Source organism: Amphiura filiformis, chromosome 10, assembly GCF_039555335.1.
Source record: "Amphiura filiformis chromosome 10, Afil_fr2py, whole genome shotgun sequence".
In the NCBI taxonomy this organism is placed as follows: Eukaryota; Metazoa; Echinodermata; class Ophiuroidea; order Amphilepidida; family Amphiuridae; genus Amphiura; species Amphiura filiformis.
Window position 1 is genome coordinate 42,317,776 of NC_092637.1, and position 72,089 is coordinate 42,389,864.

The 72,089-nt window shown below is 36.0% G+C and overlaps 2 protein-coding genes across 2 annotated transcripts; one reads left to right on the top strand and one right to left on the bottom strand.

The window, feature by feature from the left end:
* The first annotated feature begins 13,518 nt into the window (after positions 1–13,518).
* Positions 13,519–19,956, top strand: LOC140162289 (uncharacterized). The gene is made up of 3 exons (XM_072185526.1): positions 13,519–14,364; positions 17,470–17,657; positions 19,678–19,956. Exons 1-3 carry the CDS (start codon positions 13,833–13,835, stop codon positions 19,840–19,842), a joined length of 885 nt encoding a protein of 294 aa, XP_072041627.1. The 5' UTR covers positions 13,519–13,832; the 3' UTR covers positions 19,843–19,956.
* Positions 19,957–23,710: 3,754 nt separating this feature from the next.
* On the bottom strand, positions 23,711–53,900 carry LOC140162884 (V-type proton ATPase subunit B). The gene is made up of 14 exons (XM_072186187.1): positions 53,749–53,900; positions 45,191–45,246; positions 44,592–44,690; positions 43,439–43,532; positions 42,765–42,842; positions 41,385–41,524; positions 37,026–37,130; positions 36,126–36,223; positions 34,554–34,677; positions 33,006–33,156; positions 32,541–32,623; positions 31,868–31,972; positions 30,749–30,878; positions 23,711–30,370 (listed from the first exon to the last, which is right to left on the bottom strand). The coding sequence occupies exons 1-14, from the start codon at positions 53,858–53,860 to the stop codon at positions 30,231–30,233; spliced, it is 1,515 nt and encodes a 504-aa protein (XP_072042288.1). The 5' UTR covers positions 53,861–53,900; the 3' UTR covers positions 23,711–30,230.
* Positions 53,901–72,089: the final 18,189 nt, after the last annotated feature.

Below are 72,089 nucleotides of genomic sequence, written 5' to 3' on the forward strand. Positions count from 1 at the left end.
TGTCAACTCTCTAATTTAAAACTCTAAATTTCTGTCCGTTTGCCTTTTCTGTCTACAGTTTGTTACAATTATTATGATAAGCAAACATTGCTGGGTAGATAACAGGATTTAGTTATTTTCTTAATCCAATCATGGAGGTAGTATAGCTACAACATTGGCGAAAAATGTTGCCACACCTGAGCGTTAATTGGTTAACATCCTTCCCTGCTCCCCTATTGCAATGTTGATTTGGACAAAATCGTCATCATTTCTACATTACAGTCTCCCAACATTGGAAAATGGGGGGTAGGGGGTGGGGAAGGGGCAAGTGTAATCTGAATGTGCATTTGCAACTATTATACAAAATAGTACGGAACTATCCCATATTTAGCTTCGATTGCGTGCTTTTAACACCAGAACGTGCTGGTGTGGCCCTGTGTGGCAACGAATTTCCGCCAGAGTTGTAGTAGGCTTACTACCTCCATGATCCAATCATGGCAATAACGTCAATTTTGGTCTTCAGTGTTTTAAAATACAACAATGTAGAACATGTATAATTAATATGCCGTGTTGTTTGCATACAGTTTTCCGCCCAATTGTGCCACCATATTGCAACTTTGGCAATAACCGCTATATAGATTCTATGGTAATTAGCAAACAAAAGCCATCAGTAGAGTCCTCGTTAATTGATCTTACACACTAAAAACTACGGGGTTATATTTTCCGTGGTCATTTTGAATTGACCACGTTTTGGGTTGTTTTGACCCTTCAAGGGGGTTGTACTGTTTTAATTTGACCACATTCACGAGGTCATTTTAGCCACGACGAACGTGGTCAAAAACTTAGTGGTCATTTTGCCGATACCGTCGCGCATTGATATCAGTTTCAATCTTCCGCTTTGAAAATCTCAATTCATAAATGAGTTTAAACTCGAGCTGCAATTAATGTTTGTTGATTAATAAATAAAACTAATTTTTTGACCGAAGTTACCCAATTTGTCAACTTTATAATGACTTGCATTTCGGAACTATTTGCACACACGGTGTGCATCGGCTCCCACGTGGTAACATCAGCGCCATATTTGTTCTGATTGTGCAGCTCAGTGGATTGTCGTGTGTGCTTGTCTGCATGATGGAATATGAAAAGTTAGTTGAAAAGTGAGACTGCAAGGATGCATAGACCCTTGTCTATGCACGCAGATTCATTCCAATTTCATGCTGTCGTGGCTGGTGTCTTGGCTGCAGTTGTTATAAGCTTATATCATGTAGGCTAGGCCTAAGCTTATAATACGTGAACTGTCATAGGCGATGACTGACTGTGTGTGAGTGTGATACACAGATGCATTTTGCAGTTTGCTGTTTATGTAATGCTTTCTCTGTGCAGAAACACACTTATGTCCTGGTGGGACCAGCATGACCATAGGCCTACTAAAAAATCCAAACAACCCCTAAATGTGGTTATTGAGTAACCCTATAAAACGACCCTTTCAAATGGGTCATTTCATTTGACCCCGAAATGAGGTCATTAAGTAACCCAATAAGGCAACCCTTTTGAAGGGGTCATTTCATTTGACCCCGAAATGTGGTAATATTTTGACCCCAATGGGGTTACTATTTGACCCAAATACGTAGTCATTGCAATGACCCCGACCAATGGGGTCAAAATGACCCCGTTAGTGGTATGGTGTTTAGTTGATAACTATGCTGGGGTCAAAAATGACCCCGTTTGGGTCATTTTTTGACCCCGTAGTTTTAAGTGTGTATCACTATGGACCACAATAGTCTCATCCCAATGGCATAGTCCAATAACCTCAATTACATAATCATAGTGCAAAATTTGACCTCAAGTTGCAGAGTATGAGTTTGTGTACCCAAATTTTCAAAGGATGAAAGTAGGCCTACAAATGTATTAGGGCTTAAGAACTGTTCCCATGATAGATGAGCATGTTGTGGATCCTAGTGTATGGTCAAATGTCACCGTCTATCGGGTAGGCACACGGTAAACTGGTTGAACCCATACAAAGGTCAGGATTTATTTGGTGTTTTTATAAATCCTAATTTTGTATTTTAAACAAAGAATATACGCTCACCATTTTATCCTGTGCATATCAGAAAACAATAATAAAATAAAATCCAAGCAAATTGTGGTTTTATTTCTGAGCTGGGCATAATTTTAGCAAAACAATTGCGAAGTCAATCTAGCAAGAGTGAAATTAGAAGCTTTTCACAAAGAATCACAAAGTCATGCCTATATTTTGGCGCCTCCGTAGAGGGCGCCAAAAAGCCCTTCCTCTGCGTACCGTCTAGTCTGTATTTACTTGTTTCCCCGTTTTTCGTTCCAGTCAAGTTGTTCATAAACCAAACTTGATAACCCCCCCCCCCCATGCATGCACCATTACCCACTTTTTTTAATAAATTGTTGTTGTTAACTTTGTAAAACTTGATCAAAATATCGGATAGATAGGAATGATAGTGACGTTTACATAGGCCTAGTATTCACTTTTTTCACGCAGTGAAATGATGCCACTTGCACCCACATCTCATATGCACAGTTTATCCCTTAATACCGGTACATATCCTGTGTCTTGAATAGCTATATAGCCCACCAACCCTGTGGTTAAGAGGCTAGGAAATAATTCGAAATATCTCATACCCTAGTTTGTCATGCCTTTATCTAATCTTGCCCCACATGACAACTTGCTATTTAGCCCTTAAACCTGACAAAGAGTCTGTTAAGTGTAGGAATTTTGGAGCCTTTTTTATAAACATGTTTGCAATTGGCTTATCACACGCTGACAATACACATAACTGTTTGGTTAATCAAAACTAGCAGGTCATGGCCAGGCCTAATCACAAAGTAAACATATCATCTGTATTAGAAAACTATGCAGCAGGCGATTTACTTCAGAAAAAGTTCAATATAACTACATTGCACAAAACTAAGTCCATTATCTATACTAGTTAATTGAATGTTTATTGACTCTTGTAATAACCCATGTGTATAAACCTGTATAATATTGGTGTTCATAAATATCCCTGACCCTGACAAAAGCTAGCAAGAGCAAATGGATGTGTAATTTGTTTACTTTAGTGATAAGGCATCTTGAATACTATTTTCTTCGTAGTTATAGCCAAATTTGTTTTTGTAGGTGGCTTAATAAAAAATCCTTTAAAAAGGAATGGGCGCCCAATGTGAGCTTGGTCGTGATCTGGTGAATTTCATGGTGTTTAGATTTGGTATTATTATTTCTTGCAAACCCGGTGACACCTCATTATAGAAATCAGACCTGTCGAAAGGTTGTAAGAGGGGGTAGCCTTTTCCAGGCACGAATTGGGCCATATATAAAGAAAGTTTTGCTACTTTGCAACGCAATAAAAACCTAAATGCAAAATGAGATCCTGTATAGGTGGCTCCCGAGGTGGGTTTAAAAATGCAAAATGAGGTTTTTAAAAAATATTGTTTTCCAGAGTCAAGACGCAGGTATCATTATTAAGCCTCATATCACTTATTTATTGTCGAATAAGTGCAGAGTAGGTTAGATATAAATATTAAATGTTAGACCAAAGTAGCTCAAAGTACATGTACTATACACCTGATCCGTGAACTTGTCTTTTTTAAAGACAAATTCTTGTTGCCAATATTTTGCTCAACTTGATCCTTGAATAAATTCAGGGTAATTTTGCATACTTGCCTCGATCGAAACTTGGTCGAAAGTATTTCTATTATGTTCAAATGCATTGTATAGTCTAGCCGCCCTCTAATTTATATATTTGCATAATTAACATTTATGCACATAGCTTATTTATTATGCAATTAGACAATATGATACATTAACAAACATATCATATTAGAAACACTTTGACCAAGTTTCATGGCTTCACGGCCATGACGGCATTAACTACATTAAAGCCATAATGTACGATCTTTTAATATGAAATTGGTTAATTTTTTTCAAACCTGATTTTTTTGCATTTTTGTAATGTTTACACATGTCCCAACTTGCACCTAATGGAATCGGACAAATTTGTTATCTTTGTAGGTCAACAGAGCAAAGTTTGACATATTATCATAATTTAAAAATTATGATAATATGTCCTCCTATAGAACTGCGTGTTAAATGGCCAAAATAACCAGTGGGGTTTCATTCACTTTACCTGGTTATTTCAACCTAAAATGAACAGCAACCCTTCTCGTCAGTTATTACTAATATTATTTCAACATTTTGAATAAAGAATAACAACATCAAAATTTGACGAAAATCCTACATTAAGGCTTTAAGGGATCTAAAATGAGCGTTTATGGCGTTTCGACAGTATTTTTTGGGGGACATGAGAGCATCTCAGACGTATCGAATTGCATTCTGAATACGAAGCATGTCTTTCTGATATCAAATATTTTTCATTTTTGAAAATCACGGTATATAATACAAATTTTATGACAAAATATAAAAAATTGATATTTTCAAATTTTTGATATATAACAGTCCTTGAAGTAAATTTCATAAATCTAATGATATATTCTTAAAGTGTATGTAGCTGCGAGGAAAAGCCGACGATCAATTGAAAATTTTGACCTTTCATATTGAAGATATGGATTTTTCCCCAAAAGACCTATTTTTTTTGGTGTTTTTGGAAAAAACTTCATATCTTCAATACGAAAGGTTAAAATTTTAAATTGATCGTCGGCTTTTCATCCCACCTACATACACTTTAAGTATAAATCATCAGATTTATAAAGTTTACTTCGAGTACTGTAAAATATAAAAATATCAATTTTTAATGATTTGCCATAAAATGTGTATTACGTTGCGAATTTCAAAAATCAAAATTATTTGATATCAGAAGGACATTCTTCGTATTCAGAATGCAATTCGATAGGTCTGATGTGCTCTCATGTCCCACAATAAATACTGTCCAAACGTTCATACCCCAGCCCTTAAAGCCATATTATAACATTTCTGTAAAAATAGATTAGTATTTATTTTCGATAAAATGTTAGCTTTTAATATCAGATATGTCCCTATTTAATTTTGAGCCGGACAAATGAGGCAAAGCAAAGAAAATAGGAATTTACTACTAGCGCCAATGCATGTTACTCCAGCGGTTGTAATACGGTACGACCCTCTGATGGGGGTGTGTCCCGCACGCCGTGTACGTACTCTGTTATCGCATACACGTGTTCGACAAATATTTCCATCGTAATAATAAAACGACGGTTCCAGCGTTTTATTCAAAATCGCGGATTTTGACAAATCTAGCATGATTTTATGTTATTTGCTATCTACTGAAGATAGCATGATTTTGTAAAAGTTGCTATTTACCGAGGATAACATTAGGCCTATTTTGTGTTATTTGCTATCTACCGAAGATAACATGATTTTGTAAAAGTTGCTATCTATAACATTAAAATTGCTATCTACTGAAGATAACATATTTTGTATTAGTTGCTATCTACGATTAGTTTGTGTTAGTTGCTATCTACTGAAGATAACATAATTTTGCGTCATGTACTATCTTCTGAAGATAACATTAATTTGTAAGAATTGCTATCTACTGAAGTTAACATATAATTGTTTCTACCCACTGTACAGTTGTATATATAGGCAAAGAAATGCATTAGTTGAGATAGAAAAGTAACTCATTTGCTATCTACTTTATAATCATCTAAAATGGTCATTAAAGTATTTACACCCTGTGGTAAATTGTGACCATTTTGCATTTTTCTCAAAAATAATAACACACTGGTAACAAAAGTTATGTATATTATTGGGGCAAGGAATCCAATTACTACACTGAAATTTAATTGACTCAAGACAAGCGGTTCAGTATATGTGATCGGATACGAGGTACATCCTAGCGGTACCTCATTTCTTATCCTAAATAACGAACCGCTTGTCTTGTGTCACTGAAATTCCAGTGTAGGAACTGGATTCATTGCCCCTATATTATACATAACTTTTTTTACCAGTGTGTTATAAGTTTTTGAGAAAAAGCAAAAATAGTCACAAATTTACCACAGGGGTGTAGTACCCCCTTAAAATTCTGTCCGTGTAAACTCAAATGACCAACGCACTTCAAACCTGTTATAACACTACACTTGAATTGACCATTAATCCACCAGTATCTATAAGTGTTTAATAAGGTCAAATAAATAATGGTTTCAATACTTTATCAATAGGCATGAGTGTTTATGTAATAGAGTGGTCGTAGCATGGTGTGGGTTTAGTTCATCTTTGTAACGATCGTGATATGAGTATGTAATTATCACTGACTTTTTGTTACAAGAGGACATCAGACTTGTATACGAGTCATGACTCGAGACTAGACTTTTTAAAAAATGGAATGACTCGACTCGAATCTTGAAATGTTCCCCATTGTACAGTGACTCGAATCATTTGACTCGACTCGAGCTATTGCTAGAAATGACTCGAGTCGACCATGAAATGACTTGACTTGTTACAACTCTGGAGGACATTTAATATGTTCTCACACAAGTAGGCCTACCCAGCAAACACAAAACGTTTTCGACATCATTCGCAAAAGGTTAGAAAAGGTTGCCAGAAAACGTTTATATCGGGTTATATAAAGGGTATATAAAGGATATAAAACGTTTTCATAACATTTAAAAACATTTTTTGATAACTTATTCTAACATAATGTTATTTTTAACACTTAAAAGTGTTGACAAAATATTTGGCAAAAAAATGTTTAAAAAAAATATTTTACAATAACATTTTAAAAACATTTTACAAATATTTTTGCAGCGTGTTTTCATACAAAACGTTTTAAAACGTTTTCATGACCTTTATAGAACCCGACATTTAATGTTATTAAAAAACGTTTGTACCAAAACCAAAAACCCAAAATAGGCCTATAACCTGTATAAAACGTTTTTAAAACGTTTTGTGTTTGCTGTATAAGAACACATTATAAAAAATTACTGTTAATCGATTCTTAAAAAAAACCAAGTACACATCTACACAAAGTTCAGTGTTTAAAAGTTTACCCATCCTTTAAATTTAAACATGCAATTTAAATGTTAAACAAGCTGTGTAATTTTAGCAAAAGTTTTCTTTTAAAATAGATATTATGATTATGTTGTAAAAGAGGTTTAAAGATTAAGGATTAGCGCACACAAATGAAATGTGCACGGTCACTTTACCTCGTTCCAACCAATCAGGACAGTCATTTTGCTGTTCATGATATTATTATTTAAAAAAATTATACATTATCATTAAGGGATCTGGAATGAGCTTAAAGTGTATGTAGCTGGGAGGAAAAGCCGACGATCAATTGAAAATTTTGACCTTTCATATAGAAGATATGGATTTTTTTCCCAAAAAGACCTAATTTTGTTGGTGTTTGGGGGAAAAAATCCATATCTTCAATACGAAAGGTCAAATTTTTCAATTGATCGTCGGCTTTTCATCCCACCTACATGTATATACACTTTAAGTATAAATCATCAGATTTATAAAGTTTACTTCGAGTACTGTTAAATATCAAAATATCAATTTTAATCATTTGCCATAAAATGTGTATTACATTGCGAATTTCAAAAAATCAAAATTATTTGATATCAGAAGGACATTCTTCGTATTCATAATGCAATTCGATATGTCTGATATGCTCTAATGTCCCACAATAAATACTGTCCAAACGTTCATACCTCATACCTCAAGGGAAAAAATCCATATCTTCAATACGAAAGGTCAAATTTTTCAATTGATCGTCGGCTTTTCATCCCACCTACATGTATACACTTTAAGTATAAATCATCAGATTTATAAAGTTTACTTCGAGTACTGTTAAATATCAAAAATATTAATTTTTAATCATTTGCCATAAAATGTGTATTACATTGCGAATTTCAAAAATCAAAATTATTTGATATCAGAATGACATTCTTCGTATTCATAATGCAATTCGATATGTCTGATATGCTCTAATGTCCCACAATAAATACTGTCCAAACGTTCATACCTCATCCCTTAATCATCATCATGCATCATCCCGCCCACTCATACTAGTAGTAGGTCTTATTAGGCTCTTGCATGCATTTACGCATATCCTGAAAATTATTTATTCAATTTAGCAACGAATTGCATTTATCTTTTGCAACTATAATATACTCATACGAATTAGATCAACGAGGTTTTCAAACATTAACTATGCAATAAAACATAATAAAACTCCATTATCACTGTGTTTGCTTATTCTGCGCCAGGTTTGAGAATTCTTCCACTTACAATCTCTTTTACCCAAACATCGATTATTATGTCTTTATCTTTAATGATAATTGCTCCATCTCCGCAAATTGCCTCTAATACTTATTTAACCTCCGACGCGATTTCAAACTCCACTATAACCACGCGGGTGACTGCAGACGACAAGTTTCAAATTTTCTTTAAAAATACAAAAATTTCAGAATTGTATATTTTCATGACCATATTTGGAATCAGCATGAAAAATGCATTAAAATGAGTACAAACAAGCCATGTATTGGTGCAGTTGTTCTTGAGATAGCTCTTGATATTTTGAGAAAATATCTCAAAACTTGAGACTTTTCATGTTGAAGTCTATGACCAGCAGCAGGCAAAGCATTACATACACCAGGGAAACATATAAGAATGCAGTTATTGACATAAGACTTTGTCGAGGTTTTCTTGACTGCTGTCTACTGTTTGCACAGTACTGTTTTTCAAGTCATTTTGCTCTTTCCCCAGCGACCACTTGTTGAATTATAACAACAGAGGGCGCACATATTTATTAATCATAACTCATTTAATTTGTTGCCCAAGTCTTTATGATGGTTAAATTAAGAGGTTAACCCGGGTTAATCGGTACTGAAACGGAAATTGGTCTGTATTTGATATAGTTTGTGCAGAGAAAATCGCCTGGTGGTTTGTCGCGTGTAGTGGTGCGTATTTTGTATTGAACTGAGCCCGGGCTCACGGTGAATGTCAGCACGCGAGGAGAACACGAATAGAGAGCTATTGGCACTGAATTGTCCAAGCGGACCAGATTAGCAAAAAATGATGGTTGAAACCTTAATTTTACAGTTCTAGCATGTTTTACTTAAATATATACATGGATCTCATAATGAATTTCTTCATTGACATTGAGATATATAACTTAATCCTATCGTTGACATAATTTGTTTTTTCATTACTAATAATTATGTTCTTCCTTTACGAACTTGACTGAATTAGGATTTTTGCCATTATAATTATCTAACTTTCTAGATGCAAAAGAATGAAAAAGTACTGTTTTATGGAGTGCCTACGTGAGTGATCACTCCATCGAGTTAACATTTTTTGAAAGTGAATTATCAGCCTTATTCACTCTTTTTCAGATAGAGTGACTTTCAATATACATTCACACGATATACATTTTTATTCTATGAAGTGAAATTCACTATGCGAGTTTTTGTTTTTATCTTTTTAGTTTAGAAAGAGACAGTTAGTAGTTTGAATACAGTTTGTCCACTCTGAAGTACAAAGCGTCCGCGTGACTACTTTGTATTTCAGAGAAGACTGACTGTAGTTTGTTGCAGCGAAGATAACATGATTTTGTATATCTATTGAAGATAAAATGATTTTGTAATAGTTGCTATCTACTGAAGATAACATTATTTTAGTAATAGTTGCTATCTACTGAAGATAACATCATTTTAGTAATAATTGCTATCTACTGAAGATAACATTATTTTAGTTGCTATCTAAGATAACATTATTTTAGTAATAGTTGCTATCTACTGAAGATTATTAGTTGTTAGGTGAAGCGGAGGTATGGTACGGGAAATTATCGTGCGCTCAGTGTCATACTGGGTGAAGCCGAAGGCTGAACCCAGTATGACACTGAGCGCACGATAATTTCCCGTATCATACCTCCGCTTCACCTAATAACTAATAATTTTAGTAATAATTGCTATCTACTGAAGATAACATTATTTTGTAATAGTTGCTATCTACTAAAGATAACATTATTTTAGTAATAGTTGCTATCTACTGAGGATAACATTAGTTTAATAATAGTTGCTATCTACTGAAGATAACATGATTTTGTGTTACTTGCTATCTACTTACGATAACATTATTTTGTAATAATTGCTATCTACTGAAGATAACATTATTTTGTTAGTACTAAAATTAGTACCTTGAAAATTGTATTTTAGTTTCACTGCTTATGGTTTCATTTCTTTGTTTCCTGGTGTAATGTCTGCAGTGTCAGTCCTTTTAAATAAGATATACTGTTTTATGATTTGATTTAAGAAAGGTTTGCTAACTTAGTCAACTTTTTTTCCCGCTGTGATCAAGACCATCATAGACCCTTTTTACCTGAGATCTTTGACACATCATCTACGAGGACACATTTCTCTAATCCCTATATATTTTTACATTCATAGAATAACCTCTCAATCTTATGGGTACACAAACTCACTCTCCGTAACTTGAGGTCAAAAGTTTGACTTGTGGTCCTTATATGGAAGCTAATAAATTGCGCCATTGGAAATGAGACCGTTATGCCTCTTTGTGAATAAAATGGCAGATGGCCAGACCTTTCTTTCAGGGCCAGACTGAATTCGGATTACTCCCAATCGGATCAGAACCATGACACGCGCACACCTGCGCCATCATAAATTGTGATAATCCGGTAATTGCATATTTTGTTGTATGTGATTTAATCGTTGCAAATGTGCGCGAAATTACTATCTTTGTTGCAAAAATACCCTGCTGAGGAAATCCTAAAATAGGTCTCATTTAGTATGAATTGATTTTAAGCTAATTTGGTCACTTAAGGGGGTACTACACCCCTGTGGTAAATTCGTGACTATTTTTGCATTTTTTTTTAAAAATAATAACACACTGGTAACAAAAGTTATGTATATTATTGGGGCAAGGAATCCAATTACTACACTGAAATTTCAGTGACTCAAGACAAGCGGTTCAGTATATATGATAGGAAACGAGGTACATTCTAGCGGTACCTCTTTTCTTATCATAAATAATGAACCGCTTATCTTGGGTCACTGAAATTCCAGTGTAGTAATTGGATTCCTTGCCCCAATAAAATACATAACTTTTGTTACCACTGTGTTAATAGTTTTTGATAAAAATGCAAAAATAGTCACAAATTTATCGAGGGGTGTAGTACCCCCTTAATGATATCGTACATGTAATGTAAATGAGAAGATGAAATAAATTTAGAAAAGAGTGATGTAGCATGATAAAGATATGAAGAGAGTAAAAGAGGTGGCGAGAATTCAAATTGGATTGAAGAACATGAAGAAGGGGGAAAGGGGATGGAGAGAGGGAGCCTAGAGGCAGAGAGATGGAGAGAGAAGAAAAGTATATAAGAATATACAAGCATTAATTAATTAAGTTAATTGATTAAGCATTAGTACAAGCATTAAATCAGTTATAAATGTCTCGAAAACGAGAAAATTTGGTGATAACCGGTGGAAAATTTGTTTACCATATAAATTGAATTTGAAATAAACTTTTAGAGGAATGCACAAACAAAAAATAAAAACAAAGTAAAGTAAGGGAGAAAGAAAAAAGAAAGAAAGAAAGAAAGAAAGAAAGAAAGAAAGAAAGAAAGAAAGAAAGAAAGAAAGAAAGAAAGAAAGAAAGAAAGAAAGAAAGAAAGAAAGAAAGAAAGAGAGAGAGAAAGAAAGAAAGAACGAAAGAAAGAAAGAAAGAATCAACGAACGAGAGAGAGAGAAAGAGAGAAAGAAAGAAAGAAAGAAAGAAAGAAAAAGAAAGAAAAAAGTGAGAAAGAAAGAGGAATAGTATGGAGAGAAATAAAGAGAAAGAAGGAAAAAGGGAGAGGTAGAGAGAGAGAAAGAAATAAGGAGAGAAAGGTAAAAGAAGAAAGAATGATAAAGAAAGAAAACGGATGAAGAGAAAAAGAAAGTTGCTATCTACTGAAGATAACAAAGAGAAAAGAAAGTTGCTATCTACTGAAGATAACATAATTGCTATCTACTGAAGATAACATAATTGCTATCTACTGAAGATAGCATAATTTTGGTGTTATGTGCTATCAACTTAAAGAGAAAGAGCAAAAATACTTGTATCATTTTATTTCATATTTCCTGATGTTTGTCTTTACTACTACATCGTTATGTATTATAACTTACTTCAATTTTGGTGGCGATAAAGACTTATGCATATTCAACACCTTATAAAAGACAGCGAGAAGTCATCAGAAAACAAGTGCCTCTTCTCAGATCCTTAAGGATGTGCCATAACGTCTTGTAATCACATTTAACTCTTTATGGCGTTGTCAGATTGGAACCTATGAAAAAGTAAACGGCTTCAATTTTCAATGCAATTGTAAACTCATAAAATCATAATTAATTGAGTTATAGCTCAAATATCCGTTTTATTAAAGTTCTAATTGACAAAACGCAGGTTGTATGTTCGAATCCATATTATCAACAATTATGATCAATGGTCATGTTGGTACGGTGTTATTTTACTAAAATTCGGTTAGACGGAGATTATAATTTGTGTCGCGGTTGAAAAGTTTTCCCAAGTTTGATGTTCCATTTAAATAATTTGAAACTAACAAAGAAATTCAGTTCAAGTGCATCCGAAAGTACGCAGTACTGTTGTTCTTGCTCTGTTTCCCGCAACATACTATTAATCTCATATCAGTTTTAACCTAAATTTAAAAATTACTTGTCCCAATTAAAGCTTTTAACTTTTAAAACACATTATCTCAATGGAAGATGGAAGCTACCTTGAACTTAATCATTGTAAAATTGCATGCATAAATAGCGCATATAAAATATTAAACCATATTCGCGAAATAGGTTTTTACAGTGATGGAATGCACTGCATACAAAAGCTCTTAACTCTCTTCACGCGGGTGTCGACTGACGACAAGTTTAAAAAAAATTTAAATATTCATAAATTTCAGAAATGTAAATTTTCATGACCATATTTGGAATCAGCATGAAAAATGCATTAAAATGAGTACAAACAAGCCTAGTATTGATTCAGTAGTTCTTAAGATAGCTCTTAATATTTTGAGAAAATATTTCAAAATTTGAATTTTTTCCGTTGAAGCGCATGGCTAGCACGCAGAGCATTAAAGAGGCTATTTGTTAATTGAGTGGTTAACTCTGATAATAATTCACGATTAAACCCTGTCTTCATAAAGATGTCTAAATGCGTGTTATGAAAACACAATCATGGGTCTAGAAACACAATCCAAATGCGCAACGGGGGTGTCCAAATGTGAAGTTAAGTGGGTTGAAGTGCGTGTACAATAACAAGAAACGGGTCCTAATTGATGGGTAGGCCCGCCATCGCGAAAACACCCGTCGCCGATAAGTACGCAGAGTTTATTGGTAGACTACCTGCCGAGGCGCTGTTAGAATTGAGGAAAGGGTGTGAAACAGGGTGAATAGAGATTATTACTTGTGGAGTAAAGAGAGAGAAAAAATTTGCCGGGAAAATCGGGTTATCTGTTTAAGGCGCGTGCTTGGTGGAGTTTGCGCTTTTGAAGTTTGATCTTGTGAGCATATATAAGTTGGGTGTGCGTGTATAGGGCTTCATTTGGGGGCTAAGCATCATCAGTGATGGGATGGATTATGACAAGTATTTTGGTAAAAAGTGGCTACATATTTATCTGACTAAATGAAATGCCTGTTCTGAAAGTTGTATGTGGAAGAGTTTTATTTTCTGGACTGGACTGAGAAATAGCATGATATCCTTATGATTTGTTATGCCATCATTAGACAGTTTCTTTAAAAGGAAACTTTTATTGTACCAGTTGACTAGCGCTGAGCTTCCGATAGGCTAATTTTTACATCTTCTGCATCAATTTTAACAACTCATCATGTGCACTTCCGCATACTGGCCTACTAGTGTTCCACGGGAACTATCATTTCCTAATTTCTACGGACCAATTAGGCATCATCAACCACCGTCATCATCAGTTGCCGCAGCGGCGATGTCATCACCAAGAGCCCCGATACCAACGGCGAGTTTCCCGCTCAACGCTGCGGCAGCGGCAGCCGCTACATCCATGCAGGCGATGGGGTTAACCGATACGTCTCATCCCTATCAACAGCAGCATCCTCATCATCTCCATCAACAAACACATCCGACTTTTGAGGCTTTTCTTCATAAACCTAGCATAAATGATGTCTCATCAATGGATAAACAGAGATTTGGGTATAATTATAAGTTTCCATGGCAACATGTGGAGGAACGTTTTGGTGCTATGACTAAGTTACATCATCAGAAAGACTTTGAGGGGGAGGAGGATGAGGATAAACATGAAGATGAGGAAGGGAAGAATTCGGAAGACAGGAATTTGGAAGCGAATAGTAAATTGATGTCACATTGTAGGATTCTGAAAATCAAAGGTAAGAAAATAATGATCAACAGTTTGTTTGCTCTTTGTTTACAATGTATTGTAATCCAGTGATGATGTTGAATTTGATGATGATGCTGTGAGGAGGAGGAGGACTAAGGTAGGTGGTTGCGAAATTAATGATGATGATGATGATGATAAAGATGATTGATGATATTAAAAGATGATGATAATGATGAATTATGTTATTAGCTGTAGCTGTATTTGCAGTTGATGATGATAATGATGATGATGATGATGTTGATGAAAATGATGATAACGATGGCGATGATGATGATGATGATAATGTTGATATTGGTGATGATGATAATGATGATGATGATGATGATGATGATGATGATGATGATGATGATGATGATGATGAGGAGGAGGAGGAGGAGGAGGAGGAGGAGGAGGGTGATGATGATGATGATGATGATGATGATGGTGATGATGATAATGATGATGATGATGATGATGATGATGATGATGATGATGATGATGATGATGATGATGATGATGATGATGATGATGATGATGATGATGATGATGATGATGATGATGATGATGATGATGATGATGATGATGATGATGATGATGATGATGATGGTGGTGGTGGTGGTGGTGGTAAAAACACAAGAAAGTTTCAGATGATGATGATAATGACGAATTGACGATGATGACGATGATGACAGTGTATATCAGGGGACACTCACATTTTAGATAAACCGTTTATGATAATCATTATCAGGACGAGTCTCACCCAGTTAGGATCTAATCACGACCCCTTAGTATATCTTTTCACCCATTGACCACACTGAATATCACAAAATGACCACTTCAGTTCAAATTTATATAGCTCTTTGAAGAACTGGCCATGATTACTTGTTTGCTTTTAACGATATCGTGCAGGGAACCGAACCACTTCTTACATTTCACGTGCATTCGTAAATTAACAACTATAATTTCGCTGATTTCAGTATCAAATAATATAAGCTTCGCTAAAATTGAGAAGTGAATTTGCTGACAAATTAAACAGCAATTTGTTGGAATTGTGGACTACTCTTTTAATTATTTGATTGAATAATCTTTGCTGTCTACTGTAGATAGCACGTACAATCAAAATAGATTTAGATTTCATAGTTTTTCCCCACTCTATTTTTAAAACAAAGGAAAGTTGACGATGTTGATGATGACGATGATGATGATGATGATGACAATGATAATGATGATGATGATGATGATGATGATGATGATGATGATGATGATGATGATGATGATGATGATGATGATGATGATGATGATGATGATAATGATCCAAAAGCAAAACATTCTTAAAAGATTTATTCAAAACGCTTTAATTACATTTAAATGTCGGGCTATAAAGATCATGAATACGTTTTTAAAAACGTTATTGTAAAATAATTTTGGCAAACATTTTACGGAAAATATTTTGTCAATAGTTAAAAACATTCTTTTAGAATGTTTGGAGTCACGTTTCAAAAAAGTTTTATGAATGATATTTAAACCTTTGCTGTGACATGTTGTGTTTGCTGGGTATGACACTCACATTTAAAACAACCCCGTTATTATCATGACTATGAGGACGACTCCCACCCTAATTGTCATTAAGATCCTTATCCAGTTTTTTCATTCTCTTTGCCAACATCCCTGATATCACTCCCCTGTTGGCTTAAATTTCCTCGAAAAACTGATCACGATTCCCGAAGGTTACACTTTCCTTTTATCTGACGAAAGTACTTATTTCACGTGTTTTCGTAACTTTTCAAGCTAATTTCATACAATTTCAATATCAAATAACCGAAACAATACAAGGTTCATTAGAATGGGGAATGTGAAAGCGAATTTGCTGATATGTTAAACAGCAATATAATATTACTCCTAGTAATTTGATTGGATAATCTTTGCTGTCTACGGTAGATAGCAAATATAATTGCGTATTTTACAAAGTCATTTTAGTTTATAGCCTATTTAGCTAAATATTCCTGCATATGAAAACAGATACAGATTTAAAGCCATAATAATATATGATATTGGCCACATTTAAGTTTGTATTTGTCATGTTTATTGCCCAAAGTATGACATAACTGTATTAGTACCAAATGTCGAGAAGATTTTCTGACCATTTTCAGTCGAACTAATGAAGTAAAATGAAAGAAAACCATGCATATCTCGCTAAACTGTAGAGCTTTATATCTTGGTGTAGATTATTCATCCAGTAGTTCAAAACATTACGGTATTTTGTAAATTAAATCTAATACTGGAACTGAAATTTATGGGTGATTTGAATTTTTAATGTCGCAAATCGCAATTATGACATTAATTCAAAATTGCTGTGTTGCCCTTCGCACAAACGCAGCAAAAACCTGTTTTTGAAAGAAAGGAAGTTACATACATGCAGCATTTCAGGTTTCAGTCCATTTGGAACAGAAATTTAAGGATGGAAAAGAGGTATCCAAAAGATACATTACATAGAGAGCGAGAGAAAAAAGGAAGAGAGAGCGAGAGAAAAAAAGGAAAGAACGATAAATTCACTTTTTTCTATATTTTCTAATATGAAAGCAAGCTAAGGATAGATAGATGTTTCTGTTAACATGTTTGCATTCTAGAAGGTTATAGCCAAAAATTATGAGAACGTGTTTACTCTATGGGAGAATAAACTGGCTCTACCAGTCTAAACAGTCGTTCAGATTCTTAGTATCAACAACACTAATGTTTTGATTTTAATTTCAGAATAAAATTATTTAGTTTTCTGAACAAACACCCACATTTAATATGCATAACAAGAGAAGATAAGACAAGAAATCGCGTCTGTGATGTGTTGCATAATTTGTAAGCTGCGGCTTAGCCAAGACTTTTGGGAGGGGGCGAGAAGATAATGGCAACTTTCAACAAAGGAAACAAAATTGTATGAAATGGTCAAATATGGGCTAAAAGTACAAAAAAGCATCAAATCTTCAATATCTGGGCATCCTGCATCCGGGGGGAGGGTCGGGGAACGCTTCTCACGGGCGGATGCCCTCCTTATACGCCACTGTTTGTACGATAAAGGAAATACTTTAATCTATGCTATATTTCTATCTTGTTTTTTGCACAGATGCAAACGGCCGAGTCCGGGAAAAGGTTTTACCCAAAGCACTTGATCTAGACCGACCCAAAAGGGCACGTACCAACTTCTCTCAACATCAACTCTCACGTCTTGAAAGCGAATTCCAGCGAAACCATTACATGGTGGGCCAAGACAGAGCCAGGCTGGCTAGTAGTCTACAGCTATCGGAAGCACAGGTAATCAATTAATTGACCAATCAACTGATCGATCGATCGATGAATCAATTTATTTATCAATCAATTACCCCATCAATCAAACAATCAATCGACAAATCTAACATAAAATTGGTTTGAGTCATTTTTTGCGAGGATATGCGGCAGTTGGAAAACCCTCATGTGACAAATGTAAATTAACTCTATGAATCAAAATGAATGAATGAATGAAAGAGTGAATGAAAGAATGAATGAATGAATAAATGAATAAATGAATGAATGAATGAATGGATGAATGAATGAACGAATGAATGAATCATTCATTCAATCATTAACGTAAGAAGAAAGTGAAGAAATGAAATAAATATATCACGACCTAATGAATTAATATATACATTATAAATCAATCAATTAAGTATGCAAGCAAGCAAACAAGGAATAATAAATCTGCCTTGTACATGATTATTATTTTGGTTATTTTTGTTTGGATATTTGGCGGCAGAAAAGCATACTTTACTGTCATCATTGCTGTTAATTACATTATGCATGTATGGGGACAATAATTAGGCAATACGGTCAGTGGCGGCGCCACGGGGGGGGGATGAGGGAGCAAATGCCCCAGTCAGAAATCTTGCCACACCTCTTGCCCCCCAATAAAAACCCAAAATTACGAAAATTTCCCACGCCCCCCTGAAATTCACTTTGCCCCCTCAATACCCCCCCCCCGAAAAAATTCCTGGCGCCGCCACTGAATACGGTATTGAATTTATGAACGAATGAGTGTAAAAAAGAATCTGATAAGAAATAAAGAACATGAACGAAATGCTAAATCGTGCAATCACACATAACATCTTTCTTTGTAACAATTGAGATAAATTAGTATACCATGGATCAATCAATCAATCAATCGATCAACCAAGCAATCATAAAATCTGCTTTGTTAGTGATGGTTTGATTATTTTTTGTCAATAAAATCGATCAATACAGAAACTAATCAAGCAATCATTTAAATATGCCGTGCAAGTGATGTTGGTTATTTTTGTGAGGATACGCGGCGACAGGAAAGCTTACCTTGTTGTCATTCTTGCTGAAAATTAAAATTATGCATGAAGCTGTATAGTGTCAATTACTGTGTGAATGATATGCATTAAAAAAGATTTAGTGAATACATATGTGAATGAATGAGTGAATGAATGAGCGAATAAATAAACAAGCGAATGAATAAATGAACGAACGAACTATTAAACGAACGAACGAAATAACAAACGAATGCATGGATGAACGAACGAACGAAATGACAAACAAATGCCTGGAAAATGAATGACTTGTTGAATGAATGAATGAATGTATGCAGGAATGAATGCAATGCATAAATGAATGCATGAATGAATGAATAAATGAATTGTTGAATGAATGAATGAATGAATGAAAGCAATGCAATACAATGAAATGAAATGAAATGCAATGCAATGCAATGAATGAAAATGCGCGAGAAATATTGTATAAGTCACAAATCATAATAACATACGTGTACAAAAAACTGTACATTAATATTTACTGTTTGACCAAATAACATTTTCACTATTATGTGACGTGTCATGTCAAAGGGAGACACTTTTGGGCAGGTTATCAATTTTGAGGTTTTTACATAGAGATATTTTGCTCCACAACGCCGTTTTCTCTAATGAAATCGGACATTCTTAAGCGAACATATTGAGTTCGTAAGTTATGGTATTATACTTGGAAATTGAGATATGTCGGCCTTTAAAAATATTATTGACAATGTTGAGAGTAGGAATTACCTTGAAAAATGTCTCAAAAATTACAAGATATCAGTTATATTCCAGTCTGAAACTATTAGACAATATTTTAAACATTAATAGGCCTAAACATCACAAATTCGCTACAAACCCAATTTGTGAAAAAAATCACCCGGGCAGATTTTTGGCTATTTCTCCATTTACGATCCTGCCCAAAAGTGTCTCCTTTTGACATGACACGTCACATATGTTCTTAATTTTTATTCTTAAATTTCATTTTGCAGGTTAAAATTTGGTTTCAAAATCGCCGTACCAAACTGAAGCGTGAACGAAGCAAGGAGGTTGAATTCCAGACGCACAATTCGGAGAGTCTTGCTGCGTGTAACATACTCAAGATTTTACAGGGACAGCGGCAGGAGCAGCCGCTTCCGTTTTTCGCAAGTCTCTAAAAAACTTGCCAGCTCTCGCTGGCTTGAAATTCTCACCGATCATCATACAACGACAAAATAATCTAAACGACTTTGATAACATTAATTTCTGTCAATTTCGGTTATTGCGACATACTGATACTAGTTTGAATACTGATGTTTGTCGCATTTCTCATAATTGATTACCCCCCCCTCCCCGCCCTCGTCATCGTCATCTTGACTTTATGTCGGCACTTCATGTGATGTTAATTTGGAAAACACGATAAGAATTATGCCAATTCAAATACCTGACTGTTTTCTTCAAAACCGCAGGGCAACTTTCTAGGGTGCATGTATATGTCTAACGGACCGTTCACAAACACTTGGTAGGGGGGGGCTGATGCAAAAGGGGGGCCTTGAAAAATGTTGATCCTCCTAAGGGGGCCCTGAAAAATGACCACAAATTTTCCTGTAAAAATTAAGCTTTTCTCTGGGGTTGATTCATAATTTTCATGTCAAAAAGGGGAGCCCTGAAATTTTCGAGGTCTGTAAAGGGGGGCCCCGAAAAATTTTCGCGATGAAATTTTTTTCGCATCAGGCCCCCCCCCTTACAGGTGTTTGTGAACGGTCCCTAAAATAAACAGATTTTACGTGATTTATGCAAATTTAGGCGGCGTTCCCACTCCTAGAAGAGCTATGTATGTAATGGCATTTTGTTGTTGCCCATGATGTTTTATCACGAGATATGCTGCTATATAGAGCTTGTTGTCCTTTCCAAGAAAATATAATGATAAAATTAAAATAACAAAATAACAAAAACAGATATTATATATAACATGTATAAAAACACAGTTCAATCAAGAGAAGAGTAAAAAAAAAAGACTGAAGCTGGGAACTATCAAATTATTCTTAAGAAATGTTTAACGCTATTTTAACCTTTTTGAAAGGCTACTAGTATAAATGAGAAATTAAAGCTGTTTTTCCAATACCCGGAAGCCCAATGGTGCTGTATTTTCCAATAACCGGATGACCAAGGAGCATATTTCTAGGATGTTAATTTTGTCTTTCCAAAGCCTGGATAGCCTGGATGTCCAGTGTGTAATATAATTTTTTTTCTAAAGATGTATATTTGTTCAAAAACAAGAGTATTAATGTGTTGTTGTTTTTTCTAAATATGATAAAGACGAGTGGTATAACTGTGTGACTAATGGTTCACTTTATATTCGTAAAGAGTGCAGTAAACTTGGTAAGAATATAGACGAATCCAACGAGCCAAGTCATGATCAGGATTTGGTCGGCCATTATTGGGTCCCCGCAACACCAAACTGGTGTTGTGACTGCCCAATTGGGTGGATTAAAGCCGCTTAAAAATCGATGTTAGATTCTTGTGTGTTGTAAACTGTCATCATTCTTTTGTCTACGTGTAACACGGGTGATATAAACATTTTATGTGAGATTGAGCCGACGTTGAGGTGTAGGAATGCGTGAAATTGGATTCGTCTATACTCCCAGGCCGGCAGTGGCGCAGGCAGGACTTTTTCAAGGGGGGGGGGGGTAAACTTTCAAGTTGCGCAAAATTTGACAGAAATTGTCAAAAATGGGCTAAAACGAATAGAAATGCCTACAAATCTGTAAATATCAGGGCGGGTAGCATCCCATAGGGGTCAAGGGAAGGGGCAAGATTTTTTACACGGAGGTAGCTTCTCCCTTTCCCCCACCCTTGGAACTCACTGGCTACGCCACTGTTCCTAAGATTGTAATGTAAACCTTTCGGTTACTATTGCACGATGAATGTGGATTATGCCTAGACTCTAGGCTATAGAGAAACCAATTTTACTGACTAACGCTTAAAATGTTTTTGATTGCCATAACACCTACAATATAAAGCATATTATACCGGCGACCCTTATATAGGCCTATATTTTTTTAATTTCTGAAACGAAACAAAATCTTTCACCACCAACTGTAATTTTTAACATAAAAGAAAAAGATACTTAATATTTTTTGCAATTCTTCTAATTCTAACGTCTTCATGTGTAATTTTAGCAATTTTCTTCAAAAGCCGAAATTGTGTAATTTTTGATTTCGAGAACTAGAATCGCCCATTTTTCGTCCGATATGGCAAACAAAACAGATCACGCCCGAGTTTGCAATTCTTTAATGCTGACGTTTTCATGCGCAATTTGAGCAATTTTCAGTCTTCAAAAACCGAAATTATGGAACTTTTGATTTCAAGAACAAGACAGCGAAGAGGCAAACCGCCTCTCATATTCGGCCATTCCAGGTGAAATCCATACACTTCAGAGATGCCACTCAAAAAAAAAAAAAAAACTGTGAGAAAAACACGTGAATGCAGGCCAAAAAGCCCCCAAACGGGCTGAAAATAAATAAAAACGTAGGAATTTGGACTCACACAAAAACCCTGAATTCAGGCTAAAACCTGAGAAGTGGCATCTATGCACCCCTGTGAAAGACATGCCCTTAATATTCCACACAGGGAGTGTGAATTTCGAATGGGGTGTTACCTGAATGGGTGATTCCATTTGAAACCTACACCCCCTGTGTGAGGATTAAGGCCATGTCTTCCATATGCATGTATATGGATTTCAACTTGAATAGCCAATATGGCAAACAACAAATGATCAAGCCTAAGGAACACTTCAACTAAATTGATATAATAACTCACTTTTTTTTTATTGTTTAACATATTTAAAGGGGTATTTTGTGATTTTTGCATCCTATTTTAGGGTATGGTTCAATAGCCTCGGTTCGAGGCTTCTGGGCTCTGGGATGGTGATTTTTTTTTCGATTTTTTCCTCTTTTTGTTTTGCTTCTCGATTTATTTTTTTATTCATGTGTCTTCATATCCTGTCCACCCACCTCGGATCTGTACATGATAATTTCAGATTATTACCTCCCTTCCTTGTCATGGTTCTGAGAAAATAACCAGAGAAAGTTGCTGATTCCAACCAGTTTTTATGTCTTACTCGCAACACTGTAAAGTTCTATCAGTGTATTGTAGGCTCCTTCTAATTCTTTCTTGCTGCCCTAGTCACCATCCCAGAGCCAGAAGCCTCGAATGGTTCAATAGATAGCAAAAAGCTTATTTCCCAACTTTCAGTTGATTAGGACAATGTATTACAGCGCCCCATATGCCACTGTTATGTAATTTCCAGTTGTCAACAATCGGAAAATACAAATTGGCCGATATCTTTGTCAAACCACACAATCTGCAACAAAATTTAAAGCACACAATCATTTTTTAGTCCTACAGGTTTCTGATTGTATAAAAATGAATAGAGGAAAGTGCCGCCATAATTTTCAATGTATATCTTCTTTGTATTGAGCTATGCAAGTTGAAATCCACACCCCCTATGGAAGACATAACCTTAATCCCTACTCAATGCGTGTTTCAAATGGAGTCACCCATCAGGTGAAACCCCAATTGATATTAACACTCCCTGTGTGGAAGATGAAGGTCAGGCAGCGGCGTAGCTGGGATTTTTTTCCAGGGGGGGAGCCTGTATGGGACGGGGGCCCAAATCCACCAAATTTCCCTGCACTTGGGGGGTGGGGGCCCCAAATAGACAATTTTTGCCAGGCTTATTGATAATAATCGTATGGCATTGCATATCGTATGAATTCCCCATCTGTCTGCCCCTCCTCTCCCTCTCTCCTCTCTTTTTCCTCTCTCTCCCTCCTTTTTCCTCTTTTTTCTTTGCACTAGGGGGGCGGGGGCCCAAATAGGCAATTTTTTGCGGGGGGGCAATTTCCACCCTGCCTCCGCTACGCCACTGAGGTCAGGTCTTCCATTTGGGATGTATGGATTTCAACAGCTCATATAACAATGTACAGTTGTCCAACGTTTCTGTAGTCTACAAAAAGAAAATAATTTGTTGTAACACAAAAATTGTATTATATAGTTGTTAATATATCTTTATTTCATATTTACTTCATCTTCACAATAAAAGACAATAATTTTATTTGACACAATTACACTAGTACAACACTGATTTCTTGTAATTTTTGCATATTACATATACAACTTATAATATATTTTTGGTACATTCTGACTGCTATACATATTTTACATCGTAGAATGTAAATGAGTTTTACAGCAAATGAGGGGTTAATACAATCCTTAAGACAAAATGGTGTATCAATATTTCCTTTTATAGTATCATACTTTCTTTTGCTGTTGCACACTAGACTAAATCCACCAGTCATCTTCACTGTGCATGCTTGTCGATTAAAAATCTTATAACTCATATTGTGTCGGACTCATGAAAATATTCTTGTATAATGTTGGTTGTGCTCCATACATCACTTTGGTAATAAATAAAGTAGATTAACAAACAATAAATTGCATGCTACATACTTGTAATACAGATACACCCTTATGTCTTAAAAAGATTGACATTAACATCACTCTGGTTACCATGGCAACTTTACAGGTGATTTAATAATGATTCAAATTTGCTGTTTCAAATTCACAAACATATTTAGTATGGATAACACACCGTTTGGGAAATCATAGTCCAGTTGCTCTAGGAAAAAGGAATAAAAATCAAACCCACTAATACCTCCAATTATCCCTGCTGATCCCCTATTATAAAGCTATCAACAGGGTGTAAAAAGTGTGCCAACAGGACCCATAATGACATTATAACATAGCAATTTTCTATCTTTTGGCTTGTCCACTGTAGTTTATCATTAGGGTGGGCTTGGCCAGCTGGGAGTGATATTTGCCAATTACCAGTAATTCACTGTCGTAGTGCACAATGGTTACTGCTCCAAACCTGGGCTCATACACCTGTTCCGAATTTTGATATGCCATAGGCTTTGCGTTGTGATCATTTCGATCAGTGGTTCGTAACAAAGAAAGCATGATCCAGTTGACCTAGCAACGGTCATATTCTAACGTGCACTACGACAGCGAATTGGGCCTGGATTTATATCCTTTCTCATAGAGCAAGTATAAGCAAATGTAACCTCCACTGATGTAATTAGTAATGAAAAATGAGAGAAAAAGTAACTACTAAAATTTAACCCGCACATGTTAGACTAGAAAGGTCTGGAAAACTGGCTATTCCAGATGAAGTCCATATACCCCCTATGAAAGACATGACCTTAAACTTCCACACAGGGAGTGTATATTTCAAATGGGGTTACCTGCATGGGTGGCGCCATTTGAAAACTACACCCCCTGTGTGGAAGATTTAGGTCATGTCATCTACAAGGGGTGTATGGATTTCAACTTGAATAGCCCATTTCACATGGGATCTTAGTTATAATGCTTTGGGCAAATTACACCTCACACAAGTGTGATGTCTTTGCCGGAAAACACTGGGGCACACTATTTTTAGTCCCTATGAATGACAATTCAATATAGCATATCTCATAGCATTACACATACCAGAGAAGATTTATAAGCAGTCCCATGATACAACTGAAACATCCGGGTACTTGAGAACCAGTCTAGTAATCACAGAGTTTCACACAATTGCTCAATGTTGATTCCCGTTCCAAGGATGCGATTTTCAAACACTCAAAATATGTCCAAAACTTGGGTCGATAAGCGTTTTCAGATGATCCCTGAAAAGAACATCGGTGCCCTGTTCAAATGAGCTCTTTTTTGTTACTATCGACCCACATTTGAATGAGGAATAAAAGTCTGAAAGTACAAGATATCGGTATACTAAAAGTAGAAATGTCAATGTAATGGACACAGCTGCCAACAGCTGTACGCGATGCGACCGATTTCGTATGTCGCGTATTTCAAAGTACAACGCGAACGCACGACCATGGACACAGTAATGAAAATACTAACCAATCATGAGTGAGTTGGCAAGGTTGGATTCACTTCCGTGTTACGCACATGCGGGCGTTCATCACACAGTGTACGCAGAGAATCATCAAGCTTTTGACAGCTGTATTCATTCAATTGAAATTTCTAGTAAACTGGTCTCAAGTACCCGGATGTTTCACTAGTATCATGGGATCGCCTATAAATCTTCTCTGGGGTGATACCAAGTCCAGACACTCCTAGTCTACCATCTTCAATCAATATTTAAGCTGATAACCATTTACCACTTGACAGACAACATCAACATAATCAGTGAAGTTTAATCTACTTTTTTCCACTTATAAATATATAGGCTACGTATTGCTTTTCAGAATGAACATGAGATGGGGAGGAAAGGGGAGGTTAAAATATCTAGAAGTACATTCACATGATTTCTAGTTTTTCTAATTACATATACTTTTCACCATATTTGTCACAAAAGGGCACATATGTGCAAAATCTACAGTCACTATCTACTTTGACTTGCTTTGTTTTCTTGATTAAAAAGTGAGGAGAGCACCATCTTTGTTTTAATACCCTTAAAGGAAAAGGAAACTCAAAACAGAAATTAATTTTTAATCATGTCTGCTAAAATGCACATGCTTGCATGTGTGCATGTTTGATTTTGTTTGTTTTCTTTTGAATTTGACTTTTCCTTTTTATAAAAAGGTTTTCGTCAATTAAAATTTGAGATGTGAAAACTAGAAATAATAAATTGCTTCAAAATGGCACTTTGATTTTGAATATTAGATTTAGTTTTGTCAACAAGGTGTGTTTTTGATAAGAAAAATCCTTGCGACTCTTGGAAAACCCTTTTATTTTAATAGAATTACACACACTGAGCAGTTGTACATGTACACATAAACAGTAGGGCTGTTGTTGAGTAGAATTTTCATTGTCGACAATCATCAAATCTCAATCATGTTCGAAATTTGAATGTTCAGAGAGAAAATGAAGGCTATTAATCCACCATATCATTGTCATCTTGTGCTCAATTATTCCTTTCTTTATATCTAAAAGTTATTTTATGGTAAATAAGATTATCACTAATATTTTTAAAGATCAGGAAAATTGCTTTGTCATCAATATTGTCGACAACAGCCTTGTCCACAACAGCCCTAATAAATAGAGGTAACTGCATTTAAGAATATTGATCATCGCCAAACAGGAGGAAATTATGAAGATTCGCTATCCAAGCCAATACACCCACTGTTCACAAACTAATCATCTTTCAACCAGTGTTCAAAAATAGAGAGTTAAGCAAGTTTGGATACTGGTAATCCTCATTGTTAAATGGTCCTCACATTTGGGACTGATCATAATTTTAAGAAATGACTACATGTATATTGGCAATCTACCAATAAATAATAACCTTCCCCAATTTTCACAGTTAGTTTAATTAAGCTTATAAATAAAAGCTAAAGGAAATAATTTCTCATTATTTCACCCATATCTTTAAAATTACATGTGTACAATTTATCCGAAATTATTTCCATTCATTAACACAAAAAGAAAGTAAAATATTGAATGAATATTTAAGTAAAGACATAACTAGCTAGCTAAAAATAGAATAAAATAATGTTACCTATTATCTCGACCCACCTGAAACACCTATAATCAAATTAAGTATTTCTTGACCAAACTGGAACATGCGTGTTGCGTCCATGTAGTGTACTAAGCGTGTGCGCAGTGTAAGGCGTGTGTGTTTTCTTCTGTGTTTATCGCGGAGCCACTAGCGTTCACAGTGTTCCAGTTTGGCCAAGAAATACTTAATTTGATTAGAGTTCCCAAATCTGATTGCAACTTTGAATTACTGCAAGTACTTGATAAAGTCTTTTCAAAAATATACACAAATACACTCATGCTACTTGCAACAGGATAATTCCTTCATTTTTAGGTTTTCTTTTATCATATTTCTTTCACTTATTTCTAAAATTATCATGGCTTAAATTTCACACAATTTGTCACTATTCTTGGAAACCTGAGCGGAATAAAAAATAAAGTTAATACTTATTTGAAGTTTTGAACAAATCAATTTGCATAAATTGAGAATTCCAAAAAAAAACCACTGGCAAAGATCCAACTGCATGTCAGAGGTCACTTTTTTGTGATGACACTTAATTGTTATGTCAGAGGTCATTTTCTGGTGTCAAAGGTCACATTAATAATTAATTAGTTACATCTTATAATTAACACAAAATTAAGGTTACCACCTATTTTAAATTTGTGACTCATTATTAGAACCCCATTTTTGGACACCTTATAAATGTGACGCACATAGTATTAATATTCAGATTCATAACATACAATCCTGCAAAAAAAAATGTTGGTACACTGTGTCTGTCATTTGGTATATCTCTGCCCCTACTCCCCCAATGCAATGTTGGATGAAGCCATGTCATGTAAGATACAGAGGGGAGTCTACGCTTCACATAATATTGCATGCATGTTTCAGTCGCCTCTCCAGTTTTGATAGGGCATGTATTTCAATTGTTTAGTACAAGTGTGCAAACTATTTTTTCCAGGATTGTAATGATAAAAGCAACCCATTTAAATAATAAACTTAACTCATGACCCATAGTATAAGTAACTCATTCAAACAAGCCATATTCCAATTCACAGTACGAGGAGACCATTTCAACATATAGCTACAATCCCAAGCATGAATTATTACCAAACCAGCCAGGGACCACTGTAATAGAATACAACATAGGGCCACATGTTTACAATACACATGGTCTAAAATAATTATTCTAATACATTACAAACGAAATGATTATAATAAAGTAAACTCATTTATGATAAATTAAAAATTGGAATGCATTTGCTTACTTGTGCTTACACGTCAGGGCACGGAAAATATTGCATGCAAGAAAAGTATGGATTTCTAAACTGGCCTCAAAAAGAAACTTATAATTTTTCACAAGGTCATATCTTAAAATCCTCTCCATAAAAATGAACAAAATTTGCACACAGGATTACTTCAATAGTCTACTTAAACACATGTCAGTAACCAAGCAGTTGTCCAACTGACACAACAGAAAAATGCACTGACATGGAACACCTTTCTGGACCACAATTCACATTTTAACAGATTTCTTTTGTTGGGTTCCAATTATTAACCTGTACATGAACAAAAATTCCACACAGGATAACTTCAATACTCTATTCTAAACACATGTCAGTAACCAAGCAGTTGTCCAACTGACACAACAGTAAAATGCACCGACATGGAACAGCTTCCGGGACCACATTCACAGGCGAATAATTGGAACCAACAAAAGAAATCTGTTGGGATGTGAATTTTGGTACAAAAAGGTGTTCCATGTCAGTGCATTTTGCTGTTGTGTTAGTTGGACAACGGCTTGGTTACTGACATGTGTTTAGAGTAGACTATTGAAGTAATCCTGTGTGCAAATTTTGTTCATTTTTATGAAGAGGATTTTAAGATATGACCTTGTGAAAAATTATAAGTTTCTTTTTGAGGCCAGTTTACTTAATATACATCCAATTCTTCACTTTGCCAATCACAAAGCACACAAGCTGTCTCCTCATTTCTCCCAAAATGGCTTTAAACAGTAAATTCTCATTTCTATTGGCAACATGTGTGTGATATCTTAGACAAAAATAAAATAAGCCTGCCCTGCATGTAAGCACTTCATTTAAGAGCATTCAGAGGTAGACGAACTTGCATCTTTGGGATAATTCAATAAAATGTCCCTATCATGTGCATTTTAAATTCAGTTTTGAGGAAAAGAGAGGTTTAATTTAATTCTCCAAAGCCCATAATACAGAAAATATTCAACATACAACGTCAGTATAATGCATCTGTTCTCTTAAGAATCATGCCACTAATGAATTGTGCCGAGACACCCTGACATGTTGTGGTGAAACACTAACATGTCATGCAGATATGACATCCACACATGAGCATGCAACATAGAGAGGACACAAAACACTAGCAAGTCTTAAATCACTGTCCATTCGCTCCTTGCATGGTCATCAAGTTTTGGGTAGATCCTCCAACTGGCAACATACATGAATGGCATTGAATCAGTTATACAAGAGTTATTTAACTTACAGTTAAGTTACATAATTCTTCCTTTCATGTCTGTTGCCAGTTTGAGGCTCTACCCAACATGGCGGAACCATGCAAGGGGTGAATAAAGGCTATGCACCACACAATTTTGTATGTTTGATCTTGCCCAAGACAGGCATTTTCTCTCCAGAAACCCTGTCACTCTCTGCATTACAAGGACTGAAAACTTCAGCAAGAATCAATTTCTTAATTACAGCGATTCTTATGAAATAAATTTGCAGAACTACACACTGATTCCTTTTACTAAGAATTGTCAACAAATTTGCAAAATTCTCCAGATTCTAAATAAGTGCCCATATGGGACTCGCATTGGATTCCTGTAAAGCATGATAGCATTATTGTAATTGATCAAAATCAGTTCTAATCAATATCAAAATGTTCAAATCAATAATAAACCAAAATTATCTACTTCTTACCGGTGAGATTGTCTATAAATATAATCTTAACCTCTGAATACCCTTAACGAGCATAATTAATGACTTAGGATTAATGACGTCCCTGATCTCTGGGGTAGTACTCTGCCAGGATGCTCTGGGGGATACGCTTCAGCATTTCTTTGGGGAAAATACGCAGGAGTTGCCAGCCGATGTCGAGGGATTCGAACACGGAACGGTTCTCATAGGTACCTGTAAAGAACAAAATAATTAATAATTAATTTATCTTAGGATCGACTGTTGATTGGCTACATCAATAATTATATAATATTCGATGGTTTTGAGTGTGATATGAGAATATACCACATGAGTCAGGAAAATATTGACTAAGCTGAAGGCGAGTTCAGTATTGTGGTATATTCTTGTATCACCCGAAAATAAGCCATCCAATATTACTATTATTATAACATAATATGAAGCTATTTCTTTGATTTTTGAGTGCCAAAGTACAAAATAAACATGTTGGTGCCATTTGGAAACCTGTTGGTTAGTGTAATAATGTTTATCACGCATAGGAATGCTGTGGAAAGTGCTACAAGTTGCGCGCATCAACCCAATTTCAAGTCTTACCTTGACTAATGAAGTTCTTTTCAAATTTTCCAAGGAATTCCAAGTAGAGGAGATCATCAGGAGTAAGAGCCTCCTCACCCACTACAGCCTTCATGGCTTGTACGTCTTTACCAATGGCGTAGTTAGCATACTGCACAATGAAACAAAATACAAAACAAGTTAGTTTTAGACCTGTCCCCACAATTTGATAGCTCAATGAAGTGACTTTGAACTGTTGTGACCATAGACTACTACAGACTAGCCACAAACAGTCAACAGAGTGAGGTAGTGATCCACCCCCTGGCGGGGGTTAACCCCCCTCACAATTTTTTTTTTTTGCTCTTTTATGACAAATTATCATCATTCAATTCGAAAATTAAAAAAAAATTAAAATTAAATTTTTTTTTTTTTTTTTACATTTCGAATTTTTTTTGGGGCCCCATTTCGAATTCGGAAATTTCCGAAGTCTTACATCTCCGAGTCAAGTCTCAGCATCACCCAATAATAAGGGCCAATTGTTCAATGAAGTGAGACAGATGAAACTGCTATACGCACAGCTACTTTAATTAAAATGTACGCTGCGACATCAATATTGGGACCATTGGATCAAAGAAGGCGTCATAATACGCAGGAATAAATTCTGCTTTGACTGCATATTCCAAATTTGGCATATAATCAACGTTTTAGGAATAATGGCCATTATAGTAGACTTGCTAAGGGGTGAAAATAGGGTGAATGCTGCATTTTTTAGTACAAAGGTCCCACTTGGTATGGATGTTCCTTGGGGCAAGAGGAAACAATTCATCCAAAGAGACACTCTGTATCTATGCATAAAACCACCTAATTAGCATAAATTATGCTAATTAGTACCCAAAATATGGTATTTTCTACCTTTTGGACCATTTCGTCTACAGACATGTATAAACATTTGAAATTGGCTTACTTTAGGGTACGAAATTAATTTTTAGGATTGTTTTGGGAATCCGTGGCCATTTTGACCCTCAAATCCAAGATGGCCGCTGTCTGCCATCTTTGAAATTATATTATTTAAAGGGAGAAGGTAATTACTTTTCGGCAGATGTTTCGATAAATTCACTAGACTATGCAAAAAGAGTACAATCCTATGACATATTGACTTACCAGTTGGTTGGAGACATCAGCGTGGTCCTTCCTGGTCATGCCTTCACCAATAGCAGACTTCATCAGACGTGACAATGATGGCAATACATTGATCGGTGGATGGATCTAATTGAAGGAAGAAGACAAAATTGATATCATTAAACCACTGATGAACAGGTAAAACACAAGAAAAGTGTAATTTAGCCTACATGTATATTAGAGCTTATTTCCAAACCGTGTTAAGTCCGCAACCACATGTTTCTCATTTACTTGTGTGATACAATCACAATTACTTTGACAAGTTTGACATTAGCAACAAAGAGTTGTACCATCAACAAGCCATTATTTACCATAACAATGCTGCATAACAATATGCACACTATTTTTCTCATTTGGGAACAAAAAGCCGCACAGAGTATTGTTACTGTGCATCCATCCACTGTTTGCTTTGTAATGATGCATCAACCTGAAATTATAATACCTATAGCATCACAACAATTGAACTCATTGCAATACCGCACAGGTAAATCAGAAACATGGGTTTGTGGATTTAACACGGTTTAGACATAAGTTCTTCATATGTAGAAACTAGTGAAATTATAAACAAGCAAATATATTTGAAATTATTGTAGCATAGATAAATTAATCACACACAAATCAACACTTATATAGATTATATATTTTTTTAAAGTACCTGTCTGTTGTGCAGTTGTCTGTCTACGTAGATTTGTCCCTCTGTGATATAGCCAGTCAAATCAGGAATGGGATGAGTAATATCTGAGTAAAGGAAAAAGAAAACACAATGACACACAATTCTAGATAATGGTATGTATTGGTCAATGCATATACTCCATCTTAGAAACAAGATGGAATTGCATTTTCTAGCCAAATATCTTGCTTTTTCTCTTATTTTTCCAGTTGTTTTTAAACAATCCAAAAAATTGTATCCAAATGATTGGTACCCATCAGTTTTGATGGTTATTGAAAAGCCTGCTTCTTCCAAATGCAACATTGGATCCTCCTGAAAATGACCATCATTTATTGTTATAGGAATGTTTAAATCATGACATTAATCAACAGATTATGAGGATCCTATGTTGCATTTTGATGTGGCAGTCATGTCCATAATCAGTGAATATGATAATTCACAACTACTCACCATCGTTTGGCATGGTAAGAATTGGAATCTGAGTGATTGATCCATTGCGGCCTTCGACACGACCAGCCCTTTCATAGATGGTGGCCAAATCGGTGTACATGTAACCTGGGAAACCACGACGACCTGGGACCTCTTCACGTGCAGCTGATACCTGTGAGAAAAAAAAGAAAAAATCAGAAATTAAAATGTGGCATTTTTCATTTCCTGTGACTACTTATCAAACAAATTCTGCATCAAATTTGCCCTGCACTGAAAAGTCACCCAAAAATAATATAAACCAACCCTAAACGTTGTTGGATGTCAAAGAGATATTGCCACCGCACTGTAGTCAAAATATACGCCTTTTAGTCATTTTTCTTGGACGTGTGTAACAAGACATGTAGTGCATGACCCCCTGGGGCTAGTGACAGGTAAAGGTAAAGGCTCACGCCTGTATTTTCTCTTTCTAAGTGATTTTGGGCCAGACTCCCCTGTGAATGATGTTGTTGCGGCGGTCTGCCACTCCTCGCACAACAAGTCTGTTTATCTTCCCAGCATAACCCGGTACCCATTTATACACTTGGGTGGAGAGAGGCAATAGAGGTTAAGAGCTTTGTCTATGGCACAAACATGATGGCACCACAGGGGCTCAACCCCGCAACCCAACGATTATGTTTCAGAGCCGGTACCTCTTGGCCACTGTACCCTCTACTGTGTCCTAGCACTAGTAACTGATGTCAAAAACTTACATTATTGTAGTCATTTCCCATGATCATATCACAATTTGGCCACAAAATAAGCTACGTAATTATCAAATTAAAATTTTTGGATTTCTGATTTGACCTGTGTGAATTATTCAATGTCAGATGCAGTCCTCCCATGATCCTCAAGATAGAGACAGTCAGAGGATACCCTGATTGGAACTCACTGTGAGGTCCTTGTCATTCTCTGCATGATCCCCAATATTCAAATGCAATAATGTAGAGTGGATATATTTTTTGACATCTGCCTCCACCAAGAATTGAACTGGGGACCTCTTCACCAGACTCAAAGGTCCCTTGCACAAAAGAGTTAGACCGGGTCTAAAGTTAGACCTGGTCTAAGTGGAATTTAGTACCAGGAGAAAGGACATTTTTCTTTATATTTGAACTTTGCATTTGAATCTTTAGAATTTGCTAGCTACTCTAGGTAGGAAATAAGATGAAAGGACCATTCCTGATAGAACTTAATTCCACTTAGACCAAGTCTAACTTTAGATCCAGTCTAACTCTTTTGTGCATATGGACCAAAGACCATAACCACTGAGCCAAGCTGCTCTCCAGCATGACACAGATACAGAGAAGATATCTTACACTTCCCATAATGCATTTCTTCCATTTCAATTTTCTGTACTGATTTTCTATCTAGTGCAACATGTTTAGCCAGTCTATTCTTAACACGAAAACAAAGGTAACCTATACAAAGTAAATAGGAGTGTCATTTGAAGTTACAAGGTGGTGCATCATGTTGCAAAGGATTCTGGGAAGGGTAAGATATCTTCTCTGGGGTGATGATGTGTAACTTATTTACCTCTCTCAAAGCCTCAGCATATGAGCTCATGTCAGTTAGGATGACAAGGACGTGCTTCTCACACTGGTATGCTAAGAATTCAGCTGTCGTCAGAGCAAGACGTGGTGTGATGATACGCTCAATTCTGAAATGAAGCAATCAAACAAAAGACATGAATGATATATATGAATTCATAAAGTGATTCTTAAACCTCTGAGAATGTTCTTGCAATCTTATTGGTTCTTACCCGTGTGATATGACACGATATCACACACTTTAGCGAGTGTGTCAACGCAATACTCGTACTCACTATTTGAACCAATCGGAGGTGCATAGCAACAACCGGACTGACTGATTCTAAGCCCTAGTTAATTCCTTGCTAAAAACAAGACCTTTATTCTCTAAATATTCAACAAATGTCATGAAATCACACAAAATATGTCTTTTGTTGAGCAATATCAAAACATAGCTTTATATTTTATTTTATGTGCCCTTTTCTTGGCCTTATTATGCTGAAAATGCCATCACAATTGGAACAATTTGAACAAGATGGTCATTTTAGCATTGCCCAGAACAATAAAATACTAAGCAATTTGAATACTATTATTGGCTATTTCTCAAAATCAATATTAGCAACAAACAACTTGTTTATGACATCACACATTATGCTTTAGTATTGGGTGAAATTAGAAAGGAAACTTTCTCTTTTTACATAATAGCTGGGAATAAATACCCGACTCATCTCAAGTGGACTTCACTTCAAATCACATGTTTAGGACTGTTCTAGCTGTATTCCTAAACCATGTGACTTCATCCTGTCTCAAAAAAAATTGTGCAAGTGGAAAGTGCCATCTTTAGCAATTAAAAAAATACTGTTGTGCCATGATGCTTACATCAACGTCAAGGGTACAGTCCTAGCTTTTAAATACCGTTTGTTTCATTCATGTTGGTTTCGGCAATCCAGAAATCTGCTTCACTGAACACAAATGCATGAAAACCCTTTTGTGTCACTTTTTAAGAAATTGAATAGAGTATTATATCCAAATATCTGTACGGTACAGTTATTTTGGGGATTTATCAAGTCTTTGCCATTCTAAATATGTATACTTTTATATACTTTACACAAACAATTTAGCAGTTATGAGGCCCGAAAGTTTCCATAATTCCAGGGTTCAGACCAACCTTAAGTCAAAAAAGAGAATCATTTACCTGTATCATGATAAAACAGTAAAAACAATTGTGTATTTGTTGTGTAATCGATGCCTTCTTTTGATTTCACGAAGGAACTCTTGATAAACTTGATGCTACATCTTTCATTGATTTACATGTACAGCCCTCTTCCCTGGTAAAAGCGGCACAATTGTGATTTAACCCTTTCGTTGTTAACTAAACATATCTCGAGATTAAAACAAGCAAATTGAACCAAACAAACTGCATTCGAAAGCTAAGACTGCACCCTTGACATTGATGTAAGCATCATGTCACAACAGTATTTTCTAATTGCCAAAGAGGGCGCTATCTAATTTTTTTTAGACAGGCTGTATGGGAGCTTCCTCATTGTCACTCAAGTCTGTGATGAGACAAAACACTTACGTTGGATCATTGGCTAAGTTTAAGAAGAGACACACATTGTCCATAGAACCATTCTCCTCAAAATCTTGTTTGAAGAACCTAGCTGTTTCCATGTTGACCTGGAAGAGTACAAATCAGATATTATATTAACCCTAACGCCCTAAGTGATTTTTGGTGAATGGAAAGGAAAGAAGGAAGGAATAAAGAGAGAGGATGAACAAAGAAGTTGTTTGATTTGGTCGGGATTCGAACTCGAGACCTGTCCCGTGCCAAACACTAGGTAGGCGAACGATAGCCAAGGGTGTTTCACTGGCCCGGCCAACGTAACCATGTGTATATATCACTTAGGCCTAAAAAAAATGTTTGATTGGCGTAACCCGACCGACCCTAAAAATAGGCCCGACCCTAGACTTTTTTCCTTATTTTTTTTGCAAAAAATGAATAAAAATATCAAAAAAAAGATTAAAATTAAAAAAGAGAAGAAAAAATTCATGATTTTCAGCTTGAAATGTGTTTGGATTGATCATTGCATCATGTGGAATGCACACATGCATGCACAGTGGATATATAACAAAGTATTTTGTAGTATGGAGCACGCCTCCATAGGGTTAAGATGGTAAGGAGTGGTGTCAAGGCAGTGTCTTAATTAGCCATCCGTCTCCCTGTCATTGTTGCCAGGGATCGGACTTGGGACCTCTCCTAACCTTTTTCTAGCGCAGTATCCCCTTTGTAAAACCACTTCAATTGTATTGCGGCAAATAAGATGGCAAAGTTATCTTCCTCAGTATCCATCATATCCTTATCTGTGACAAGCCTTCACCATGATCACTTCAGGGGCATGTGATGCATCAAAAATCTACCCCTTAGCTCTTTCCCCTTTGGCAGATCCCTCCAATTCAAATGATTGTGATGTATACTTACACCCATTGCAGCAAACACAATAGCAAAGTTATCCTCCCCGGTATCCAGCACATCTTTTCCTGTGAATTTGACCAGACCAGCTTGTCTACAGATCTGAGCTGCAATCTGCGATAGGAATAAAATGAAGAATACTATCACTTTAAAACAAGTATCAACATCCATTCATAACTATAAATAGATATATAAACAGCAGAGATACATTCTCAGCACACAATGTGATTATGAAGTTATTTAAGCCAAAAAAAAAAGTTTGTCTCACAAACATTTGCCAAAAAAGCTAAGTGCTATGCATTTTTGTGTCAGTTCCTGCAGAACTGACACCTTTAGTACAGGTTTGACGATCACGTGACAATTCGAATCATCATATCGAAATATCACGTGCTCTGTAAAAATATCAATATCGATACTATTCGTCAATTCGTCTGTATATTGATGTACAAAAAAAGTTGGCCAAATTTAACTATTTCGTGATTTTCTCCATAACCGTTGTTTTTACACCAAATCTGTATATTTAGATGAATTGATGTCTTGCATTCGGTCACAAACCAATTTGTTGTACTTTGTGCAATAACCATCTATCTTTTAAACCAAATATCCTAAAGAGTCGTGCGATGTCGAACTTTTCCTCTGGTCATAAAGAACAAAACAAGTCAGCGTTCACAGTATCTGTATGTAGTAACGCAGTTTGTGGCCCTCACAACACGGGCTTCCGGTCCTAGGAAATGGAATATTACCGATAAATATATAGAGATGGCAAAATCAGTAAACCACTTTAAGTTACAAATAAAGAAAAGTCTAATAAAAAATTACATCTAATATTTAGGGATTATTTAATGACCTCATCCATCCCCCCCATCTCCACTCCAACTATCAATTTCTTGTGTGGACTGTGGAATATCTATATGAAATGTTATAAATATTTATATTGGAGTCTTTCTTTGCATGTTCTTCTCCTCTTTCTTTTATTTGTTAACTTTGTGTAATTGTATGTTGTAACTTAAGGCAGTGTAAGGGGGTGCTCGCTTCAGGCCTTTGGGCCTTTTGAGCATCTCCTCATTCAAATGTTGTATCTTTTATATTTTGTATGTTGATTTGAATGAAAATAAAATGATGATGTATGATGATGATGATGTACATCATTTCCTACAGAGTCGTGAGATATGTCAAACTTTTCCCTTGGTCATAAGGAACAAAAAAGTCAGTGGTCGCATATCTGTAGGATCATTGGTTAATAAGATATATTCACTTTTTTTTAAAATTTTTAACCAAATATCCTAGAGAGTCGTGCCATATGTCAAATTTTATTTCCTCTGGACATAGGAACAGAAAAGTCAGTGGTCGCATATCTGTAGGATCATTGGTTAATGAGATATAGTCACTTTTTTTTAAAATTTTGTGCACTTAACCCTCTATCTTTTTAACCAAATATCCTCGAGTCGTGCCATATGTCAAATTTTTCCTCTGGTCATAAGGAAAAAAAGTCAGTGGTCGCATATCTGTAGGATCATCGGTTAATGAGATATAGTCACTTTTTTGTACGCGTTGTGCACTTAACCCTCTTTTTTTTTACTTCTGGATATCGTTTGGAGTCAAATGATTTTTCATTTTAAAGCTTATGATATATTTTCTAAACACGAAATAAAACAAAATTGACCGCTAGCCGACTTTACAGCTGTTTGGAGATGGACGGTCACATATATTCATTAACATATTAAATCGTTTATCCCTTTTGGTCAATATCGAATTGGTTTGTGGCTGACTTAGCTTGGGGCCAAATGCATGAATTGGCATATGGCCAAGTCAACTGTGGACGAATTGATTTGGCCGAATCCACCTGCTTCCATGCTGACCAGGAAGTGCCGAAAAATTATGTACTTTTACAAGGCAAAAAGCAACTTTTCTAGGCATTGTTGACATGGTGCTTTCGCCCAAAAAGGTTTCCTACTATAAAGACCGAACTTTTGAGATGGTTTGTATGTTTGAAGGTGCAAAATTAACAATAAGCTTAAAATCATGGCCCGGTTTACCGCTTGAGTTTTGCAAGTCATCATCAACAGATGACGTCAGACACTTATCTCTGTCTTGATAATATCGACATAAGTCTTGATAGTAATACGCTGTTTTACTTAGCCTATATCTGGTGGCAGCAGCATTTTTCTACAGTCACGTGATAATGGCGACGGCGGATAATACACGGGGGGAACTGACGGTGTCCACATCATTCTTTTTTTCTTTTCTTTCTTTCTTTTTCAGTTTTTTGTATTTTATCAGTACTTGGAGCTGGTGGGGGAGAGAAAGCATTAAAATACATTCAGGAAAAAATACAACTCGAACCAAAGATGAAGGCTCCATTTCAAAATCAAAATTACAAAAAAAAAAAAAAAACACCAGACAATGAGCAGGTTCAAAGACCCACAGAAGGAAGATGGCAAAACAGAGTCCTGACCCTATCCGAATCCTATTTTGACCTTTACACAAATAAACCACCAGCCCCTTCTTCATCACATACAATATTTTTATAAAACATCCAGCATGTCCAGTGTTAATTAAACAAAAATCTTTTGTATTGGCGCTTGTATAGGAGTTGCAAGGGCCTGATACTTTGCTGATATCGAATGATGAAATTCGCCATCTTCCTCCTGTGAAAAAATTGAAGAATAGAAGGCTGACGCTATGCCAAAACATGCACGCCTATGTAAATGTATAATTAGGCCTATTTAATGATAAAATGAACTACCACTAAATGTTCTTGTCAGTGCTGCAGTGCAAAACTTCTCTTTAACATTACATTAAAATAATAGTTACATTGTAAATTGGAACTGACACCAATTTTTTTCAGGAATACTTGTTTTAAGTGAAAAGAGTTATGCTATGTGATTTCTTTCTTTTCTTTATTTTTCCAGTCAGCGAATGCTTTTTTTGGGTAGAAAAAGGAAATCACACAACATACAGTTTGTCCACTCTAAAGTACAAAGTGACAACGCGCGTGTATACAGCCCATAAACAGTGTGCAGTGCTGCGTCTCTGCTGCAGGTATGCATGACTTCAAAGTCGGCACAATGCGTGCTTCCGCGTCGATACTTTGTACATCAGAGTATCCTGACTGTAGTTTGTATGTTTTTATCATACACAAACTGTACTCAAGAAGCACAAAATGCAGTGTAGTTTTATTAACAGTAATTTTATTTTATTTTTCAGGTGGTGTTCGATGAGTGTCTTTAAAATTTTTGTAAAAGAAACTACATGGATTTCAAAACGTAAAAAAAAATCCTTTAAAAAGAGCAGTGGCGCGTAGGCTAATGCGCTGAATAGTCGTCACATACTTTGTGAGACAAACTTGTTTTTTTCGGGGGTGGGGGCCTACACGAATAATATGATTTGTGCAACTCTGATTAACCCAGATCTGTTAGAGATTCTGAGAACATTAATTCACATAATTGTGCCATTATGTATTGATTATGTCACTAAACCATTGCAGGACACAGCTAAGATCCTGGCTAACATATGTGACCATCCACCACAAAGTGGTAGTAAAGTCGGCTCTAGATCATTTTCTGTTGATTGCAGATGTTGAAAGAATTCACTTTCAGCTTCAAAATGACACCTCAACCAGCTTCATCGGACATCTGGAAGTGAAGTTATAGTTCATCAAAGGTCAAATTCTAGTATATTCAACATAGAAATCCAATTACTGTTTTTGATTGTATCTCAAAATGGAAAATGCCGACTTTACGACCAGTTTGTGGTGGATGGGCACATATTATAAGCACTAATAAGCCTTTCAACTTACTATAAACATGATCATTTTTAAATGAAACTCTCATACCATATTTAGGGCTAGAGCATGAACAATTTGACTTTGATAAAAACTGTGCAAATTAATATTATTATTATGTCCTTATATGTAACATCACACGCCATTTCACTAAACTTTTAACTCTCCGTAACTCAAGTAACCGTTCGCAAAGTTAGGAATACCTAATACTACAAGTAACTTTAAAAAGGGTCTGTGTAGTAAATCCCTATTACTTACGAAAGGGTAACGTTTGTAAGTAAGTTTGTGAAAGGGAACTTACAACTCGTCGTAAGTTACGAATGATTTTGCGACTTACGAAGTTTCGTATAGTTTAGTGAAATGATTCCCTGCATAACTTCAACAAATCAGGCTAAAAAGTGAACTCTCAGCTGCATACTATTCAGTATACAGAATATTTTATTGTGTTTTGGGCCCACTTTTTTTCCTACCAATTATTAAAAGTAATAAAAACCCTCACAAAAACGTACAAAAAGGAATGTGTTACAATATGAATGCTTAATGTGGCGGTCCAATTTCCTTTGGTCTTTAATCAGGTTACTTACATCGTTATGTGGTAGACCAGCAGCCGAGAAGATGGGAATCTTTTGGCCACGAGCAATACTGTTCATGACATCAATGGCTGAGATACCAGTCTGGATCATCTCCTCTGGGTAAATACGAGACTGTGGGTTGATTGGCTGACCTGTGTTATGAAAATCAAACATAAGAAAGTGTTATGCTTATGGCCGGCGTCGACATACCTTATGTCGACATAATGTCGACGTCGGCACGTATCCCAACATGTCGACATCAAAAAAAAATTCTTTTTAATTTTCAAAAAATATTTTTTGGACAGAAAAGCAAGTTATAGGCCCAAAATTATTTGTTATTCAAGGTTGGAAACCAGAGAAATACTGCTAAAAAAAAAAAATGCCAATTTTTTTTTACAAAGTTGGAAAAAGTTGTACATTTTGATTACCTTTGCTTTTATTGAACAGTTAGGGACACATTGAATTAGTATGCATTGCTAGCTGTTCAATAGCATTAAAATGTGCAACTTTATCCAACTTTGTAAAATTTTTTTTTTTGAGTAACAGTATTTCTCTGGTTTCCAACCTTGAATAACAAGTCATTTGGGGCCTATAACTAATTTTTTTTATAGAATTGTTTTATGTCAACACACTGTCGGCGTCGCTATACGAATTATATCGACATGTCGACATTAAAAAACGGTGCCGACGCCAGCCCTATAGTTATGCTTGTATCATGATAAAGAGTCTCTTCAAGCGTTGAATGTTGGGTTACATATTTTGTGTCTACGATCCAGTTGATCATACTAGAAAAGCGAATATTTGATATATCGAGCAGCATACCTCATCTTCAAGTGGCTACCAGTTGAACTCATGTCAAATAGAATGCAACATAAATCATAGTCACCAGTACCGCCGACAACGGGGGTGGGGGTAAGGGATGCACATGGTGTGAACATTTCAAATAGAGTCACCGATTAAGGTAACCCCAAATTCACACTCCCTGTGTGCAAGGTTAAGGTCATGTCTTCCAAAGGGGGTGTATGGATTTCAACTGGAATATAGCCCATTGATCTATCAGTTCAGCACAAGCCCAGTTTCAGAAGCCTCCCAAGTAGATTTGTGCCACTGATATTACGTATATTGAGCACATTTTTAGTACGTAAAGTTAATTTTTTATTACTTCCGTGGTCCGGGTATGCGCTGGTGAATTGCGATAGCGTAGAAGTGACAAGGTCGCCTACTACGCGCCGCGCCGACGACCAATGGGTCAACCGGCTTGTTGTCAAGTCCGTTGATCAGCCAATCAGCGTGATTGTTTATTTCTTCTGTGTGTACGCTCGTCTACGGTTGGCGCACAGCTCGGACCACGGAAGTAATAAAGAATTAACTTTTGCTTTAGTAAAGGCTTACCTTGGATATCTAAGAAGTCTTCAGCAAGTACTGGTGGTCCCTTATCAATAGCTTTACCAGAACCATTAAATACTCGACCTGAAAAAAAAACCATTAAAAAAAAAAAATTAATATAAACAGGCAATTCCTAAGTTTTTAAGTTTATGAAGTTTTTCTGGACAATTAAATTGTTTTTATTTTATTTTGGCAGTCAAAGGTTGCAACAATTTTGAAGTATTCCCATACCCCAACCCTCAATGGTGTAACCATTTGGAACTGCTATACAGTCCAACCTATTTTATGATGGGACTAAGTATTGGCTGAATAAGTGAAAAATCTGGACAACTGAACTGTGTACCCAAGTCATGTGTATGATCCTCACCTGACTGAAAATAACAATTTATTAATTAATATTTTTTTAGATAAAAAGGAAGTGAAACATTTATCCTTTTTGTTTAGTTTTTGCCATATTTGCCAAGTAGAAAAAAAAACCAGACAATTAAAACCAGGGTTCTTTCCACCTGCGGCAAAAACTGGCAAACCCTTATATCAAGACTACATCTTACAATGTATACATTTGTGCATGTAGCATTTTTTCTCTCGCATTTCATGAACCTTATAAACAGATGATGCTTGACTTTGCTAGTTGGTGGACCATCTGTTTATATAATTAATCTATGTTGGTCTACACTTACCCAACATATCTTCTGAGACAGGGATGCGTAGAATGTCCCCTGTAAATTCACATGTTGTATTCTTGGCATCAATACCTGATGTACCTTCAAATACCTGTAAAATCAATTGATGATCAACAATCAGTCAATAAGCGACACACAGTAATAAATTATTCATATGATTGATCAATCAATTGATCGATCAATCCATTGATCGATCAATCCATTGATCAATCAATCCATTGATCAATCAATCCATTGATTAATCAATCCATTGATCAATCAATCAATTGATCAAGCAACAATATAGCAATCAATCAGTAAATCAAAAATCAATCAAGCAAGCAAGGCTCTCACCAATTCCCACGTACCTGAGTTTCCACCCTTCCTCAGGGAACCAGAGAAATACTGCAACTAACAGGTAAAAAATTCTTTTTTTTTCTCCAAATTTGGATACAGTTGTACATTTTAATTACTTTGGCTTCTATTGAACAGCTAGCAATTCAAGTGTCCCTGCCTGTTCAATAGGAGCAAACGTAATTAAAATGTACAACTTTATCCAAATTTGGAAAAAAAAAAATGAATTTTTTACCTGTTAGTTGAGAGCCCTACAAGCAACATCATGGCATGGCATCATAACATTCTAAAATTATTCAATGTCGACGTCAGATTAGTGGAAAAATGATTTTATGGTGATTATGTAAAGGTGTTCACTGTGTGTAAAATTAAATATATACATTTGTGTACAAATGTGTGAGCTTGTTTATGTGGGATCAGTGTACATTGCGATTGAGTCTCCAAACCTACCTGTACAACAGCTTTGGAACCTGAAGTTGTACCACTCCTCTTTGTACCATCATTTAATGTCAGTGTGAGGGTGGGGTGTGTATTGGGGGGTGCATCACATCACCATATACCTACATGTACAACAGCTTTGGAACCTGCACCTCTAGTACCTGCCCACTCCTCTTTGTGCCGTCATTTAATGTGAGTGTGGGGGTGGGTTGTGTATGGGGGATTGGGGGTGTGTGCATCACATCACCATATACCTACTGGTACAACAGCTTTGGGACCCTGTACCTCTAGTACCTGCCCACTCCTCTTTGTACCATCATTTAAGGTCAGTGTGTGGGGGTGGGGTGTGTATGGGGGATGTGTTTCACCATATACCTACCTGTACAACAGCTTTGGAGCCCTGTACTTCTAGGACCTGCCCACTCCTCTTTGTACCATCATTTAATGTCAGCGTTACTATCTCAGCAAATTTAGGAAACTATTATAATGAGAGAGAATAAATTAGAGCATTGGAATTTTAAAAGATTTTCACAATTATTTTTAAAGCAATTGTGTGTATTTTGTTCAAAAGAAACTACAAATTGATTAACCATGTAAATCAGGGACTGTCCTTTGGAATTCGCAGGAGAGCATTAAATAACTCTTCTGGATCTTTCAAGGAGAGCTGTTTAGAGCATTTACAATAGAATGTAAGGAGAGAATAGTCAACTAAGGAGAGCTAAAAATCACTCTCCTATAACAGATTCAAGGAGAGCAGTAGAGAGTGATTGCCCTCGCTCTCCTCAAAAGGCAGTCCCTGGTAAGTTTATAACTCTACAGCTCTGTTCGAACACTACTTTTGTTGATTTCAGATAGCATCCAAAAATGGCCTAAATTTAATAAAACTGCAACATAATGATATATTTGGATACACACTATAAATTATTGTTAAATAGTACATTCAATATTTATTTTATACACAGAATTTTCAATAATTACCTTAACATTATCTAAGATAACCAAAGGTCCGTTCACACCAGATACTGTTTTATAAGCTGAAACGAAACACAAACAACACAAAGAATTAATTTCAAACCATTCATGTCAAGGTACATACACATGGTCTATAGCCAAAAAATTCCATACACTCGTGTGCTCAAAAGTAGATCGGTTGGAAATATCCTTACCTAGTCTTATACAAAGGTAGAAAAATCTCCAATAAGCTAATAATTGCTAAGTGGTCACCCATCTTTGTAAAAGCAGAAGAATTCTTGGTTTAGGTGGGAAACTTGTGGAAGTTTTCAGTCAGTTTAAATCTCGCTTAAAAGTGACCCTTAGTGTAGAACTGATCAAATCGAGAGGTTCATCGAAATAACTTTCATCCAAATTTCAACATTTCAACAGAATAAACCACCTCTGGTGCAAAAAAAAGCACCACTGTCCGACCGAAAAACAATAGCAAGTTAACACACTCTACTAGCATTGAAAGTGTTATCTACATGTATGTATCGTGCAAAAAAAGGTGCACTAGAGTTCTAGAGATCGAGTCGAGTAACTCTTCAAACTTCTTCTGTGCAAACTTAAATAGGGCAGCACCAACCAAGGTCTTAGCCAGCCATGCGTCCACACGTCTGTAAGACGGCCTAATCTAATTTTAGACGGGTGGATTTAATGAATTTTACAGATGTGATAGCTCTAAAACAGATGATTTTAAGGTTATATGAACTTGAGACTAATTCAGAGTGACATGTAAAGCCCAAATCAGGACATATTTGACACCAGTGACCCTTCCATGGGTATCCGCAAGTTGTTTTATATTTGAGGGTCAAATTTTGGTATCTGCTTGGACAGGTGGTTTCTGATTTCTGGCTAAGACTCTGGCACCAACGAAAATATAATACCGATAATGAGACATCTGCTTTCCCTGGTTTTAAAGATTGCAAACTAATCAGGCTTCAAGTTCAGCCATGTCGATGACACATCCAGCTGATCACGTCATGACGGGTGATCAAAAATGTTGTAATAAATATTGCACTTCAACTTAATTTTAGAATCAAAATAGGCAACCTATGCAATGTATGCTATAAGGATTCAATCATGTTTCACCGTTGTTCATCACCGATTAACAATGATGCGTCCGCGTCGTCTGCATGGTTTACTTCGCAAGGGAAGCTTTAGCTGCCCGAGCGAAGTAAACAACGCAGACGCGCCGGACGCGAATTGTTAATCGGTAATGAATAAGTATGGTGAAACATGATTGAATCGCTTACAACAACGAAAACAAGCTAAAGAATAAAGATCGTATTTATAATTCAAATTCATGAATTCACGAGGAATGTCAGTTAATCATTGACAGTCAGCCTTACAAAAAGATTGATGATTTCTGTTGATCATGTTGATCAGCAATAAAACTGAATAATACGGAAATCTTCCGCTACTTCCAAAATACTGAATTCAACTTAAAGCGTGATACGCACACAGACTGTTTCAGTTTCAGTTTCTGTTGTCGTCGGTAGGGTAGACAAATTGTCCACATTTCGCCAACTTCATTAGAGTATTTATTGACTTGACGCGCTTGCAGGAATTTAACTTGAGAACTTCTAACAATTGTTCAGTTTTTGTTTAAAAATGTCTAATGTGGTTGCTGCTGTGACTTCCCCAGGTAGCTTGTTCCATTCTGGGATTGTTCGATTGAAGTATGAAAACTTGTTGATATTGAGTCTGGTGTGCCGTCTTTGGTATTTATGAAGATGGCTTCTCCTGGTTCTGGTGACTTGTGCAGGAATCAGATAATCCTCGCTCTTGACCCCGACCACGACCAGTCCATTCGAAATTTTATACATCATTGTAAGTCTATCATTCTTTCTTCTTTTTTCTAATGTTTCCCAGTTCAATTTAGTTAACATATCTGTGACACTGCTGTACATTGTATTTGCTAAAGTTCCGGCTACAAAATCTGGCTGCTCTCCTCTGCACCATTTCGATTCTGTGCTTATGTATTTGGGTATGGGGGTCCCAAACAATACTGGCATATTCCAGTATAGGTCGCACAAGCATATTATATGTGCAAGTTTTCACGTCGGTTGTACAGAACCAAAAATTTCTCCTGAGAAAGCCGAGCACCTTGTTTGCGTTATTAATTGTGTTCTTGATATGGACACTCCAAGTCATTTTATTTAGCGAGGACAACACTTTTTAGGTTTATTCTAGGAACATCTACAAATTTGGTATCACTGTAAAGAGCATTAAGAAACTTAGACAATGGTACCAAAAACAGCTCTATAGCTCAAAGTATGGGGGAGTTATACCTATTTGAAGTAGTGAAGGGTAGCGGAATTTGTCTGTCATTTTTTGTTTATGGTACCCTGGATTTATTTGTCTAGCACTTGAATATTTTTACAAGTAACACTTACAAATCTGGTATCAATGTAAAGGGCATTAAAAAAGAAAGACAATGGTGCCAGAATCAGCTCTATAACTTAAAATATGGGGAGGTTATGCCTATTTAAAGTCATGTGAAGTTTACTGGTTTGTTTTGTGAGTCAATTTTTTGCGTACAATAAATACAGCATTATTTTAGAGACGATGATATTGCCTCCAACTCCAAGAAATAAATAAATAAATATTGTAAGTAAATAAACAAGTAAATTTAGGAATGAATGAATAAAGGAATAAATAAAAAAAAAAAAAAAATGAATATATGTAATCATAATCTAATATGACCCATGCAACACATGAACATATTCTCCCAGTGCCATTAGTTTACTTGTCAACCTCATCTGACACTGCACTACTCAACTTTAGTATTGAAAAAAAAAAAATACAAAGGAAGTGAAAAACAAGAGCACCAATGGCGCTGTGGCTCTGCGCTTTTTGGTGACAGTGAAAGTAATTGTTCTTGGAGTCGATTGTGCAATGTGACAGATCACATTCAATGGGTACATCTGGTTGGTTGGTAGCTATCTCATTTGCAGAGCATACAAGAATACATCAATCAATTTAGGGAATTACTATTTAGCGACATGAATCGAATCTGGTGGAATTGGATAGAAATGGGTCCAAATGGACCGAAACTGATCAAAATGTATCAAAATACATAAGCCAATGTCAAGAATAGTGTTGTCTGAATAAGGTTTTGGCTATAATTAATTAGTGACTGTACCCACCAAGTTTAAAACCTATACGACAGTTTATACTAATTTGATCTCAGTTGACCCCAGGTGACCCTGAAATGGCCTTCCAAAACTTTGGCTCTAAATAGTGACTGTACCCACCAGGTTTCATGCCTATCCAACAGTTTTTACTCATTTGACCTCAGATAACCCCAAAATGACCTTCCAAAAATGTGACTGCAAATGTTGACTGCATCCACCAAGTTTCATGCCCGTCCAAATGTTTTTACTAATTTGACCTCAGATGACCCCTGGTGACCAGAAATGACCTTCCACAAATTTGACTCCAAATGTTGACTGAACTCAGTGTCACACCCATATGACAGCTGTTACTAAATTGACCTCAGATGACCCATGGTGACCCTGGAATGACCTTCCAAACATTTGGCTCTAAACTTTGACTGTACCTACCATGTTTCATGCCCATATAACAGTTTTTACTAATTTGACTTTAAATGACCCCTGGATAACCTCAGGTGACCCTGAAATGACCTTCCCAAAATTTAACTCCAAATGTTGACTGTACCCACCAAGTTTAATGCTCATCCGACAGTTTTTACTAATTTGACCTCAAATGACCCCTAGTGACCCCAAAATGACCTTCCAAAAATTTGACTCCAAATGTTGACTGTACCCACCAAGTTTTATGCCCATCCGACAGTTGTTATTAATTTGACCTCAAATGACCCCTGGTGACCCCAAAATGACCTTCCAAAAATTTGAATCCAAATGTTGACGGTATCACCATGTTTCATGCCCATACGACAGTTTTTAATAATTTGATCTCAGATGACCCCTGGTGACCCCAAAATGACCTCCCCAAAATTTGGCTATAAATGTTGACTGTATCCACAAAGTTTCATGCCTGTTCAAAAGTTTTTACTAATTTGACCTTAGATGACCCCTGGTGACCCAAAATGACCTTCCACAAATTTTACTCCAAATGTTGACTGTACGAGGGCTGTCGAGTGCAGATCCGTCGGAACACGCTTTTCAATACGGAATAAATGCTAACCTCATTGTGACATCATCCAAGCAGCAAAGTTCATTTCCCATTGAAAAAGCGTTATCCGACGGATCTGCAGACGACCATTCTGGTACCCACCAAGTTTCATGCCCATACGACAATTGTTACTAATTTGACCTCAGATGGCCCATGGTGACCCTGAAATGACTTTCCAAAAATTTGACTCTAAATGTTGACTGTACTTAACAAGTTTCAAGCACATATAACAGTTTTTACTAATATGACCCCTGGTGACCCCGAAATGACCTTCCCAAATTTGGCTCTAAATGTTGACTGTACCCACCAAGTTTCATGCCCATACGACAGTTTTACTAATTTGACCTCAAATGACCCCTGGTGACCCCGAAATGACCTTCCCAAAATTTGGCTTTAAATGTTGACTGCACCCATCAAGTGTCATGCCCATACGACAGTTTTACTAATTTGACCTCAGATGACCCCTGGTGACCCCTGAAATGACCTTCCAAAAATTTGACTCCAAATGTTGACTGTAGCTACCAAGTTTCATGCCCATCCGACAGTTTTTACTAATTTGACCTCAGATGACCCCGAAATGACCTTCCAAAAATTTGGCTCTAACTGTACCCACCAAGTTTCATGCCCATACGACAGTTTTTACTAATTTGACCTCAGATGACCCTTGGTGACCCCGAAATGACCTTCCAAAAATTTGACTCCAAATGTTGACTGTAGCTGCCAAGTTTCATGCCCATCCGACAGGTTTTACTAATTTGACCTCAGATGGACCCCTGGTGACCCCGAAATGACCTTCCAAAAATTTGACTCCAAATGTTGACTGTATCCACCAAGTTTCATGTCCATCCGACAGTTTTTACTAACTTGACCTCAGATGACCTCTGGTGACCCCGAAATGACCTTCACAAAATTTGGCTATAAATGTTGACTGCACCCATCAAGTTTCATGCCCATACAACAGTTTTTACTAATTTGACCTCAGATGACCCATGGTGACCCCGAAATGACCTTCCCAAAATTTGGCTAACTGTACCCACCAAGTTTCATGCCCATACGACAGTTTTTACTAATTTGACCTCAGATGACCCATGGTGACCCCGAAATGACCTTCCCAAAATTTGGCTCTAACTGTACCCACCAAGTTTCATGCCCATACGACAGTTTTACTAATTTGACCTCAGATGACCCCTGGTGACCCTGAAATGACCTGCCAAAATTTGACTGCAAATGTTGACTGCACCCATCAAGTTTCATACCCATACGATAGTTTTACTAATTTGACCTCAGATGACCCCTGGTGACCCCGAATTGACCTTCCAAAATTTGACTCCCAAATGCTGACTGTACCCACCCCAGTTTCATGCCCATCGACAGTTGTTACTAATTTCGGAAGCAATTGGGTCAAATTATTTTTTTTTTTTTGTAACTTTTTTCTGATTGGGGAATATTTTTTTAAGTAGTTCCCCCCCCCCCCCCGGGCTGTCATTGATTGCTTAACATTCCTTTTGATTTCTCTCAAAAACTTAGCTCATGATTAATATTGCACTGCCTAGAGTAAAACATTAAACTTGGCAACTTTCAATCAACATGATCAATGATTTCTGAAACCACTAATTTCAGTCACATTTTAATTCAATAATTATGTACATTTTATTTCAACTTTTCTATTTCTGCCACCCCTTATGAATTATTCATTCATAACTGTGATGACCTTGGGACCGTCCAATCAGAATCAACATGATCAATCAATACGCCGTAAGGTCATGACCTGTGTGGTGAAACCAAAATAAACAGTCAAAAATGGCGAGATTGGTCGGCACAGTCGATGTAACATCGATCAAATAAACCGTGGTCTTGAATTTCTTAAGAAGTCCTGGCCTAAAAACTATGTTGTTTTTCAGGAGAAAACATATTAATCTTTGATATTCTGAAGTATAAAATTGTTGGGCAAAGTGGAACATCATTTATTTAGACTGTTTTTGCTATAGAAAAATACGAAAAATTTTTCAATTTTGCGAAGAGGGGCAAATCCCATTGAAAGTATAATTTTTCCTCCGAATCATGTCCACAATAATGGTTTAATTTACTGTTTTTAACTATATTCTAACAATTAAATCTACAAAGAGCGTGACGAAATACGAACAGCTTGCATGACTTTTCGGTCCGTGTTCAGATAACAGGTGCACTTGACTTGCCAAAGAAAAATAGTGCAATCCGTCTATTTCCATCATCTTCTCACAACTTAAATTATACAGACCAAAATAATCTCTAGCACACACAGGGAACCAAGCAAAGCGATTGAAATTGCTCGTTTCTCATTACGATTTTGGACTTTTCTTTCATAAAATAACTACTTTTCCCACCTCATTTCAACCCAATATGGAGTGCAATCGATTGAAAAATAACTTTTAGAAAGTTAGAACTCAATTTTAAAAGCACATATCGCACACAGAAATAACCTTAGCATAAAAAGCACCATCGGAAGTGGCGAAAAATGAAGCAAAATACACCGTCCACTTAGCGCGATCACGATGGCTCGTCAAGCAAGCTTGGAGCCAAAAATTGAAAAAAAATTATACAAATTCTTAAAGTATCATAGAGTTGATTAAAAGTAGTAACAAAAATAATATCACTTGAATTAAGTGTGCATTTTGCATTTTACCACATACGACATGACCCGATATGCGCTACATCTCACTGTTGGCAGGGCACCCTTTTTAAAGGGTGCCACTTGGAAATTTGGAAAATCCTTAAAAGGGTGGGAGTTTAAACTTTGTTGGTAAAAAGGGTGGATTGATATAAAGGGTGGGAGTAAAATAAAAAGGGTGGGAGTGCCAGCTTACAATATATTTTAATTGAATGATAAAATCATCCTAGTTTCCATTAAGAATAAGTGCCAAACCACAAGAATAAGTGCCAAACCACTGCTAGCAAACCATATCGCAAGATAAAATTCCATTTGATGCATGTTTACATCCTAGGTTATCGTGTGATGATAGGTGCAGAATTTGGCGTACCGTACTTGATTTACTTCGAACCAAATTGCCTGTGACTTCATCAATGTATAGGCCTACAAATAGGGGAAAAAGCAAAATGTGGTGGGGTCAGGAATTTTCAGTATAAAGGGTGCCTCAGTAAAAAGCGTGGGGGTCAGGAATTTTCAATATAAAGGGTGCCTCAATAAAAAGGGTGGGGGTAAAATAAAAAGGGTGGGGGTCAAACCCCACTGCCAAGTATATTCTCCCACCCCGGCGTCAGCCCGATCAGGAACAACACGTGCACCGCCACCTCACCACTTCTCCCCGTATTGTCGTATTTTCACGGCCAATTGCAAATACGGGTCATCACAGTAATTCCCTTTGCGCATCTATGCGCGATGGATTTCTGCAGCAGAATGACCACAAACATCTTTAAAATACTCTAAAATTTCATATTATATGGGTGTAATATAGGTGTAATGACCTCCTTCTGCTCCATTTCAACAACTTTTTACGCCAAAAACCATGAAAATCTTACCTAAAAAATAGACTTCAAAAACTGAAACATTATGGGCTTTCCCCAAAACAAACCCCGTCGTGTTTGGTATGAGTGCAAAGGTCACAAAATTCCCTATAAAATGATGACATCATCCCCTAAAGTCTCGTGGAGTCTCGTGGATAAATCCAAATCGAGATTTCGTGAATTTCAAGCAGGCGAAAAAATGGCGTCCCGTCGATCGAGTCGCTACGGTCGTAACTCCTGAACTTCAACAAGTTCATGACATTAAAAACATGCTTAATGTTCTTTTTTGTGGAAAACTTTACATAATCGGAAAATTCCATCTTTAAACTCTGTAAAAATAATTTCCTATTGTATTTGGAGTTTTGAAAGGATGAGAAATGGTGAGTTGTTTTCACTAAGTTTCACACACAAACAGATCCAAATGCGTAAATCATCGTATGCGCTGATCTCGCTATTTTATTATCAATTTCAACTCCTAAATATGGATGGGAGTCTAGACATGACGAATTTTATGCTGGCGTTCGCGTACACCTTTGCTGTGAAAGTGTGGATTCATCACAGATTAACAATGGTTGGCTCCTGTACAAAAGTATAGGAAGAGTTGTTGAAGGTCTGAAAGATACTTTTTTGATTCATTAAAATTACTATCAATCATCCAACGATAGCGTGATTGATTGTGCACGCAGAGGAAATGCAGCGCTACCAACAATGCTTGACGCAATTGTCATTCCGTGCCGATTGAGCTCTCAGCTGGATCGAGAAACTATTATTTTAGCTTATTACAAGACGTAAGCTTAATGTTAATTTTAAAGCTTATTTCATATATTTTTTTACACTCATCGACTGCTGAGCTGAGTGAAAAAGACTTAAATTTTACTTACTGACTCGTGGTTGTGAGATGTAATTTCGGGTAATTGCTAATTTGTGCTCCATTGCTGCCTCCAACCTTGTCTTTTGAGGCCCAAAATCGAGCAGATCGCCGTTTAAAGCCATTTTTCTAAGCCCTAAAATCTGTAAATTCTACCGAAAATGATCAGCCGAAATAGTGGACTGATTGACCCCGATTGACCTGAGAGTTCACGTGATTGAAAGCCACCTGACTCATAGCCTAAGTACGCTTACAGTTATACCGGCAAAACACAGTTTAGCGTATGTATTATATCATTTAACTTATTTTTCCAAGTCAACGGTAGCTCTCCGGGCCGGGTAACTGTGAAATTGATTGATGGAGAAAAGGAAGAGGGGAAGTTTAATAGTAATATTAAAGAACAGTGGTAGACTAAATAAAATAAAGAACTAAATAAAAAAGAATTAAAGAATTAAAAATGTAAAAAAATAAAGTTATAGATGACCAAATAAATAAATAAATAAATAAATAAATAAATAAATAAATAAATAAATAAATAAATAAATAAATAAATAAATAAATAAATAAATAAATAAATAAATAAATAAATAAATAAATAAATAAATAAATAAATAAATAAATAAATAAATAAATAAATAAATAAATAAATAAATAAATAAATAAGTAAGTAAATAAATAAATAAATAAATAAATAAATAAATAAATAAATAAAAATAAATAAATAAATAAATAAATAAATAAATAAATAAATAAATAAATAAATAAATAAATAAATAAATAAATAAATAAATAAATAAATAAATAAATAAATAAATAAATAAATAAATAAATAAATGCTAGTCATTGAAAACCACAAAAAGTGGTTGTTTTGGGCCAATTTTTTTGTAAAAGGGGTTAAATTTGATGGATGAATCTTTGCAAAGAGGGTCTTTGAAAGATTTGGTAATTCAGGTTACCAATTTTTGTGTTGAGTGGGGGGGGACGGTACCGTACTTAACTTAGTGAACATTGCCTGAGATCAGATAAATGTGGATTAGCCTATATGGTTACACCGTCCACCGAATTTTAGGGCTGTGCAATAATTATGAACCCCTGCCCCCCCCCCCTTTGAACATGCCAAATTTGTGGGATCCCAATTTGGAAACCTTAAATGGTCTAGATGTATGTTGCGAGCGCAGTGAGCAGGTAAATTTGCATATTTACTGAGCGTTTCCGTACTGTTTTCTTAAGCCTTTTTAGAGCGTTTTCTTAAAAAGGCGCCCAATGAATGTGTGCCAAAAATCGCTTGGCCCCCCTCTCGGGCTTGCCAAAAATTGCTTGCCCCCCCCTTTCGGCTCGCCAAAAATTCTTACCCCCCCCCCCCCCAGGGCTCATTATTATTGCACAGCCCCTTAGGGGTGGTACAATAATTATGTGTAGGGGGGGCCTATGTAGGGAGCCTACCCCGGGGTGGTGAGTTATAGGGTGGGTGAAGATTTTCGGGCAGGCCAAAAGGGGGAGGGGCATTTTTTGGCATGTCGAAAAGGGAAGGGGATCAAGCGATTTTTGGTCGGTGGAAAGGGGGGAGGGCAAGCGATTTTTGGCACAGATATTTTGAGCACCGTTTCGGGTTTCCTTGATTTTATTATGCACACATCGGTGTTATTAAATCTAATGTCTTGCTTAAGGGCGTACTACACCCATATATTGGTTTGATTGGTCTAAAAAAATATTTTATCATTTCAAGCTAGGCGATATATGCACTGATCATGTGAAATAAAAAAAATATGAAAAACATCGTGAAAGTGTCCCTTTTCACCTATTTGTCTTAAAGTTGACTGGTTGTTAAGGACGCTACCACGTAGTCTCCGTCACAACCGGTTTCTGCCGTTTCTAACATTCATCGATATTCACGTATACAGTATTAGACTTGCTACCAGTCCAAAATACGACCTGCCTATGTATGTTTAGGGCTGACACGTCAATTTGTATTACCAATAGGAAATACACAGGTCAGACATTTGAGAATAATAATTCTTTAAGATTTGGTAAAAAAAATTGTAGCCGCCTCATTAATATGCTACCTAATCAAAAATTTTGTTGAAATAAAATTAAGGATCGAATGCGTTTTAGTGTCAAAAAAGGCAAAATTACCGTCAAACTTTCGCCGAATTCTGCACCCTTGCGAAGCCCTCCGGCGGGTGCACAGTTAAATCGGGAATAAAAATATCCGACCTTTGCGATCAAAAACAACAAATTACAACATTGGACCATGTTTGGACATACTATAGACAAAAAAAAAACTATTGCCAAATAATATAGAATAGAACATTTTACATCAACTTGACAAACTAATGAAGAAAATGTGCTCCATAAACATTAGGTAAGTGCGCAAAACAATTCCTATTCAAATGCGTGTATAAAACTGAACAGGGCCGGACGGCTACAAGACTACCGCATAAGTTCAAAGTTGCCAGATTCAAACATGAGCATGTATGCCTAGCACCTTCTCTTGGTAAAATCCCTGATAAAATCAAGATTGTGACCGTCGTGTTATTAAAATTGAATTTTAAGCGTTGGAACTTAACACAAAAGACCATACGGGTATGCTCTCCCGGAAAGACCCCCCCTCCATTTGTGGGATTCCGCAGCTCCAAAAGACCCGTGACCAAAATAGAGCTATAGGCGTAGGCGCAGGCATACGTAAACACGGAAACTTGACAATTTCAGCTCTAAGACCTACATCGCTCGATCATTCTTCACATGTCTGGTTTTTTTCAGGCGTTATTCACCCAGAAAGCCAAGAAAGACCCAATTTTGACTATTCGCAGCTCCAAAAGACCACCTTTTATATTTATTGGCAGCTCCAAAAATGATCCCTTTCCGGCATGTAGGCCTACCCCGGTACGCCGTCAGCACCCCCGGGAGCTCAGTCCCCGGACCCTACTAAATTCTGGGGAAGCATACCCCAGGAGCATACCCACCAGAAATGTATGTTGTGCCCCCCCCCCCCTCCCCGTGAAGTGGCGTCATGGGGGATCATGGGCGTAGCCAGATGATGGTGGATGCGATATCGCTATTTTGACGTCGCCATTGGATTAACACATAATCATGAAATCTTCACAAACAATTCTAAATTTGTTATGTGGTGTCAAAGCAAAATTATCTTACTCTAAAACCGTTGGGGTTCTGCAAAGTACCCCACTGCATGCTGCAAGTATGTTAATTGTCCATTTATAATTGCTAACCGTGTATTGTGAATGGGGCTGTCAGCCCTGTATCTTCGCCAGCCTCGTACGTCCGTGTTGCGTGTCCAATGCCGCCTGGGCGTAGCTAGGACTTTTTAAGGGGGGGGGGGCAAAGGAGTGAAAGGGGAAACCCTCATTCAAGGGGGGAAATCTTTAACGAAACAAAATAGGCTCAAAAGTACAAAAAAGACCCTAGTAAAATTCTTCAGGGCGACCGCATCCAAAGGGGGGGGGAGGGGGTTAGCTTCCCCCATTGCCCCCCTTATGTACGGCACTGAACGTATGAGAAATTTGCTCATTTCCGCAAATTAAGACATTTTAACAATTCCACAATTTTAGACATTTTAAATGGTAGGCCCTAATAAAGTGAGTAGAAAAAGTGAATAATAAATATAGTAGACCTATTACACCCCATAGATATTGGCCAATGTCAATGCACATGTGCACGTGGCATCACTCTGCTACCGGTATTTCTTTTGTGCCAGAAGAGGCATTTTAAAGGAGTATATTAATACTTGGCTTTTGCAATAATATAGGCCTACGTGCCAAAACTTGCTTGCCCCTTCTCGGCCTGCCTAAAAGTATACCGGTTGCCATGTAGGCCTAGTGGGTCAATGTTTTGGTAGGCCTATGTCGATAGAGGGGGTTGGCATGTCAAAGTGGGGAGGACAAAGATTTGTTGGCATGGGGAAAGAAATTCACCACCCCAGATGGCGAGTTGCGATAATATAAACTTAATCAGCGGTGAAAAGCACGAGTATAGGCCTACAATTCCGCAAAATAATAGGCGTAGGCCTACATTTTAAAGGTAACACGGAAAATGAAAGTTAAAGGTTATAGCCAGGGGAAGTCATATAATTAAAATATTAGATGATGAAATAAGCATGATTAGGGGCTCACTGGGGGATTTCCAAATGGTGTAGGCCTACCAACTGAATTTCTTATAATCTTACCCCTTCCCCGGCCTTCATAATCGCCTTTGTTGTCCCTGTTTGTTGTTATAGTAGACCTATTAGTGGTTTAGCCAAACGCTGAGTATTAAAGACAAAATCTCATCCCGGGAAAAAATCATCAGACATTTTACACGAATCTGATTACTATCCGGGATAAGCCTATGATAGGCCACCTACATTATATCGGGCTTCAACTTTGTCAATTGGCCTACTGCTGTTAGGATCCTATGCCAAATACATTTCAAAAATATTAAATGACAATTTAAATGACTTATCCTTCACTTTTAGACATTTATAAACAATTTTAATTTTTCACACTTTGCTGGGATCACTGGATAGGCCTTTAAAATTGTATAGATGGGAATGTCTAAATTCGAGCGTAGGGCCTACGTTATAGGCCTGAGCGTGCCGGATAACGTGCAGGTATTTTTTCATGATTTTGACTGCGTTTCTATTCTGTAGGCATACCCGTGACGTGATTCCAAAGCCTTGTGCGTGTTATTTAAAAATCAGTCGTGTCCCTTCGATCTGCCAAATTTTCCCAAATTCCTGTGCCCCCCGGCCCGGCCCGTCTTGGCTTGTCTAAAATTAGTTTTTTCCTTCTCCATGGCTCCGTATTGGGATTGCCCCATACGCCGGAATTTGATCTTAAAAATACCTAAATATATACCAAAACTCGGCAACTCGTATAACGCAATGGATTGTGGGTGAACACTTGTCAAAATTGTCGTGTGTCAAAATTCGGCTACCGTATATCGTGCAGAACTCTATGGAAATATAAACAATATTTGATTTTTTTGCCTTGGATAGCGACAATCATAGGTAAGTTACAAATGATATGACTCCGCTTAAAATATGCTATCACTGTATCAATTTTGGAGTTCCTAGTTGAAATGGGTTAGAAAACAAAAGGTAAAATAGTTACCAAAATCGCAAATATAAGCTTAACGCACTTACGAAATATGGTGGGTATAGGTGACGAGAAATGCAATTTTTTCAACATTGCTGTAGTATGGTTGTGGTAACCTGTTACCTATGGCTTAATTAAGTTTCAGTGAAATAATGTCGCTAGTTAAAAATACAAAATATAGCTCAACATTGAAAATAGAAGCATTTTAACCAGTTCGTTTTTGATAGATGTGGAGCACTGAAAATCACCAAGTTCATGAAGCCATCAGGAACCACTTATTCCCATTTTACATATCAACATTATTTCTCTAATGCGTTAGCAACACATATCCAAAATTTTAACGAAATCCGTTGATAGCAAGCTTTCCAAAATGAAGTGAATTTAAAACATCAGTGATGTACCACCTTTTGGCTTCTACCTTCAAAAGCATGTAAGCTACATTGATACCGATGCCACCAATAGAACGAGAAGATTTGCCCCTTCATTTTGCATACCACTATGTCCAATTTTTTTTTCTCATTTCTTCACAAAATGCAAAAAACCCGTAAAAAAATGCGATGGGTGTAGTACCCCCTTAAGGGAGCAAATTCAACATAGGGCCACAAGACTCATTTTATGTCAACGGAGGGGGGAACAGTCATACGAGGAAAGACTCTGTACTTTAGAACTCATCAAACTCAATCACAGAAGGACTTAAATATCAATATGTTTTGCATGTTCATGTCTAATTAGTACTCATGTCTCTTCTTGTTTTGTATAGGTGGAGTGTAAATGAACGGCGCGGCATGGAAGTCTCATTTTTAAACAGGAAATCACAGCCAAAACAGATGCGTTTAAAAACACATTGCTTGTTTCTTTTCCAGCCATATGGTCAAATATAAATAATGATATCCAGGAATTCACTTGTCACATGCACCTTTACCACATTTAAAAAACAACTCAGGGCTTTTCTAAACAACATCTCATAGCTTCAACGTCAATTTTTTCCATCATCGTAGCCATTTTTTCTTGTCTCTTGTGTTAAATTGTATATAACTTTTGTGTAAACTTATTTTGAGGTTTGCTGAGTTTTACATCCGAACTAAGTGCTATTAAATTTTTATGAGCCTTTTTATTTTCATAAAATCACAATGGTTATGGAACAAAGGTGGGGGGCAAGCCACCACCCCGGGGTACACATAATTATTGCACAGCCCTTAATTCAATAATTCATAAATTCATACATTCATAAATTCATTAATTCATTAATTCATTAATTCATTAATTCATTAATTCATTAATTCATTAATTCATTAATTCATTAATTCATTCATTCATTCATTCATTCATTCATTCATTCATTCATTAATTCATTAATTCATTAATTCATTAATTCATTAAATCATTATTGCATTAGTTAATTTATTCATTAATTTATTAAGTCATAAATTCATTAATTCATTACTTCATTAATTAATCAATTCATTAACAAATTAATTCATTAATTCATCAATTTATTAATTCATTAGTTCAATAATTCATTAATTCATTCATGAATTCATGATTTCATTAATTCTTTTAAATCATTATTTAATTCATTAATTCATTAATTCATTAATTCATTAATTCATTAATTCATTAATTCATTAATTCATTAATTCATTTATTCATTTATTCATCAATTCATCAATTCATTAATCCTTTAATTCATTAATTCATTAATTCATTAATGCATTAATTCATTATTTCATTAATTTATTTATTCATTAATTAATTAATTGATTCATCATTGATTGATTGATTGATTGATTGATTTATTGAATGAATGAATGAATTTATTAACTAATTCATTTTAATTATTAGTTAATAATTTATTTATTAATGATTAAATAATAAATAAATAAATAAATAAATAAATAAATAAATAAATAAATAAATAAATAAATAAATAAATAAATAAATCTAGTCTAGATTTTCGTTTCTACAAATTTAGTCTAGCTTTTCGTTTCTATATCATTTTGTGTGAATTTTACATCCGAACTAAGTGCTATTAAATTTTTATGAGCCTTTTTATTTTCATAAAATCATAATGATTATGGAACACAGGTGGGGGGCAAGCCACCACCCCGGGGTACACATAATTATTGCACAGCCCTTAATTCAATAAGTCATAAATTCATAAATTCATTAATTCATTAATTCATTAATTCATTAATTCTTTAATTCATTAATTCATTAATTCATTAATTCATTAATTCATTAAATTCATTAATTCATTAATTCATTAATTATTTAATTCATTAATTCATTAATTATTTAATTCATTAATTCAATAATTAATTCATTAATTCAAGCCACCACCCCGGGGTACACATAATTATTGCACAGCCCTTATTTCAATAAGTCATACATTCATAAATTCATTAAATCATTAATTCATTAATTCATTAATTCATTAATTCATTAATTCATTAATTCATTAATTCATTAATTCTTTAATTCATTAATTCATTAATTCATTAATTCATTAATTATTCAATTATTCAATTCATTAATTCAATAATTAATTCATTAAGGGCTGGGTATGAACGTTTGGACAGTATTTATTTTGGGACATTAGAGCACATCAGACATATCGAATTGCATTCTGAATACGAAGAATGTCATTCTGATATCAAATAATTTTGGTTTTTGAAATTCGCAATTTAATACACATTTTATGGCAAATCATTAAAATTTGATATTTTGATATTTAACAGTACTCGAAGTAAACTTTATAAATCTGATGATTTATACTTAACGTGTATGTAGGTGGGATGAAATGCCGACGATCAATTGAAAATTTTGACCTTTCGTATTGAAGATATGGATTTTTTTTCCCAAAACACCAAAAAAAATTAGGTCTTTTTGGGAAAAAAATCTATATCTTCAATATGAAAGGTCAAAATTTTCAATTGACCGTCGGCTTTTCCTCCCTGCTACATACACTTTAAAATATATCATTAGATTTATATAATTACTTCGAGGGCTGTTATATATCAAAAATTTGAAAAATATCAAATTTTTATAATTTGTCATAAAATTTGTATTATTTTGTGATTTTCAAAAATGAAAATTATTTGATATCAGAAAGACATGCTTCGTATTCAGAATGCAATTCGATAGGTCTGAGGTGCTCTCATATCCTACTTTACTGTCGAAACGCAATAAACGCTCATTTTAGATCCCTTAATTCAATAATTAATTCATTATTTCACTAATTCAATAATTCATTCATTCATTCATTTATTCAGTATTTCATTAATTAATTAATTCATTCATTCATTCATTCATTCATTAATTCGTTAATTCATTAATTCATTAATTCATTAAATCATTAATTCATTATTGCATTAGTTAATTTATTCATTAATTTATTAAGTCATAAATTCATAAATTCATTTCTTCATTAATTAATCAATTCATTAACAAATTAATTCATTAATTTATCAATTTATTAATTCATTACTTCAATAATTCATTAATTCATTCATGAATTCATGATTTCATTAATTCTTTTAAATCATTATTTAATTCATTAATTCATTAATTCATTAATTCATTAATTCATTAATTCATTTATTCATCAATTCATCAATTCATTAATCATTTAATTCATTAATGCATTAATTCATTATTTCATTAATTTATTTATTCATTAATTAATTAATTGATTCATCATTGATTGATTGATTGATTGATTGATTTATTGAATGAATGAATGAATTTATTAACTAATTCATTTTAATTATTAGTTAATAATTTATTTATTAATGATTAAATAATAAATAAATAAATAAATAAATAAATAAATAAATAAATAAATAAATAAATAAATAAATAAATCAAGTCTAGATTTTCGTTTCTACAAATTTAGTCTAACTTTTCGTTTCTATATCATTTTGTGTGAATTTTACATCCGAACTAAGTGCTATTAAATTTTTATGAGCCTTTTTATTTTCATAAAATCATAATGATTATGGAACAAATGTGGGGGGGGGGGGCAAGCCACCACCCCGGGGTACACATAATTATTGCACAGCCCTTAATTCAATAATTCATAAATTCATTAATTCATTAATTCATTAATTCATTAATTCATTAATTCTTTAATTAATTAATTCATTAATTATTTAATCCATTAAGTCAATAATTGATTCATTATTTCATTAATTCAATAATTCATTCATTCATTTATTCATTATTTCATTAATTAATTAATTAATTAATTAATTCATTCATTCATTCATTAATTCGTTAATTCATCAATTCATTAATTCATTAAATCATTAATTCATTATTGCATTAGTTAATTTATTCATCAATTTATTAAGTCATAAATTCATGAATTCATTACTTCATTAATTAATCAATTCATTAACAAATTAATTTATCAATTTATTAATTCATTACTTCATTAATTCATTAATTCATTCATGAATTCATGAATTTTTAAATCATTATTTAATTCATTAATTCATTAATGAATTCATTCATTAATTCATTAATTCATTAATTCATCAATTCATAAATTCATTAATCCATTAATTCATTAATTCATAAATTCATTAATGCATTAATTCATTATTTCATTAATTAATTAATTTATTTATTTATTCATGAATTAATTAATTGATTCATCATTGATTGATTGATTGATTGATTGAATGAATAAATAAATAAATCTAGTCTAGATTTTCGTTTCTATAAATCAAGTCTAGCTTTTCGGTTCTATATCAAATTATTCATCTTTTTCTGCTTTTTTGTGGTAATTTTAATTCTATAAACTGTACATTTGTGTGCAAATTGAGGGCGCTATTTACATATATTTGAAATTAGCCAAATAATATGAGTTACACTTGAAACAGATTCATCAGGATCGTTCATAGTTCAATTAAAGTAGAAAGGGTTCTTTTTCAGATCCAATTATTCTGGTACTTACTCAGAAATATTTCAATTCCTATCAGGAATCTTGATCACTCTGTTGTGGTGTTTCTAGATGTTTGATGAAACGGCAACACTGTTTGGTCTTGATGACGTTTCCAAACTTCCTGGTTGCCGTTTATTGATGAGTTGATCGTAGATCTTGTCTAGTTTGTAAGCCCCCTCGTCTTTGTTCATGGTGTTATGTTTCTAGATGTTTCATCAAACATCTAGAAACACCACAACAGAGTGATCAAGATTCCTGATAGGAATTGAAATATTTCTGAGTAAGTACCAGAATAATTGGATCTGAAAAAGAACCCTTTCTACTTTAATTGAACTATGAACGATCCTGATGAATCTGTTTCAAGAGTTAAAGAAGAATTACGGAGAAGGTACTGTGAAAAACCTCCGAGATTGTGAAAACATCGAGAAGAAGACATCCAGATTTAGGAACCATCGTATTTTTACTTTACGTTGCCGTGATCAAAGCCTCACTACCCCACCCAGTTTACGTTTAAAATGTCCAATCAACACACAAAGAGCTCGCGATATAGTAAGTAAGGCAGAAAAAGATCTATTACGTGAACGAATCCGAGTTATAAACAACAAGCTTGAGAATTTAGATCGTAAGAAATCTCAGTTAAACAAGGATTTAAATGCCCGCGGTTTCCCGGACGACATCAAAACAAACATCGCTCAGCATCTCCAAGATGTCCGCGCCCGTCAGCAAGGTAAATACGATCGCCTGGTGGAGAAAAGAGAGAAGCTTAACAATAACAAAGCAAGTGTTCCGTCCATGTCAGGCATTGTTGGTGGCGATGTAGATCTAAGCGGTAAGCAGCTCAAACGTTGGGTAGTAAATATGTCAAAATTCAAGGTTACTGATACGCAAGAAAAAGCTCTCAGCCATGGCCTTAATTTTGCCATATCCCCGGACAGTGTAGACTCGTCCATAACAAATGAGTACATCATCGCGTGTGAGAAAGCGCGCTGGAAATTACTGGGCGGTGTCGCAGCCCAACTTAGATCAGATGTTGGGGCAATTAAATCTACCAAACCCCCAAAATCAAACATACCCAAAGAGGAAAGAGTTGCTATAAAACAACTTCAGAAAGAGAAATCTGTCAAGATTTTAGGTGCTGACAAGGGTCGAGCTACCGTCATCATGGATACTACTGAGTATGAGACCAAGTTATCTGACATGTTGAATGACACCAGTGTATATGTTAAACTTGACAAAGATCCTACACCAAAATATAAAAAGCAGTTGGTGTCTATACTCAGCAGACTCGAGAAAGAGGGTAAGATAAATAGTGCGGACAAAAAATATCTGTATCCCACTGCTGAAATTGTCCCTCGGATTTACGGCAGCCCTAAAATCCACAAGAAGGATACCCCACTTCGTCCCATAATCGACTATACAGGCTCGATCGGGTACAATGTATCCCGATCTTTGGCGGATATCATAAGCCCTATAGTAGGCACTTCTTGTCACCATGTGCTTAACTCAAAGCAGTTAGCCGACGATTTAGGGGAAGTAACCATCAAGGAAGACGAATGCCTCATTTCTCATGACGTGGTGTCCCTTTTCACCAACACTCCGATTGAGATCACTTTAGACATTATTCGTCGGAAGTTGGAGCAAGATCCTGATCTCAAAAAAAGGACACTTCTCAATGTTGATGATCTCATGGAACTAGTCAAGTTCATTTTAACCACAACATACTTCACTTCGAAGGGCAGCATATACCAACAGAAGAAAGGCATGGCTATGGGCAGTCCTCTGAGTCCGATCGCCGTAGATCTCTTTATGGAATGGTTGGAAGAGGAAGCCATTGCAACAGCACCGCTCAATTGTAAGCCGACGCTATGGAAGAGGTATGTAGACGACGTACTAGAGATCATCAAGCGTGGGGAAGTGGACAATCTAACTGAACATCTCAACCAAGTGGATCCAACAGGAAGTATCAAGTTCACGTACGAGGAGGAATCAGAAGGCAGCATACCATTCCTAGATACTCTCATCATCAAGAAACCCGACGGCACGACCAAGCTCTGCATATACAGGAAACCAACTCACACAGACCAATACTTACAGTTCCAATCCCACCACCCACTTCATCAGAAGTTAGGAGTAGTGCGAACCCTGCTCGACAGGAAGGACAGTATAGTCACCGAGCCAGAAGACCGGCAAAAAGAGGAGTCGCACATTAAACAAGCACTCGCAACGTGCGGATACCCAGCATGGACTATCAACAAGGTGAAAGAAAAAAAGAGAATCCAAAACCAAAGAGAAAGCCTTCCAATGACAGTAAAGAAAAGAACAAAGGTTTTGTGGTCATTCCCTATGTTGAGGGACTGTCAGAGCGTGTTTCCAGGGTTTTCAAGAAACACGGGTTTTCCACTTGTTTCAAACCCCACCGCACACTACGAAACCTACTTGTGCACCCTAAGGACAAACGCGACCCATTGCAGACAGCAGAGGCTATTTACGAAATACCGTGTCAAAACTGTCCCAAAACATATATTGGTGAAACTGGTCGCTTGTTCGGTACAAGACTTTCAGAACATAAAACAGAAACTGAGAAAGTGAGTGCAAAAAGCTTTACTAGGGCACAAAGAAAAGTCTCAACATCAGAAATTCATAAATCAGCAATAGCAGAACATGTAGCAGCAAAAAATCACGTAATTGGGTGGGAGGAGGCACAGATCATTGACCAAGAAGCAGACAAAACAACACGCTGGCTGAAGGAGGCAATCTGGATAAGAAGTAGGGGCATAACACCATGAACAAAGACGAGGGGGCTTACAAACTAGACAAGATCTACGATCAACTCATCAATAAACGGCAACCAGGAAGTTTGGAAACGTCATCAAGACCAAACAGTGTTGCCGTTTCATCAAACATCTAGAAACACCACAACAGAGTGATCAAGATTCCTGATAGGAATTGAAATATTTCTGAGTAAGTACCAGAATAATTGGATCTGAAAAAGAACCCTTTCTACTTTAATATGAGTTACACCTTATATTTCATGAATTTTTTTTTTTTTTTGAAAATTCCCTTGTCATTTGGTAGTATGTTTGCTGATGTTCTAATCATTTCACAAGTGTCCACCTCTTGTAAAGATGCAAACAAGATTTTAGATCAATAGCACCATTATTGTTCAACTTTTCATCAAACAACCGATTGGATTCTATTTGGCAGTGCAATATGCAGTGATTGTGAATAGTATAATTGTTATTACTACCGCTCCCCAAAAAGGGAGACACAAAAGGATGCAAAAACAACAGGAGCCTCTCATAATCTCCTATGCAAGATCATGCTGTACATTACGGTTGAGAGTATAAAACAGCTCATGCGTCGTGAGATTCCCCCACAAGAGACCAAATAGCAAGCATCAGAAATATTGCAGAGAAAGCTATTGAATTCAACCGTCCAATCTACATGTGCTTCATAAACTATTCAAAAGCATTTGATACTGTTCAACATCAAACACTATGGGATACCTTATTAGCATCAATGAGCTTCCCAAAACAAGTAGTATAGAACTGCTTAGGACACTCTATGACGATCAGGAATCAAGTGTAAAAACTACATGTGGTGACAGTACCTGGTTCAAAATCTAGCAAGGGGTGAGACAAGGATGCATTTTATCTCCTCATCTGTTAAATCCGTATGCAGAGTATATCATGCGAATGGCCCTCGAGAATTACAGCAATGGATTATTTGTCGGAGGCAGAACCGTCAACAACTTACGGTATGCCAACGATACTATACCTTACTAGCAGACAGCTGCTTGTGAACTTGAGGATCTGATGAAAGATGAGAACGGAGAGTGAAAAGTTTGGTCTTTTCCGAATAAAAACAAAGCAAAGATGATGGTCATCAAGCAACAAGACGAGAACACTACTATTCATGCAGAAAACCAAGCAAGGGTTATCAAGCAAGTTCAACTTGAATCGATTTCAAATCAAGCAATGGCAAAAACATCAATGTTCGCACAAGGACAGAAGTATCAACAAGTCAACAATTCCCCAGCAAACATTGTAATATTGGCCCAGTAATGGCTTAAACCGGTCTACTTCTGGCAATACCGGACACGGCTGACGGAATAACGCCAGTACAAATCCGATACTGGTTAATGTTTGGCCGCCGTTTTCTTATCAGGATAAGCTGTGCCGTACTTGGTCCATTATTGGGCCAATTGAAGACTACCTGAATATGGCATTGAGCCGGCATGTACATACTGGCCCAGTTGTGGCAGAAACTTGTTGGCCGGGCTTGTAGGCCCAGAGTACCGGCCCTGTATTGGCACAATGTTGCATTAATGTGGGCGTGGTTTTGAAACCCTGACATTTTTTACTATCAAAATACAATATTTGATCATTATCACCTTCATTTTGAAGGGCCACATGTTATTATTATTATAAAGAAGAGGCAGCGAGTTTACGCTTGTTCCGAATATTTCATTTACTGTCTTGTAAAGAATCTACGTGAGCAAGGCATAATTGTTATCTGATGACACCATAGTGTCATCAAATTATGCTGAGTGCAAGTAAGTTTCCTTTTCAAAGGAAATATCTGGTTGAACAGGTGAAACTGACCAATAATGCCTGAACCAGGTAAAAGAGGAATAGAAGAACACTGCACAGCTAGACGTGGACCAAAAAAAATAAAATAAAATAAAAAGGACCGAAATTGGACCATTACCGTTTACTTACGGTTTCATAATGGGAATATATTGGCAATATTATATTGGACCAGCACAGTATTGAATAAATTGGACCTGTACTGGGCCAATTTCAACCCATTTTGGCCCAGTGCTGGCAATATGTATTGGGCCAGTCGAATGCCCGTGTGCACGACCGTACCGGACCAATACAGGCTGCCATTCTTGGTCCATTATAGCAGCTTTTATAGAGCCAGTATCGGGCCGATTGTATAATGTTTGCTGGGAAAGATTAGACTCGTCTCAATGCTGCAGATCAGAGAAGGATTAAAGCGTTTGAGATGTGCTGGAGAAACCTTCTGTGCATCCAATGGACTGCAAAATGGGCAAAGTAATGAGAGTGTTCGGCATGAAATAGGAGAGAACGACTCACTCTTCAACTCGGTGATGAAACAGAAGTTACAGTATTTTGGACATGTTACCAGGCGAGAAGGAATCAATCTAGAGAAAGTGGTTAAATGTTCGGAAAAGTTGAAGAGGAAAGGCCGACATTAGTAGAAAAACTTCATAAGAAAGGTCACGAATACTCAGATATGAGTAGATCGACGACGACGACGATTGTTATTATATTCTGGTCTAAAAACATCAAAATTTGAGCAAATTTTTATGTAAATGACCTATGCCCGCAGTCATGGATTATTTTATTTTTTGGGTGAACTTTTAAAATAATGGGCTAGCTTCGGTGCGTCGGAAGTTGGATTTTGTCTTACAAAATTGAGTCCATGCAATTTAGCATCATTTTAGCAAATTACATGCAAACCAGTGGGTCACATTGCGCTTGTAACGCGATATGTTTCGTTACCCCGATTGTTTACGAATTAGGGCAGCTGTCATTTTGTTTGTTCTGCACATAAAAAAATCTGAATTTTTGTCAGTTTTTTTTATTTCAAAACGCACGGTTGTTTGTCAATACGCAAGCTAACGACTATCATGTTTTTTAACACATTATATTCAAGTGCAAGCCTTAAAATTAGAAAGCAAAAATTACGGGAGATATTCATCATTTTCGACCCCGGTATCCAACGATTTATCGTCTGAATATCAAATCGTGCATAGCAAATACACATATATCGATCCCGGGTATTGATTTAGTTTCTCTGCTGTACAATGTAATTATTTACCGGGCGATATCGACGTGCTACACCAATATACCTCCACACACGTAACTCATCTTACTGTAAAAAAGAATCGAAAGTTAGATTTTGTCTTTCAAAGTGGCAATTTAGCATCATTTTAGCAAATTACATGAAAAAAGATTAGTTTTAGCTTTCTTCTCAAATAAATCACTTTGACATGGGAATTATGTCGAATTAGCCATGCCGTATGTTCAACGTCCAACATCGATGTTGTATTTTGTAAAGCCGGCGCTTTTCAGCCTATGCTGCCTGCCGGCTATTTGTATACCGTGAATAAATAAAAAAATAAAAAATAAATAAATGTTAAGCTCGATCCAAATAGTTTCAATTTCGACGCAACAGTCAAAATATTAGTCTAATATGTGATATCGTAGCGGGACGCGTAATTTCTTTCTGCAACGATAATGTGCCGCAATACGATAACACATACATGTAAGTGAGGCTATTACCATTATTATTTCCTCTTGCTTAATAAAATAAAAGTAATTGTACTTGAATTAAAATTCTACAACGGTTTACCTGGGGTTCGAACCCACAATCTATGGATCCATAGCCCAATGCCTACACCACTGTGCTATGAGTCGTTGTGCCAGAAAGGTGTTTGTTTACCATACTTATTGATTACGGAATAAAGTGCATACCCACAATATATTATTAGTACTAATAAATACGTATATCTCCGAACAATAGTGAGCCTTGCCTCACCCTCACCCTAACCCCTAACCCTAACCCTAATCCTAACACTTACCCCTACCCTAACCTTAACCCTAACCCTAACCCCAAACCCTAACCCTTACGCTAACCCTAAGACTCTAACCCTAAGACCCTAACCCTAAGACTCTAACCCTATCATAACTCTAACATTAATGACCATGATGACCCTTGCCTCGGACTCTGCGGTTAGTGATATATTGCGGCCCATTATGGTTGCAGAAAGAAATCAAGCTGGCGGGACATAGTGCAGTTTCGTTCACGGCAAAATCACCGTGACCTTTCCAGCTATAAACCCGCTTATTAAAGATTAAACCGATATATGCAGTACTAAACCATTATATAGTAATCTATTGTCCAATGAAAATTTATTACCACCTGATAATATTAATCCAATGAGCGACCGAATTGTCCGCTACGGACGACTAATCCAATCGATAATGACGCTATTGACATGTACGAGCGGAGCTCCACTGACCGAGTTTTGGGTTATTTTTCACTGAAAGGCATCAGTTTGCTGTCATTTACTCATCAAGGCGGACCACCGTTATTATAAGGACTATGTCAATTATTTAAAGATTGACATGTAGAGAATAAGCCATACTTGATTGACAGAAAGTACTAAATTTGTACCTATGACGGTTTTATGACACCAATCTCCCAAATATGACCAAGCCAGGGCTGCCCGGTGAAGCAAAATTGGAATAGATGGTAGGATTTCTTTTTAATAAAAATGTATGTTCCCCCGTTATTAAAGCTTGTACCGGGTTGAAGATTCAGAAATTTGGAAAAGAATAAGTAATTGAAACATAGAGCAAGTACTAAAATCATAGCTTTTATACTTTTTGATATATGATGCTAACTAGTTCATCCCGTATAGCTACAACACAGCGCTACCAGTAGGGTTCCATTGCCTATTGTGAGTGCCCCTGTGTTGTGTGCATACATGTAGTTAACAATAACTGCATGATGTCCTTGCATCTTGAACTCTGGGTGTGGGGACATTGATAAAATGAGAAGCCAGTTGGAGTAGCTTCTTTGATCACAGCACCCTCGTCCAAAGTAAGCCAAGTCTCTTGAAGGAATAATATGTCTATGGAACTTCATGAACGAGATCACAGACAAAGTGGGTCTTGGACATTCCAATAGCAAATGTTAAAGGTGAACCTCATTGAAAATAAAGTTATAAAGCTTATGATGTCAGGATATTAAAAGATACTTTATTATAAAATAAATACAATTTAGGCTTAGTAGACCGTTATTTGATGGAATTCTGAAATCTGAATAAAATTAAAATATTGTCACTTGTGTCATGATTCTTTAATGATAGTACAATCAGTGTACGGTACTGAAAAAGTGAAACATTCATGTTTTATGGATTACCGAACACGATGCGTAAATTGCTACTGAAGTGCAGGGACGGATATGCACAAACACAGCGACTCGCTTCGGGGCTTCGTCCTCTGTGTTTCATGGGGTGTTTCAGCAAATTTGATCAATCGTTCCCTTATATTTGGAACATTTACAGGCATAAATTTTGCTGATGAAGTAGCAATAAGTTGGAAATATATCAGAATGTGAATATCAAATTGGTCATTTTGTCTGCAAGTACAGTACAGTCGCGGATACTGAAAACTCGGCGTAGTGAGACTCGGTCAGTCACTGAGCTCATCCCGTATGTATCTATATACGAGTTCGCCTATCATACATGACCGGTTGTAAAGCTAAGAAATAATTAAA

Bases quoted from the DNA above. Each gene is read 5' to 3' on its own strand.
- LOC140162289 (XM_072185526.1), top strand. From the start codon at position 13,833: ATGTGCACTTCCGCATACTGGCCTACTAGTGTTCCACGGGAACTATCA. The intron at 14,365-17,469 runs GTAAGAAAATAA...TTTTTTGCACAG, and splicing joins TAGGATTCTGAAAATCAAAG to ATGCAAACGGCCGAGTCCGG. The intron at 17,658-19,677 runs GTAATCAATTAA...TTCATTTTGCAG, and splicing joins TACAGCTATCGGAAGCACAG to GTTAAAATTTGGTTTCAAAA.
- LOC140162884 (XM_072186187.1), bottom strand. From the start codon at position 53,860: ATGGCTTTAAACGGCGATCTGCTCGATTTTGGGCCTCAAAAGACAAGG. The intron at 42,843-43,438 runs GTAAGTGTAGAC...TTTTTTTTTCAG, and splicing joins TGTCTCAGAAGATATGTTGG to GTCGAGTATTTAATGGTTCT. The intron at 32,624-33,005 runs GTGAGTAGTTGT...TCCTTTACTCAG, and splicing joins TCTTACCATGCCAAACGATG to ATATTACTCATCCCATTCCT.